The sequence below is a fragment of the Nicotiana sylvestris genome, chromosome 5 (genome assembly GCF_000393655.2).
Source record: "Nicotiana sylvestris chromosome 5, ASM39365v2, whole genome shotgun sequence".
NCBI lineage: Eukaryota > Viridiplantae > Streptophyta > Magnoliopsida > Solanales > Solanaceae > Nicotiana > Nicotiana sylvestris.
In genome coordinates this window covers 104861729-104933817 of record NC_091061.1, presented here as the reverse complement: position 1 = coordinate 104933817, position 72089 = coordinate 104861729, and the positions used below count along the sequence as shown (strand labels likewise).

General features: G+C 38.2%; 2 protein-coding genes across 3 annotated transcripts; one reads left to right on the top strand and one right to left on the bottom strand.

Moving 5' to 3' along the window:
* Positions 1 to 35968: 35968 nt before the first annotated feature.
* On the top strand, positions 35969 to 58698 carry LOC104230752 (uncharacterized). 2 transcript variants are annotated; one of them, XM_009783627.2, is made up of 18 exons: positions 35969 to 36114; positions 44008 to 44217; positions 44581 to 44647; positions 45625 to 45802; positions 48958 to 49010; positions 49914 to 50002; positions 50233 to 50469; positions 50764 to 50828; positions 52147 to 52207; positions 52282 to 52399; positions 52481 to 52562; positions 52652 to 52724; positions 52802 to 52863; positions 56920 to 57015; positions 57108 to 57259; positions 57340 to 57436; positions 57729 to 57806; positions 57894 to 58698. In XM_009783627.2, the coding sequence occupies exons 1-18, from the start codon at positions 36108 to 36110 to the stop codon at positions 57999 to 58001; spliced, it is 1833 nt and encodes a 610-aa protein (XP_009781929.1). In that variant the 5' UTR covers positions 35969 to 36107; the 3' UTR covers positions 58002 to 58698. The 2 variants fall into 2 exon arrangements, with proteins under 2 accessions (XP_009781929.1, XP_009781930.1); XM_009783628.2 differs by lacking the exon at positions 44008 to 44217 and having other exon boundaries at positions 35970 to 36114.
* Positions 58699 to 60200: 1502 nt separating this feature from the next.
* LOC104230753 (GCN5-related N-acetyltransferase 4, chloroplastic) lies at positions 60201 to 64249 on the bottom strand. The gene is made up of 3 exons (XM_009783630.2): positions 63944 to 64249; positions 62086 to 62482; positions 60201 to 60682 (listed from the first exon to the last, which is right to left on the bottom strand). The coding sequence occupies exons 1-3, from the start codon at positions 64101 to 64103 to the stop codon at positions 60406 to 60408; spliced, it is 834 nt and encodes a 277-aa protein (XP_009781932.1). The 5' UTR covers positions 64104 to 64249; the 3' UTR covers positions 60201 to 60405.
* Positions 64250 to 72089: the final 7840 nt, after the last annotated feature.

Here is a 72089-nt window from a genome sequence, read left to right as displayed (position 1 = left end):
CTCTTTCAATTCCTTCAACTCTACTGGTTTCATATGGTACAGAGGAATAGAAATAGGCCGAGTGACTGACACCAAGTCAATATCAAAATCAATATCCATGGCGGGTGGCATGCCCGACAGATCTGCAGGAAATACATCCGAAAAGTCTCGCACTATCGGAACATAGTCAATAGTAGGAGTATCAGCACCAACATCCCTCACAAAAGCCAAATATGACAAATACCCATTCCCCACCATCCGTTGGGCCTTCAGATGTGAAATCACCTTACTGGGGACATAGTCTAGAGAACCTCTCCACTCAATCCAAGGTAACCACGGCATCGCCAACGTCATGGTATTAGCGTGACAATCCAGAATAGCATGAAAAGGGGACAACCAAGCCATACCCAGGATCACGTCGAAATCAACCATACTAAGCAATAGAGACCAACTCTAGTCTTCAATCCCCTAATATTCACCAAAGACGAAAAATACACACGGTCTACAATACTAGAATCGCCCACCGGCATAGATACATGAACAGGCAAAACTAAGGACTCACAGGGCATATCTAGATAATGAGCAAAATATGATGATACATACAAACAAGTGGAACCAAGGTCAAATAATATAGAAGCATCCATGTGGCATACTGAGACCATACTTGTGATCACTAGGTCTGAAGCAACGACCCCTGTCCTAGCAGGGAAAGCATAACATCGAGCCTGACCGCCACATGATCGGCCTCCCCTTCAAGGGAGACCTCTAGCTGCTAGAGCCTCACCCTGAGTTGGAAAGGCAGGTTGTGAAGTAACTAGTGTGGAAGTCATAACCTTACCCATCTACTGAACTTGACCTCCAAAACAACGGGGACACTACCTCCATACATGTCCAAACTCCTCGCACTTGAAGAACCTCCCTGAAGTTGGTGGCGACTGAATCAGACCCTGAGAACCAGAATAACTGCTAGAAGAAACTAACACAAATGAACCCTAAACAGATGGAGCACGAGGAGGGCATTGAGAGACGATTGACCCAGACGAGCACAATATGAACCATGGCTAGCTGATGCACCACGATGAATCGGACGAGCCATCTGAGCGAGCCTATAAGGATGACCCCTACTGTGGTAGGACTGCCCTTCAGAAGAAACATCATTGAAACAACCCAAACCACGAGGCCTCTTGGCCTCCCTCTCCTCATGCTCCTGACTGCGGACCTGATCTAGCCGCCGAGCAATATTGACCACCTCATCAAAACTAGAACCTAATGCAATCTCTCGAGTCATGAAAAGGCACAAACTATAGTAGAGGCCATTAATGAACCTCCTAATCCTCTCCCTCTTTGTGGGAACCAACCAAATTGCGTAAAGAGCCAACTCTGACAATCTTATCTGGTACTAGGTCACGGTCATACCCTTCTAGCATAGCTACTCAAACTGCCTACACAACTCCTCTTGGCGTGTCGGTGCTACAAACATTTCCAAGAAGAAAATGGAGAACTCGTGCCATGTAAGTGGTGTAGTGCCGATTGGCCTGCTCAACTAATAAGCCTCCCACTATCTAAACTCTGAAGGCTGCCCCCGATAGCTGAAAAGTAGTAAATGAGACTCCACTAGTCTCTAGAATACCCGTTGTGCGAAGAATCCGTTGGCACCTATCTAAGAAGTCCTGAGCATCCTCTGACTCAGCCCTACTGAATGATGGAGTCTAGAGCCTCCCAAACCACTCTAGACTCTTCTGATCCTTGTCACTCATAGTGGGACCCACTTGGGATTGAGAAACTACAACCGACTGGGCTGGTAGTACCCCCGATGTCTGAAGTCCCTGAAATACCTTCTCTGGAGTATGGGCAGCGGGAGTCTGAGCACCTCCCCCGGCCTGAGAAGTGGATGGCACGACCGAAACTAAAATCGCATGAGCAAAGCTAGTGCATACAGTTAATATCTAGTCCAATGCCTCATGAAGGCCTGTAATCACAATGGGCACCACTGGTGCCTAAGCTCATCACAGCAGCTCAACCACATCTAAGATTTGCTCCTGAGTTGGAGCAACTAGTGTATCTGCAGGTGCTTCTCTAGCTGTTATACGAGCTATACCTCGGCCTCTACTGCGGCCCCGACCTTTTGTGGCCATGGCTGGTGGTACTGGTGGTCATCCGCCCAATCCAATAGCACGTGTCCTCACTATCTATAAAAGAATAGAATAACAGAAGTTTAGTTTCCAAATTAACAAATCTACATGACAGTAATACAAGAAAGTGAAGTTCTCCTAAGGGTTCGGTAGCCTCCTGAAGATAAGTACAGACGTCTTCGTACCGATCGGCAAGACTCTACTAAACCTGCTCATGACTAGTCAGACATGTGTAACCTATGCTCTTATACCAACTTGTCACAACCCTAAAATCTCATATGTAATGATGTTGCCGATCGTAGAACTAAGCAAGCCAACAATCACAAATAATCATGCATCTTTAATTTTAAAACATAATGAAATAAGCTTAATAGTAAAAATCTCATAAATAATTGATAAGAAAATACTGCAACTCAATACAAAATCTCCAAAATTCGAGTATCACTTAGTATATGAGCATCTAAATGACAACGCAATCTGACTACTAAAACAACTATCTAGAAAGATAGAACAATACTAATAAATTGAAAAGAGAGAGAGAGAGAAGGTCTGAGGACGCCAAGGCAGCTACCTCAATAGTCTCCAAACAGATGAAGCTCCAAAGCTAGCAACTGCCGTGCTCAAATGTACTTGGATCTGCACACAAAGTGTAGAGTGTAGTATGAGTACAACCGACTCAATCTACTCAACAAGTAAAAAGACTAACCTTGGGCTGAAAGTAGTGACGAGCTCAGACAGTTACAGTCCAAATGCAGATTATAACAGTACAAAAATAAGACATGTTTTTACGTTTAACAGTTTAAGTTCAACACGGATAAAATATGTCGAGTGTGACTGATATGAGTAATGTTACATTTTTATATATACATGTCAATTATGCATGACAATTGTAATGCAACACAGTGATAAAGTCATAGATATACTTTCGGAGTAATCAATCTCACTCATCATGCTCAATCACTTAGTAATCCTAGTCACTCAGTACTTCAGTCATTCAACACTCTCAATTACTCGGCACCGTGCTCTTACTGCTAGTATGTCATACTCCGGGGGCAAATCCTGCCCAAGTGCTAATATAAGTCAATCATGATATGAATCAATAAAGCCTACTACGACGTGCAACCCGATCCCATAAATATCACTCACAATCAGGCCCTCGGCCTCACTTAGTCATCAATCTCTCCGATCTCTAGGTCTCACAAATCTTATAACAATCAGCCCAAACAATGATAATATGATGTAATAATAATGGCAATAGAGACTGAGAAATGATATGTAAAGGATAGATATTACTGAGTACATGATTGCAAATTAAGCAAATAATTCAACAACAAAACGACCTCCATGGGTTCCAACAGTACCAACATATAGCCTAAACATGATTTCTAACATGAATCACAACTCAATTCCTCTAAAAATGGAGAGTACACGAATAATAACAAGATTAAATGACAACAAAGTTCCATGGAATCGACCGAGTCACAATTTCTACCGTACAAGTCCACACGCTCGTCACCTCAACAACAACCACATAACAAGTAATTTAGGAATTCATACCCCAGAACCAAGTTTAGAAGTGTTACTTACCTTAAATTGTGAAAATCTATACTCTAACAAGCCTTTGCCTCGTGAATCACCCTCCGGACGACTCGAATCTAATCACAAATAACTCAATACAATTAACACAAGCTATAAGAATCAATTCCATATGATAAAGCTAGGTTCTTTAACAAAAGTCAAAAAGTCAACTCAAAAGTCAACCCTAGGCACATGTCTCGGAATCCAACAAAATTTATAAAATCCAAACACCTATTCAATAACGAGTTCAACCATACCAAAATTACCCAATTCTGAGATATAATCGCCACTCAAATCCCTAAATCTTACTCTCCAATTCCTAGTCCATAATTTCCTAAATTTCACCTTAAAAACACATCATCTAGGTGGGAAATTCAATGGGTATTCAATATTAATAAATAAAAACAACCAAAAGTTGCTTACCTCTTGAAATCTAGCAAAACCCCTCCCAAAAATCGCCTCCAACCGAGCTTGCAAAGTCCAAAAATGAAGAAATCTCGGAACCCTACGAATTCATGTTTTGCCCAAGCATTTTCGTACCTGCGGACCAATAATACGCTTCTGCGAAATCGTATCTGCAGTCAGTGTTCCGCACCTGCGGGGCTCACTTAAGTCCCCGACCAGCCACACATGCGATCCCCCCTCGCACCTGCGGGACTGCTTCTGCGGAGTCCACTTTGCTTCTGCGACTCCACTGCCTCCTACCTCCTGCCCACTTTCGCTTTTGCGGGCCTTCATGCGCAGAAGTGCATCCGCTAATGTGGGCTTCCTTCTGCACTTGTGCTCCCAGGTCTCATCTCCAGGACTTGCACCTGCGCGTCCACGGTCGCTTTTGTGGCTCCACACCTGCGGCCAAAACCTCGCAGTGCGGTTACACCAGAACAACAACCTACGACAAATTTCATAAGTATAATTCTTGATCTGATTTCAATCAAAATCATCCCCGAGGACCCCGGGGCCCCATCCAAACATACCAACCCATCCTTAAACATCATACAAACTTAGTCGAGGCCTCAAATCACATCAAAAACATGAATCGCACCACAATTCAAGCCTAATGAAACTAATGAATTTTCAATTTCTACAATCGATGCCGAAACCTATCAAAGACATCAAATTTTTCACAATAGTCATAAATAATACAATGGACTTATTCCGACTTTTGGAACCAAAATTTAAGCCCGATAACCACGAAGTCAACTCTCAGTCAAACTTCTCAACTCTCCAAACTTAAATTTTTCCAACTTTCGACAATCCAAGTCAAAATCACCTACGGACCTAGGGAATCAATATCCTAACATAATCCTAAATCTAAAATCACTATACTGAGCTATCGGAACCATCAAATTTCCATTTCAGAGTCGTTTACATATAAGTCAGAATCCAGTCAACTCTTGTAACTAAGGCTTCTAACATTGGGACTAAGTATCTCAACTCATTCTGAAACATCTCTAGAACCAAACCAGCTACCCCGGCAAGTCACATAACAATAAATGAGCACGGAATAAGCAATAAATGGGGGAACAGAGCTATAATAATCAAAACGACCGACCAGGTCATTACAAAAAGTCCTGGAGTTGTATCCACAGTTCGATTCCATTATGCTAACACCTTCTTACTACCTCCTTAATCTTTATCAAGCTTTAAAGACCGTTTCAGTGTCCTTCGAAGCAAGTGCTTGTCAAGAAATGTTTTAGTCATATTTTCTCATGTCCTGATCGACCTAGTTGGTAGGCTTCGAAGCTAGTGCTTCGCGTTATCCTTCAGTGAAAAGGAGAATGCCCTTAAGTAGATTGCATCTTTTTATTCTCCATTGTATTGAAAGATTTTCATGATTTCCTCAAAGTCCATCAAATGGGTGTTAGGATTGTCACACCTCCTTTTTACTACCCCGGAAGGGGGGGAAAGGGAGTTTTTTCCAATTTAAGTAACAATCGCAACGGGATTATTTACATTAAAAATCAGAGTCGCCACTTGGGATAATTTATGGTGTCCCAAGTCACCGGTTTTAAATCCCGAATCGAGGAAAGTTGACTCTATTTACGGTCTGCGAACAAAAAAATCCGGGTAAGGAATTCTGTTAACCCGGGAGAAGGTGTTAGGCATTCCCGAGTAGCACGGTCGCTTTGATCATACTTGGCTTATTAAAAATTGTTTAATTACTGATTTTAGAACCTATGTGCATTTAACCTTTACCGCTTTTAAATTAAGAAAATTATATTTAAACGGGTCACGCATACGTGTACCAGTTTGTTTGGTGCGTCAAAAATCATGTCACGCGAACGTGTCCACAATTAATAACGATTTATTATTATTAAGGAAAAGTTTGGCCAAAGTTGCGTGAACGCATACTACGGTTTTGTTTTAGAAATCGTAATCATGTCACGCGAACGTGTCCACAATCACAATGATATATTAAACGAGCCTAGAGCAACTATGATGTTTATGAACATTAACGACCTAAGCATTCTCCTAGCGATGATAATAAATAAAAGCAATAAAGATATTTTATAAATCCAAATAAAAAGACGATGCCTCTAAGCAACAAACAAAGTAAGGAGATACGAAGAATAATACATATAAAGAATAGATCGAAATATGATACTGGCTTACTTGATAGTTCGACTACAAGGTCTCTTTTATAAAAAAATGTTTCGTGCTCAAATAGTAGTCACCAATTGCTTGTCCCTTTTTAGTTTAGTCCACACTATCCATTTCAAGTAGATTTGACCATCTTTACTAGAATTTCGTTCATAAAATTATCTATTCACTAATTTCTACGTGTGATTCAATATACACAAACAATTCAGAAAGCAACACCATCAAAAATAGACACCTATAATGACATACACCATAATAAAGGATAAATAGCAAAGTTCATTCGAAACAGAATAAAATGCGACATGATAGTTCTTAAATCAATGAGGAAGATTAGCCAATATCACGTTATTCATCATAACATATGAAACCAACAGCACACATAAAATAGAAAAGGAAGAGAAATGGACCTTCTCCAGCTAAAACAAAACTTCCCTCTACTGAAGAAACTCCATTACAATGGACTCCCGTAATTTAGATTCGACCAGAAAATAACAATAAGGACAGAAGCCTAAACCATGAACCTCGTCGACGAACTCAGAACGACAAACGATGACCCTAAAATCCTGTTCTATTTTCTCGACTCCAAATTGCGGTCGAAACTCGCCGGAAAAACTCGAACTGAACCAAAACGACAAAGCTGAAGTCCGGCTAATTTTGAGGTTATTTTGAGCTATTTGTGAGTTGGGTTTTGAACTGAAACAGTAGCATAGAAGGTTGTTTGGCTGGAACTTTGGAATTGGGGGGTTGGCGAAGGATTTTCCAGCAAAGAGACGATGCACTTGTGGTTGATTTCAAGCTATTCGCCTCTATTTTTATGCATTCTTGGGCTGCGCTTTCTTCACTGCTTTTGTGTTTAGCAGCGATGGGTTGGAAACCAGTCTGGGTTTCTGTCTTGGTGCAGAAAATTATATGAGGACTGTATCTTTTGGGGTACCGATTTTGTGAGGAAGAAAAGGGTTACACTGCTCTTAGGCTGTTGGCAATGAAGAAGAATAGCGATGTGGAAAGGGTTGGAGTGGGATGTTAGTAGATGATGGAGCTTAGGGTTGAGGTGAAGAAGAAGATGAATTTCGGAGGGGGGGGGGAATCTTGTATCAGCGGTGCCCCAGATTTTTGATTAGAGGCTATCCGTCTCTTCCTCCTTTTAGGATATTAGGCGTTACTCCTATATAGCTAGGTCCTAGAGTCTAGGTTTATATTTTGTGTATTTGCTCTTAGGTCCTTAGGGTCTTTTTATTTATTTTTTGTTCCAAAGAAGAGTCGAAGGTTCCCTAGGATTAGCTTAATGGGTATTAGGTATTGGGCTAGAAACTTGGGCCTTTATGACTAGCTATGCTTAAAATTAGCTTAATTAACTAAAAATCTATCCATATAGAAATATTATCAAAATATTAATTTGCCCTACTTAAGTAAAAATAATTATTAAAATAAGACTGACCGTTCAAACAAAACTATTTTTTTGTATTTTTTTCAAGATTAAAAATGACTACAGAATATTAATGAACCTATTTTTTGTAATTTTCGTTTTCTTGCAATAAAATAAAAGTAAAAGAGTAAAAATGAGCTAAAATCGCTATATTAGGCCTAAATTAAATATTTACGTGCTAAAATATGAAAAATATTGGAGAGGATCAAAAATCACATGTCTATAGTTGTCCCTCTTTGATTGGAAATGCGAAGAGTTTTCAGACAAAGAACGACAGCTGTAGACATGTGATTTTTGACCCGACCCTTATTTGGAGAGGCTAAAACTAAGAGAAAAGGAGAATGTGACCGAGCCCTGGTATCTGAGCTGCCTACATATCCTTGACTATAAAGGAATTAGGTCACGTGTAATTCAGAGGTGAGTGAGATGATGGAGTATACCGAGGTAGAGAGCCGGTTGAGGTGCCGTTCCGCTGAGGTTCCGATCCACGGTCCTGATATTACATCAAAAATCAAAACATGAAAAAGTCTAGCTAAGCCTATCAACTACGAGTTACAAGATTCATATCTATAAGTCTTCTGAAGCTTGATCTTGAGTCTTGAGTGGTTCTTCACGCAGACTTTGGATTTGAACCTTGACGCTTGCTAGTTGCAGGTGTTAGCTCGTTCTTCTTCAGCTTTTCGGATCAAAATCGGGCATGCAGTGCTTGTGACCTTGGTCATGTCTTGAGCAGCCCACATCTTTCATCAACTTCTGCATTTGGATTAACTTGTTGCCTTTCTCTCTTTTTCCCTTATTGTGACTAACTTCTGTTGATCACCTCGAACTATTGACTCGCATTCCTGCCACGAGCTTCTTTTGTTGTTGACTTGAATTGTAATCTGAGATGCTTTCCTTTTCTCCAGGTGGACGCCTGATTGCTGAACTTGAACCGTTTTCCTTTGAACATTGATGCTTTCCCTTTGTTCTTCAGGTGGGCTCCTGATTGCCGAAACTTGAACTGTATTCCCTTGTTCTCCAGGTGGGTGCCTAATTGCCGAAACTTCAACTGTATTCCCTTGCTCTCCAGGTAGGTGCCTGATTGTCGTCTTGAACTTTATTCCCTTGCTCTCCAAGTGGGTGCCTGATTGCCGAAACTTGAACTGTATTCCCTTGCTCTCCAGGTGGGCGCCTGATTGCCGAAACTTGAACTGTATTCCCTTGCTCTCCAGGTAGGCGCCTAATTGCCAAAACTTGAACTGTATTCCCTTGCTCTCCAGGTAGGCGCCTGATTGCCGAAACTTTAACTGTATTCCCTTGCTATCCAGGTGGGCTCCTGATTGCCAATACTTGCACTGATTTTCCTCGAAGCTTGAACTGTTTCCCTTCGTTCTTTAGGTGGGCTCCTGATTACCAACACTTGACTTGCTGCTTCCCTTCGTTCTTCAGGTGGGCTCCTGATTACCAATACTTGAACTGTATTTCCCTTGCTCTTCAGGTGGGCGCCTGATTGCCGAAACTTGAACTGTATTCCGTTGTTCTCCAGGCGGGCGCCTGATTGCCAAAATTTGAACTGTATTCCCTTGCTCTCTAGGTGGGCGCCTGATTGTTGAACTTGAACTATATTCCCGTGCTCTCTAGGTGGGCGCCTGATTGCTGAACTTGAACTGTATTCCCCTGCTCTCCAGGTGAGCGCCTGATTGCTGAACTTGAACTATATTCCTATGCTCTCCAGGTGGGCGCCTGATTGCTGAACTTGAACTGTATTTCCGTGCTCTCCAGGTGGGCGCTTGATTGCTGAACTTGAAATATATTCTTGTGCTCTCCAGGTGGGCGCCTGATTTCAACAAAATAGACAAAACAAAAAAATATTTCTGCCCCAGTTTGGTAGCTGGGCACATATGTGAGTGTTAAACTGAATCATGTTACCAAATATTACTAAGAATTTGAAAGCTAGATCCCATTATCCAGGAGGGTCCTGAAAACTCCTAGTTAAATGACAACCTTAAATCTAAATTATATCTTTTAAAGGTGTGACCTTCACTAAACTTTGTTATCTAAGAGAATTTTAAAACTACACCCCATCATCCATGAGGGTCCTGAAAATCAAAATCAAGTCTTATCTTAAGAGTGACAATTCCTTACGGCTGAATTATACTATCCTACAACATAAATTACGCTAAATCTTGTTATGTAATGGAAATCTTAAAGCTAGGTCTCATTATTCAGGAGGGCCCTGAAAACTCCTAATTGAATCATATCTCAAACATGTAAACTTTGAAACCAACTTATATTCCTTGGGGTACATTTATGCTATATTTTGCTACTCATGATTGTTTTGATTTTTAAACTAGGTCCCATTTTCCAGGAGGGTCCTGGAAAAAAAATCAAGTCTTATCTTAAGAGTGACAATTCCTTACGGCTGAATTATACTATCCTACAATAGAACTTACGCTAAATCTTGTTATCTGGAAATCTTAGTTAGGTCCCATTATTCATGAGGGCCCTGAAAACTCCTAATTGAATCCTATCTCAAACATGCAAACTTTGAAACCAACTTTTATTCCTTGGGGTACATTTATGCTAGATTTTTCTACTCATGATTGTTTTGATTTTTAAACTAGGTCCCATTTTCCAGGAGGGTCCTGAAAATTTACGGTCAAACCTATCTGGTGCTTGTTTTTCCTTACGGAGGGTTTCTAACCCTATTTCAATCAAAGAAAAATCTTGTCAGTTTAAAATGCGGTGGTTGGTTTGTGGCCTTGACTTTGAGGGCGATTGCTCCTCCACTTCCCATGATAACTTTGACTTCCACTCGAAGACCTTGCTAACCACTTTCTCTGTCATCTTTATCACAGAAAATACCTCTTCTCCGTTCAGACCCAATACCCTCTATCAGTTGCATTGCTCATGAACTGACATTTACCAAACCTTTGTGTCTCACATGAATCTTAAAGCACGTCAATTGCCACCCACTCAGTGCGTATGTTGTTCTTTCTTGACTTAAACCATTGGCCTTGGCCTTGAGGTCTATTGCTCCTTCACTTGCCATGATAACTTTGATTCTTCTTGGAAGACCTTGCTTGTCACTGGTTAACCACTTTCTTTGTTAATCTTATCATAGAGAATACCTTTGATCAGTTCACCCTACACCCTTCATCTGTTGCATTGTTCATGAATTGATATATACCAAACCTTTGTATTTCACATAAATCCCAAAGCATGTTGATTGTTACCAACTCAGTGCGCACGTTGTTCTTTCCTAACTTATGCCACTTTGATGTGCTGACTAGGTCCCGTTTTGTGCAATTGGAAAGCTGGTGACAAATTTTGAAGTCATTTCTCACTTATTTTGACCAAACAGACTCAGGAAGATGAAGTAAATAAGACAAAAGGAACAGAGTAAAGGACAAAGGAAAGAGATGATTCCTAACAAAAAAACTACAAAGTAGAAACCTATCATATGTGGAAACCAACTCTAATGACCATAACATACACCTGTGGCCTATTTTGTTGAGCAAGTCTGATGGTCAACTCCTGTTATACCCTAAACCGTGAAACTGGGCTTCAATGCTCCGATTATCCAATCTGATTCACAATCCTTATTCGACTTGTAGTGCCCGAAGGGTTTTCACCATCAAGCATCTCTCATTTTGTTCTTTCTCTCAACTTATCATCGCCTTACGGTGCCCGCGAGAGTTTTCACCAATAAGACTCTCATTTTCATTATTTTTTTACTTGGACCAGAGTGTTTCCCCTGATATGAATTACCTCCCCTTGCTTGACTTGGCATCTCTCGAAGACTGATCGGAAGGTCTTTCTTTGGACCATAACGTGGGCTTTTGGATAGGGTTAAAAAAGAAAGTATATCAAAGGCTCAAAACAATTCACATGAGTTCAAAATTACAACTTTCGGAACCAAATTTCTTACAACAACCACAACTTCTGCCCCAGTTTCTTGCTTGGGGACCTTTGGATTTTTATTTTGATGAGACCGAACCGTGAGGCTGCCTACATGTCCTTAAAAGGAATCAGGTCGAACGTAGTTCATGAGATAGGAATTGCTTCATTTTTGTACTTTTCTCTCCTTTTTTTTCTTTTTTCTCTTTTTTTCTTTTCTTTTCTTTTCTTTACTCTTTTCCCATTTTTCTTTCTCTTTTTCTCTTCTCTTTTTCTTCTTTTCTCTTTTTTTTTTATTCTGTATCTGTATTTCTAAACTCTACTTCTGATTCCAAAAGAGGGATATGAAAGAAAATAAATAAGGCTCAAAGGGGTAACAAAGGATAAAGTGTTTAGATAGCAGAATAAAATGCCTTCGTCATTCCAATCTTCAAAGCATGCCAAACACAAACAACACAATTTACCCAAAGAAATCATACATAATATTTTTTGACTGCATCAGAATTGATAGTCATTTCTACACATTTGCCTTCTATATCTGTTAAATACAAAGCACCATTGGACAACACTCTTGTTACGACGAATGGCCCCAGCCAGTTTGGGGCAAACTTGCCTTTAGCTTCAACCTGATACGGTAGGATGCATTTCAATAGTGTTTCTTTATGTTCTATCTACCCCAGTTGCACACAATTCGGGCTTGAAGTGATCTTAAAATGCCTTTACTTATTTCCCTCAAATGTCCCTACATTTTCAACATTGTTTCATTGTTTCGTGATTAAACTGACTTTTAAAACCAGGCTGAGAATTACGCGTGCATGTCATGTCACTAGAGTCAATAGGAAAGAACTATAAAAAGAAAAGATAACTAAACGAAAATGACTAGAAATCACAGAAAACAGAAGATTGCATTAGACAAATGGTGAAAGGGTTCGTACAACAAAATAAAAAACTAAACTGGGGTTACAAACCTAGAACAAACCTAGACAACACTAAATGGGCTACTATGACTAAACAAACAAGGCAAAATAAAAGGATAGAAGGGTTTGAGTCACAAGACAATATCCGGATTACAACCCTGAAATAACCCGGACAGCAGAAATGACAACAAAATAAACCACCAAAATTCCTCCCTGGCTAACCAAGAAAAAAGCGGTTTTCCAATCATCGAACTCAATGTCTTAGCTACTGGCTTCTGCATCAACAATACTAAAACCTTCACAAGTCTCCATCACATTGTTCTTAACAAATTGCTTTTGGGTTCCCTGTGCCTGCTCATTCTTAGGATCAACCTCTGATAGCGCTGAAAGCTTCGTAGCGCGTGGACCTACGAGGATCTCAGAAGAATTCTCATATTCCTTTTCAAAATAAATCATACCCACCATATGCGTCTCATTACGCACAGGCGATGGCCCTTGGCTAGTGTCTGCTGCATCTGGATTTTGCATGACAATGTCACCTGCATCAATAAGCTTCTGAATTACTTTCTTCAGATGCCAACACTTCTCTATATCATGCCCCGGGGCATCTAAGCAATATGCGCACCTTTGAGAAAAATCAAACTTCTTTGGAAGAGGGTTTGGCATTTTTATCTGAATCGGCTTCAACATGTCCAATTTCCTTAACCTCTGGAACAGACTGGCATATGACTCTCTCAATGGAGTGAAGGTTTTCTTTCTCTGCAACCTCTCTTTCTTAAATGCTTGATTGGGCTGAAAACATGATCCAGGAGGGTTTCGATAGGCTCGTAGGGGCAGATAAGACATTTGGGGAAGTGGTGTGGGCCATCGCGGGCCTTGTGGGTGTGGAGCATATGGTGGTGCATTGTGGGCAGGGTACTGGGAAAGTGATGTACGACTTTGGGAGTTCTGTGGAGAGAAGTAGCATTGGGGAGGGTCATCTGGTGCACAAGGATATCCACGGGGGCGATGTCGAGGTTAGAAGTGTTTAGTAGGAAGGCCCATCGGATCATCTTTTCTATTTCTCTTTCTTCCACCCAAACTTACTGGGAAGTTCTGAATGTCTTTCGTAGTATCTTTCAATGCCGAATAACTCATGATTTTGCCTGACTTGATTCCCTCTTCTACCATCTCCCCCATTTTTAACACATCATTGAAAGGCTTACCCAAGGCCGAGATCAAATAACTGAAGTAGGTGGGCCCCTGGGCTTGCAGGAAAAGCTCAACCATTTCTTTTTCACCAATCGGGGTACTGACTTGAGCAGCTTGCTCCCTCCATCTGAGCCCAAACTCCCTAAAGCTTTCCTCCGGCTTCTTTTCCATTCTAGATAGGGAAGAGCGGTCTGGGGTAACGCCTGATTTGTATTGAAAGTATCGAACAAAATCTTGAGCCATGTCACCCAATGTAGGCCACTTACCAACATCTTGACAATTATGCCATTCCAAAGCTGCCCCAGTCAAGCTCTCACAAAAATACGCCATCAACAAATCATCTTTCTCGCCAACACTTCTCATTTTACTGCAAAAGACCCTCAAATGGGCTACCGGATCCCCACGCCCATCATACAAGTTAAATTTTGGCACTTTAAATCCCGCGGAAAGGCGAACGTCAGAAAGTTCTTTGTAACCCATGCTACCCTGGTCTCCCATTCCTTGCTTGTTCTCTAAGGACTGTTCTATGCCTTTTAGCCTCCTGGGTATCCCATCTCGCCCTTCTCTTCCTATGAACTTTTCATTTTCAACATGAGGCTCATCCACAGGCCCTGCTTGTATGAGTTGGGAACCTTGTGGGTAACCTCTGAGGGGTAATATTGGGCATCGTGAGCTTTGAGTGGGTGTTCATTGTTGGGGATGGTGGATAAGACAGGAGGACAATTTTTGGGAAAGGTAATTGGAAGATGAGTGATGGAGCTACTAGGGTGGTTGGGAAAACTGTGATAAAAGGGTGGATCTGGAGAGTATGGGGAATCATCCGGCACTACGACCGGAGTTTGGGTAAAGGCAGCATATAATAAGCTAGGTGGTGGCGGGGGTGGTACCTTCCCAGTCATCCAGGCCTGATACATGTCCGTCAAGTGTTGTCTCAACATCCTTACCTCATCAGCCAAACCAGTGTCCTATTCAACCAACTGCTTTCGGGCACCGATATCAACCAACCCAGTTCTGTTGTTGTCCGCCATTGCCTTTTATGTTGTGTAGAGGAGTTACTACTTCGAGAACCACAAACCAACTACCTTTCTGCTATGAAGATATCAAAAGGAACAAAATGGGGTCATCCCGTTAGCGTTAGGGCATTAATAGCTAAAATATCACATTGCGTGCAATGCACCTAGTCATAGTTATCGGTTCTAGAATGACTTCGAGGGTCATAAGGTCACTTGGCATCATCCCAATTTGTCCATTTGAATTTTCTGTTTTCTTTTCTTTCCTCGCACTTCTTAGCTCGCTCATTTTCTTTCCCCTTTTTCTTTCTGATTAACGCTATTTTCTTTCCTCTCATTTCTCACATCCCATGATTTCACCTCTTTTTTTTTCTTTTTTCTCTCTCTTTTTTTTTTCTTTTTTTCTTTTCTTTTTTCTTTTAATAAATAAAAAATGATTCGATCGAGCCCTATGTAGGTTGCCTACGTATCAAGACCCCGCATGAATCAGATCTTTGCGTAGTTTTGGTAGATCGAGAGTAAAGCACATAACCTAACATTTCCTTTTTCATTTTCTTCTTCTTCTTTTTTTCCTTTTTACCTTAGTGACTACTCCGATGAGAAAAGAGAAATAAAAGAAGCAAAATTTTTTTTTTGAATTTCCTAGATTAAATGCTCTATAATCTATTCTAAACTCAAGCTTAACGAGCATGTTTTTTTTCTTTTTTAAACAAATACTCTATGAGAAATTATTAAGGAAAAACCCTAGAAGAGAAAAAAATATTTTTTGATTCTTTTTTTAGGAAGAAGATCGAAAGAATAAACCACAGAAAAATATTTTGAATTTCATTTGATATCCTGATGCAGGATTTTGAAACAAGCAATGAAAAAGATAAAACAACATGTTTTTGGATTTCAATTTGATTGCCTAAAGGAAGAAACTTTAAACAAAAGATAAAGTATGTTCTTTTTCTTCTATGTATAATATCCTAAAGTTCTTGGGAAAATAAAGAATATATTTTTTCATTTTTCATTAATTTTCCAAAGAAGAACCTCAAAAGAAAATGTTTTTATATTTTTGAGATTAATGCCTTAAAGAAAACTTTTAAAAAGGTACTAAAAGGAATTTTTTTTGAATTTTGGTCCTAATATAGTAAAGAAAATATAAAAATAATTTTTATTTAAGTCCTAGATATTAATTGCCTAAAGGAAAAACCACCTCAATTTTTTTTTTCATTCCTACAATTAGTATTCTAAAGAAAATTCCTAAAGGAAATATAAAACACAAATATTTTTTTTTGATTTTTGATTCATTACACACCCTTTCAAATGCAAAATAGAAAGTACAATAATAATAATAATAAAACTCGACATTACTATACAAAACTAAAAGGTAAAAGACGACATAAAATTAAAAAAAAAAAAAAAAACAGACTCAAAACATAAAAGAAAAGAAAATCTTCTTTTAATCCACTCCTGAATGAGCGATCCTGACTAGATGTCCTGGGGCTCTGTCATGCTCAAACTCCGATAAGTAAATCCACACATGTATGAAAAAATTAAAACCAAATAGGTTAAAGACCTAGAGCGCTATGTGAGACAATAACCCTTCCTGTTGAAAACATGCAAGACATGATTTAGGCTATTTTTGCAAAATGACTTATTTGGCCAAAAGATGGCAAGAAGTGCAAAATTTGGCTAAGACCCCGCAAAGACAAGAACCTAAGATTTACTAGGAAGACCGGACCCTATGTGGGTTGCCTACGTATCACGCCCCGAAAGACGAGAATCAGATATGCGTAGTTCGGGCAGATTGGATACGGGCAAGAAATAAAAAACAACTAATTTAGAGAAAATATTTTTTTTTTTTTGAAAAGTGATGAAACATGTAAACTCATTTTGGATTTTCTTTTCCCTTTTTTTTTGATTTTCGAAAAATGATGAAAAAGTACAAAATCTTTTTTTTTTGAATTTTCAAGCTTTTCTTTTTATTCTTAACAAAATGTGACAGAAAATATAATTGGGCCTACTCAGTTTATCCTCACACTTCAGCCTCTCTTTTTTTTTTCTTTTTTTTTTCATTCACCCTCAATTATCATTGGTCCGCCAAATGGCCCTTTTACCCTTGAAGAAATGCAACATGTAGCACATAGGATGCATCAAGATGGTCTGTTATTTTGGGTACACCTGTCCTAGACGGACCCAACCCCTGTGTTGAGTCCCCAAAGTCCAATTCATGTGATGCAAGCAAACGTTCCTACAAGGGATCCGACATGAGGCTGTGTTTTTCTAGGTTTGAATCCTGGGGTTTTGTTCTAGACTTGGGTTACCTGAGCGGACAATTGGGGCCGAAGAGGGGGCGACGTACCAGGAGCACTGAAGTCTACCCGTCCTTGTCGTTTGCCCAGCCTCGTTCTACTTGGTATAATTTCTACAGAAAAAGCAGGCCACGCGAATGTGTACACCATTTTCAGGAGACTCAGAGGGGTGGCGTAAGAAGACAGTTATATACAATTCAAACAATATCAAAGCGGTAAATAGATAGCATTTAGCACAAAAGGTTCACATGATACAGTAATATCAACAATAAATAAAGCCAAGTAAAAATCATGTTAACAAGCTCGAATTCTTGAACCCTGAACCAGAGATTCTGGGTTCGATCCCCAGCGGAGTCGTCAGAGCTGTCACACCTCCTTTTTACTACCCCGAAAGGGGGGTAAAGGGAGTTTTTTCTAATTTAAGTGACAATCGAAACGAGATTATTTACATTAAAAATCAGAGTCGTCACTTGGGATAATTTATGATGTCCCAAGTCACCGATTTTAAATCCTGAATCGAGGAAGGTTGACTCTATTTACGGTCTGCGAACACAGAAATCTCGGTAAAGAATTCTGTTAACCCGGGAGAAGGTGTTAGGCATTCCCGAGTTCCGTGGTTCTAGCACGGTCGCTTTGATCATACTTGGCTTATTAAAAATTGTTTAATTACTGATTTTAGAACCTATGTACATTTAACCTTTACCGCTTTTAAATTAAGAAAATTATCTTGAAACGGGTCACGCGTACGTGTACCCATTTGTTTGGTGCGTCAAAAATTATGTCACGCGAACGTGTCCACAATTAATAACGCTTTATTATTATTAAGGAAAAGTTTGTCCAAAGTTGTGCAAACGCATACTCCGGTTTTGTTTTAGAAATCGTAATCGTGTCACGCGAACGTGTCCACAATCACAATGATATATTAAACGAGCCTAGAGCAATTACGATGTTTATGAACATTAACGACCTAAGCATGCTCCTAGCGATGATAATAAATAAAAGCAACAGAGATATTTTATAAATCCAAATAAAAAGACGATACCTCTAAGCAACAAACAAAGTAAGGAGATACGAAGAATAATACATATAAAGAATAGATCGAAATATGATACTGGCTTACTTGATAGTTCGACTACAAGGTCTCTTTTATAAAAAAAACGTTTCGTGCTCAAACAGTAGTCACCAATTGCTTGTCCCTTTTTAGTTTAGTCCACACTATCCATTTCAAGTAGATTTGACCATCTTTAATAGAATTTCGTTCATAAAATTATCTATCCACTAATTTCTATGTGTGATTCAATATACACAAACAATTCAGAAAGCAACACTATAAAAAATAGACAGATATAATGACATACACCATAATAAAGGATAAACAGCAAAGTTCATTCGAAACAGAATAAAATGCGACATGATAGTTCTTAAATCAATGAGGAAGATTAGCCAATATCACGTTATTCATCATAACATATGAAACCAACAACAAACATAAAATAGAAAAGGAAGAGAAATGGACCTTCTCCAGCTAAAACAAAACTTTCCTCTACTGAAGAAACTCCATTACAATGGACTCCCGTAATTTAGATTCGACCAGAAAATAACAATAAGGGCAGAAGCCTGAACCATGAACCTCATCGACGAACTCAGAACAACAAACGATGACCCCAAAATCCTGTTCTGTTTTCTCGACTCCAAATTGCGCTCGAAACTCGCCGGAAAAACTCGAACTGAACCAAAACGACAAAGCTGAAGTCCGGCTAATTTTGAGGTTATTTTGAGCTATTTTTGAGTTGGGTTTTGAACTGAAACAGTAGCATAGAAGGTTGTTTGGCTGGAACTTTGGAATTAGGGGGTTGGCGAAGGATTTCCAGCAAAGAGACGATGCACTTGTGGTTGATTTCAAACTATTCGCCTCTATTTTATGCATTCTTGGGCTGCGCTTTCTTCACTGCTTTTGTGTTTAGCAGCGATGGGTTGGAAACCGGTCTGGTTTTCTGTCTTGGTGCAGAAAATTGTATGAGGATTGTATTTTTTGGGGTATCGATTTTGTGAGGAAGAAAAGGGTTACGTTGCTCTTAGGTTGTTGGCAATGAAGAAGAATGGTGATGTGGAAAGGGTTGGAGTGGGGTGTTAGTCAATGATGGAGCTTAGGGTTGAGGTGAAGAAGAAGATGAATTTCGGAGGGGGGGGGGAATCTTGTATCAGCGGTGCCCCAGATTTTTGATTAGAGGCTATCCGTCTCTTCCTCCTTTTAGGATATTAGGCGTTACTCCTATATAGCTAGGTCCTAAAGTCTAGGTTTATATTTTGTGTATTTGCTCTTAGGTCCTTAGGGTCTTTTTATTTTGTTTTTTGTTCCAAAGAAGAGTCGAAGGTTCCCTAGGATTAGCTTAATGGGTATTAGGTATTGGGCTAGAAACTTGGGCCTTTATGACTAGCTATGCTTAAAATTAGCTTAATTAACTAAAAATCTATCCATATAGAAATATTATCAAAATATTAATTTGCCCTACTTAAGTAAAAATAATTATTAAAATAAGACTGACCGTTCAAACAAAATTATTTTTTTGCATTTTTTTCAAGATTAAAATGACTACAAAACATTAATGAACCTATTTTTTGTAATTTTCGTTTTCTTGCAATAAAATAAAAGTAAAAGAGTAAAAATGAGTTGAAATCGCTATATTAGGCCTAAATTAAATATTTACGTGCTAAAATATGAAAAATCTCGGGGAGGGTCAAAAATTACATGTCTACAAAGATCTTCCTTCATCTGCCCTATAAAGACACAATTGTTCTGGATGGTTTGAAGCAAGCCTTGCTTCAACTCAAAATTATTTGCTGCTACCGGTGGAGGTCTGACACTTGACAGTCCCTAATTGTAGACTGGTCTGGCATAGTCACCTAATGCTCTCCTAGTCCTGGGAGTCATATTTTTGAACTGGTCTTCAACCAGGGATCAATTTAGATTAAATCTTCGACCCCCATTCTCTTATAGTCTCATTGGCAGCTTTAAGGGCCGCTTCCGCTGCTACCTGTGCAACTTGTTCTTTATATTGTGCTGCCTCTATTGCAGCTAAGTCTACTCCATCATTCTCGTTGTTCGTCATTTTATATTGAGTCGGAGTCTGACCCAATAATGATCCAACTGATTCCTTCTCTTTTCTCAATTGTTGCAGGTGCTTGTCCAATTCTGGTTTGTATGGCACCAATTCTTTTGAAGAGGATAGTAGTAAAAAAACAATGTTCGCACCAAAAATAGTAGTAAAAAATTCCTAAATTAGCACCAAAAACTAGTTTGAACACATTGATTGCACATCCCCAGCAACGGCGCCAATATTTGACGAGCGCAAAACACAACACAAAATTGATTTTCGCTAGCCAAAGATAGTATAGTAAGGATTAGATTTAAATAATGTTCAAGTAATTTGTGGCTTAAACAATATTCAAGATGATCAATACTTGATTTGGAATTATTACTAACTATGATTAACTATTAAAAGTAAGCAATTGACAATTGATTTTGAAGAACTAGAGATTATCAAAATTGGGTCGTTATCAGTGTGAGAAATAAGGGTCATGACAATATTGTTATCCTAGAATTGACATTGTTAAGTTTTACTCTCAATGTTTTATTGATTCTCTCGAATTCAACAGGCTATTATCCTATTATTCTGACTTAGTTTTCTCTCTCGATTAAACCTAAACTGTTCCAGTAAACTAATATGAAGTGCGGTGAAACTTGCAACAATCTATTGGTAAGATTGGTCTAAGAGAAACTTCTCTCGAATATTTCTTAATCTTAATTTAAAAAATAGATCACAAAGCTCCTTCGATTAATTTAAAGAACTACCAAAATAAATTAAAGTGTGGATTACAACAATATTCAGTATCACGCTCATCTTCTGATTAAACACAAAATGAATATAATCACAACTAGAGTTAAAGCTCTTCCAACAAATTCAAGCAACTAAATAATAATGAAATCCATAGATAACAATCAAGTCACAAAATCATGTCAAACCCTAAGAAAACTACTCCATAATCATGGAGAAGGTTGTCACAAAATTATGTCAAACCCTAAGAAAAACTACTCCATAATCATGAAGGAGGTCATCACAAATAGAGTTAAAGAATAAGAAAATATCAATCCAACATTACAATCCAAACTCTCATATTGAATTGAAGGAACAATGATAAATTCTTGTGTCTTGAAGACTCCAATGCTCTCCAAAAGCTCCCAAGGTTAAAAGTCCACTCTAAAACGTATTTTTGGTATATTTATACCACGTAGGAGTGGGCCCGGACGAAACTACCCTTTCCAAGCCAAAACAGAAAAAATACTCCAAGAAAATTGTATAGGCGCGCCCTACGTTAGGCCGTGCGTCGTGGTAGTGGGAAAGTTCAGAGAGCAGTTTCTGACAGGCGGCAGCAAAATACACTTTTGCGTCGACCCATGCGCGGCACGACTGTGCAACTTTTCCAGATTAAACTGTTTTCTTCACTTTTGATATTCAAACTTGGTCCTCGACCCCCGAACGTAGTCCTGGTTTAATTCCTTGGGATTTTATCAGACTTCAAAGCTCCAAATTTTTTGATTTAGCTCCAGATTATCTTTTTAACTCGGAATCACTTCCTGCAAAGCATAAAACACGTAATAAGTACAATTCACTATCATTTAAGCTCAAACACATTTAAAACATAGTAATTAGAGTGCAAAACGCGGCTAAAATATGGGTTTCCAGCCTACCATCACTTATAACATTGCATGTCTTATAATTGTCCTATAAAACTAACCTTTCACTTTGGTAGGCGTATAACCTAAAATCTGATTATTGATTAAGCAATTAAAGTTATGGGATTAGTCCAAAAGAAACTTAATTAAACTAATATATGATTCTTTACTAATAAAAATAATGTAATGATAATAATAATTTAAGTAAAATAATAAAATTAGCAAATAACGAGAGAGAAATTCTTATTGATTAATCCTCGGTGGTCGAAAGCTGATGAATAGTAGGGACAATTAATTGAGAGAGAGAGAGTTGTAATGTAATTTTAATATAGTAATTGAAAGAGAATCAAATTTGGGTTATAATGTTGGAAAAATAGTAGTATTTATAGGATAATTAAGTTATAAATGCCCCCAATAATTTCTCATACATGTTATGTCTTGTCACGACCCAAAAATCTAACTAGTCATGATGGAACCTAACCCAACCCGCTAGGTAAGTCAATTTAACAATAATCCAACTTCAAATGAGATTTACTAAGAAAATGATGATGAAATAACTGAACTTTTATACAACAACCCAGAGCTGGTAGTACAAATCATGAGCTGCTAAGATTTAAAGTTTACAAATATGGTATGCAGTAAATACATCATCTATTGGAAATATACATAAACAAATTTATAAATCTAAAGCTACCAAGAACCTTGGCAGCTATAACCGGAACACAGGCACATCTTCAACGCCAGCTCTCGTCATACACAACAACATCACATCTAAAATATGCACGCAAGGTGCAGAAGTGTAGTACGCGTACAACTGACCACATGTACTCAATAAGTAACAAACTTAACCTTAGGTTGAAGGCAGTGACGAGCTTGAAAAACGGTCAGAGTCCAAAACCAATAGCCAAGAACAACTCGTAATAATATTTTAACGATCCAGTCGGTTGTTTTGAGAGTTGTAGCACTGTTTTTCCATTTATTTCTCATTTTATACTTTATAGTTGTTATGTGACTTGCAGGGGGAGTCGGTTCGGGTCCGGATAGATTTTGGAATGAATTCGGACACTTAGTCTCATGGTTGAAAGCTTAAGTTGAAATGGTTGATTGGATGATGAGTTATGTGTAAACGACTTCGGAATGGAGTTTTGATAGTTCTGTTAGCTCCATTGGGTAGACTTAGGAGCATGTATGAATTGTGATGGAGGTCCGTAGTCGAATTAGGCTTGAAATAGTGAAAGTTGGATTTTTGGAAAATTTGACTGAGAGTAGACTTTTTGTAATCGGGATCGGATTAGAGTTTCGGAGGTTGGAGTAGGTCCGTGGTGTCATTTGTGACTTGTGTGAAGAATTTGAAGTCAACCGGGCATGATTAGATAGGTTTCGACATCGTTTGTAGAAGTTAGAATTTCCTTAGCTTCAATAGGCTTAAATTGGGGTGCGATTCATGTTTTTAATGTTGTTTGACGTGATCTAAGGGCTTGACTAAGTTCGTATCGTGTTTTAGGATTTGTTGGTGTGTCTGGTTGAGGTCCTGGGGGAATCGGGGTGATTTTGGATGGTTTTCGGATCAAAGTTTGAGTTTGGAAGACTGTTGTAGCTGAAGTCTACTAGTGTAACCGCACCTGTGGAGCTTTGATCACAGGTGTGAGCAAGCAAGTGCGAGTTGAGGACCGCAGATGTGACCAAGACTGGGAGGACTGAGGTCGCAGGTATGAGGAGTTTTCCGCACATGTGTGGTCGTAGGTGCGACGTGATGGGCACAGAAGCGAAGAGTGCGCATGTGCGATAGGGAGTTTCGCACCTGCGGATGCACAGATGCGAGGGTAAGGACCGCAGAAGCAGAGGCCCAACTCCAGTGTCTCACCACAGAAGCAGAATTTTAGTCGCTTATATGACATTACAGATGTGGTCAAGTGCCCATAGAAACGGAAAGCCTGGGTAGTGTCTTAAATACAAGGGTTCGCGATTTTGGCTTCATTTTAACATTTTGAGCTTGGATTTTGGCAATTCTTAAGAGATTTTCGAGGGGAATTCTTGAGGTAAGTCCCTTGTGCTCATTTTTTATCAATAATCTTGTTTCCCCATTGATTTTCCCGCCTAATTGGTGTGTATTTAAGGTGTAACTTGGGGGTTCGAGGGTAGGGATTAGGAGAGTTTGATTTGGGAATTTGTGTGACAATTTGGTGTCGGATTTTGATAAATTTGTTATGGTTGGACTCATGGTTGAATGGACTTTTAGGTTTTGTAACTTTTGTTGGGTTTCGAGACGTGGGCCTGGGGCTGGCTTTGAGTCGATTTTTTACTTTTGATTTATAACTTAGTATTTCCTTATGGAATTGTTCCCTTTAGCCCATGTTGATTTATCGTACTGTTTGTGGCTAGATTCGGGATATTTGGAGGCCGATTTGCGAGGCAAAGGTGTGTTGGAGTAGAGATTTTCTCGGATTGAGGTAAGTAATGGTCCTAAATTTGGTTTTAAGGGTATGGAACCCCGTATTATGTATTATTTTGTTGGTTTTGAGGTGACGCACATTCTAGGTGACAGGCGTGTGGGCATGTACCGTATGAATTATGACTTGGTCCATTCCATGGAACTGTGAAGTTGAATAACCTGTTGTTAGTTGTATGCTCTCCATATGTTATAGAAATTTGACTGCAAATCATGTTAGAAATCATGTTTAGGCTTTGTGTTTGTACTGTAGCAACCCACAGTGGCTGTATTACATGTTGAATTATCTGCTAACTGTTGTTTGCACTCGGTCTCCGTTTTACTTGCATATCATAGCTCAGTCTCTCTTGTTCCTTATTGATACATCATGTAATTTCTGTTTGGGCTGATTTTCATGATTAATGAGTGACTATTGGGGGATTGGAGACTAGAGTTGATATTTTATTTCTTAGTATGGTTGACTTTGACGTGATCTTAGGTATGGATTGGTTGTCTCCATGTCATGCTGTTCTGGATTGTCACGCTAAGACCGTGACATTGGTGATGCCAGGGTTTCCAAGGATTGAGTGGAGATGTTCTCTAGACTACGTTCCCAGTAGAGTGATTTCATATTTGAAGGCCCAACGGATGATTAGGAAGGGTTGTTTATCTTATTTTGCCTTTGTGAGGGATGTAGGAGCTGAAACCCCTACTATTGATTATGTTTCAGTGGTGCGACATTTTTCGGATGTGTTTTCTGCAGACCTACCGGGTATGCCGCCTGACAAGGATATTGACTTTGGTATTGACTTGGTGTCGGGAACTCAATCCATTTCTATTCCTCTGTGTCGTACGATACCAGCTGAGTTGAAGGAGTTGAAATAACAGCTTCAGGAACTTCTTGATAAGGATTTTATTAGGCCTAGTGTGTTGCCTTGGGGTGCACCAATTCTGTTTGTGAAGAAGAAGGATGGTACTATGTGTATGTGCATCGATTATAGGCAGTTGAACAAAGTTACAATCAAGAACAAGTATCCTTTAATGTGCATTGATGATCTATTTGACCAGCTTCCAGAAGCGAGGGTGTTCTCTAAGATTGATTTGAGGTCTAGGTATCATCAGTTGAAGATTCGGGACTCTGATATTCTTAAGACAATATTCAGGGCCCGCTATGGTCATTATGAGTTCCTTGTGATGCCTTTTGGCTGACCAATGCCCCAGCAGTATTCATGTATCTGATGTATAATGTATTTCAGCCTTATCTCGACTTGTTTTTTATAGTATTCATTGATGATATCCTAGTTTACTCTCATAGCCAGGAGGAGTATGCCCAGCATCTGAGTATTGTGTTGCAGTGGTTAAGGGAGGAGAAGCTCTATGCCAAGTTCTCCAAGTGTGAGTTTTGGCTTAGTTCAGTGGCGTTCTTGGGGCACGTGGTTTCCAGTGAGGGTATTCAGGTGGATTCGAAGAAGATAGAGGCGATTCAAAGTTGGCCCAAACGGTCCTTAGCTATGGAGATTCGGATCTTTCTCAGCTTGGCCAGATATTATCGACGCTTTATGAAGGGTTTATCATCTATTGCTTCACCCTTGACCAAATTGACCCAAAATGGTGCTACTTTCAGGTGGTCGGATGAGTGTGAGGAAAACTTTTAGAAGCTTAAGACTGCCTTGATCACAACTCCAGTTCTAGTTATGCCTTCAGTTTTCGGCTCTTATACAGTGTATTATAATGCTTCTCAAATCGGTATTGGATATGCCTTGATACAGGAAGGTAGAGTGATTGCTTATGCTTCGCTCCAGTTAAAGCCTCATGAGAAGAACTACCCTGCCCATGATTTGGAGTTGGTTGCCATTGTTCATGCATTGAAGATTTGGAGGCACTATCTCTATAGTGTTTCTTGTGAGGTATTTACATATCATTGGAGTCTCTAGCACTTGTTCAAACAAAAGGATCTAAATTTGAGGCAGCGGAGATGGTTGGAGCTGCTAAAGGAATATGATATCACCATTTTGTATCATCCCGGGAAGGCCAATATGGTGGACGATGCCTTGAGTATGAAGTCAATGAGTAGGGGTAGACTTGCATTCATTTCGGTTGGTGAGAGGTCGCTCGCAGCTGATGTTCAGGCCTTGGCCAACTAGTTCGTGAGATTAGTTTTTGGAGCCCAATCGGGTTTTAGCCTATGTGGTTTCTCGGCCTTTCTTATTTGATAGCATTAGAGAGTGCCAATATGATGATCCTCATTTACTTGTCCTCAAGGACAAGGTTCAGCATGGTGATGCTAGAGATATTACTATTGGGGATGATGGGGTGTTGAGGATGTAGGGCTGGATATGTGTGGCCAATGTAGATGGGCTATGGGAGTTGATTCTTGAGGAGGCCCACAGTTCGTGGTATTCCATTCATTTGGGTGCTGAGAAGATGTACCAGGACTTGAGGTATTACTATTCGTAGAGAAGAATGAAGAAGGATATAGTGGGGTTTGTAGCTCGGTGTCTTAATTGTCAGTATGTAAAGTATGAGCATCAGAGACCGGGTGGATTGTTTTACAGGATAGAGATTCTAGAATGGAAATAGGAGTGAATCACCATGTATTTTGTAGTTGGGCTCTCACGGACTTCGAGGAAGTTCGATGCTATTTGGGTGGTTGTGGATTGGCTGACCAAGTCCGCGCACTTCATTCTAGTTGGTACTACTTATTCTTCAGAGCGATTGGCTGAGATTTACATCCACGAAATTGTTCGCCTTCATGGTGCGCTAGTGTCCATCATTTCAGATCGGGGGATGCAGTTTACATCATAGTTCTGGAGAGCAGTACAACAAGAGTTGGGCACCCAGGTTGAGTTAAGTACAACATTTCACCCTTAGACGGATGGACAGTCCGAGCTCACCATTCAGATATTAAAAGATATGCTACGCGATTGTGTCATTGATTTCGGGGGTTCATGGGATCAGTTTCTGCCACTCTCAGAGTTTGCCTACAACAACAGCTACTAGTCGATCATTCAGATGGCTCCATATGAGGTTTTGTATGGGAGACAGTGTCGATCCCCGGTGGATTGGTTTGATCCGGGTGAGGCTAGGTTATTGGGTACTGACTTGGTTCAGGATGCATTGGACAAGGTTAAATTGATTCAGGAGTGGCTTCGCACGGCGCAGTCTAGACAGAAGAGTTATGCCGACAAGAAGGTCTGTAATGTTGCTTACATGGTTGAGGAGAAGGTTCTACTCAAGGATTCACCCATGAAGGGTGTTATGAGGTTTGGGAAGAAGGGCAAGTTGAGCCCTTAGTATATTGGTCCGTTTGAGGTACTTCAGAAGATTGGAGAGGTGGCTTACAAGCTTGCCTCGCTACCTAGTCTGTCGAGTGTGCATCTAGTATTTTATGTTTCTATGCTCTGGAAGTATGTTGGCGATCCGTCTCATGTTTTGGATTTTAGCACGGTTTAGTTGGATAGTGATTAGACCTATGATGTGGAGCCGGTGGCCATTTTGGATTGGCAGGTTCGAAAGTTGAGGTCGAAGAACATAGCTTCAGTGAAGGTGCAGTGGAGAGGTCAACCAGTTGAGGAGGATACTTGGGAGACCGGGCGGGAGATGTGAAGCAGATATCCACACCTAATTGAGACTCCATGTATATTTCTAGACCCGTTCGAGGACGAACATTTGTTTAAGCGGGGGATGATATAACGACTAGGCCGGTCATTTTGAGAGTTGCAGCCTTATTCCCCCATTTATTGCATATTTGGTACTTTATAGCTATTATGTGACTTGCGGGGTAGTTGGTTCGGGTCCTGAAAGATTTCGGAATGAATTAAGACACTTAGTCTCATGGTTGAAAGCTTAAGTTGAAATGGTTGACTGGATGTTGACTTATGTGTAAGCGACTCCGGAATGAAGTTTTGATGGTTTTGTTAGCTCCGTTAGGTGATTTTGGACTTAGGAGCGTGTCCGGATTGTGATTTGGAGGTTCGTAGTCGAATTAGGCTTGAAATGACGAAAGTTGGATTTTTGGAAAATTTGACCGGGAGTGGACTTTTTAATATCGGGGCCGGATTGGAGTTCCGGAAGTTAGAGTAGGTTCATGGTGTCATTTGTGACTTGTGTGCAGAATTTGAGGTCAACCGGACGTGATTTGATAAGTTTCGGCGTCATTTGTAGAAGTTGGAATTTCTTTAGTTTCAATAGGCTTAAATTAAGGTGCGATTCGTATTTTTGATATTTTTTGACGTGATATGAGGGCTCGACTAAGTTCGTATCATATTTTAGGATTTGTTGGTGTGTTTGGTTGAGGTCCCGGGGGCCTTGGGATGATTTTGGATGGTTTTCGGATCAAAGTTTAAGTTTGGAAGACTGTTGTAGTTGAAGTCTGTTGGTGTATCTACGCCTACAGAGCTTTTATCGCAGGTTCGAGCTGAGGAGCACAGATGCGGACAGGATTGGGGAGGACTGAGGCCGCAAGTTTGAGGAGTTTCCTGCACCTACGTAGTCGCAGGTGCGGCGTGATGGGCGCATAAGCGAAGGGTGCACAAGTGCGATGAGGAGTTTCGCACCTGCGGATGCGCACATGCGAGGATGAGGACTGCAGAAGTGGAGGCCCAGATCCAATGGCGCACCATAAAAGCGGAATTTTGGTCGCTTCTATGACACCGCAGATGCGGTCAAGTGCCCGCAGAAGCGGAAAGCCTGGGCAGTGTCTTAAATACAAGGGTTAGCGATTTTGGCTTCATTTTAACATTTTGAGCTCGGGTTTTGGCAATTTTTGAGAGGATTTTTTAGGGGAATTCTTAAGGTTATTCCCCTGTGCTCATTTTTTATCAATAATCTTGTTTCTCCATTGATTTTCCCACCTAGTTGGTGTGTATTTAATGTGTAAATTGGGGGTTCGAGGCTAGGGATTTGGAGAGTTTGATTTGGGGATTTGGGTGACAATTTGGTATCGGATTTTGATAAATTTGGTGTGGTTGGACTCATGGTTGAATTTACTTTCGGGTTTTGTGACTTTTATGGGTTTCAAGATGTGAGATCGGGGGCCGGCTTTGAGTCAATTTTTTACTTTTGATTTATAACTTAGTATTTCCTTATGGAATTATTCCCTTTAACCCATGTTAATTTATTGTAGTATTTGTGGCTAGATTCGAGACATTTGGAGGACGATTTTCGAGGCAAAGGTGTGTTGGAGTAGAGATTTGCTCGGATTGAGGTAAGTAACAGTTCTAAATTTGGTTTTGAGGGTATGAAACCCCGTATTATGTGTTATGTGGTTGGTTTTGAGGTGACGCACATGCTAGGTGGTCGGCGTGTAGGCGTGCACCGTAGGAATTGTGACTTGGTCCATCCCATGGAACTGTGAAGTTGAATAACCTGTTGCTAGTTGTATGCTCTCCATATGTTATAGAAATTTGACTGGAAATCATGTTAGAAATCATATTTATGTTATGTGTTGGTACTGTAGGGACCCACAAAGGCCATGTTACATGTTGAATTATCTGCTAACTACTATTTGTACTCAGTCTCCATTTTACTTGCATATCATATCTCAGTCTCTATTGTTCCTTGTTGATACATCATGTCATTTCTGTTTGGGCTGATTTTCATGATTACTGAGAGTCCGATAGACTGGAGGGATTGATGACTGAGTGAGGCCGAGGACCTTATTGTGAAGATCTTAATACTATAGAACATGAGTTGTCCGTGTAGCATGTGAATTGTCCGTGCGGATCTAGATATTGATACTATAATACATGAGTTGTACGAAAAATAGGCATGCTTTTAGGTATAAAAGTAAAACACAAATCTTTCACTAAAATTACCAAAATATGAGTATATCAGAAAATTGTGATTTTTCCCAAAAACTTTTAACAACAGATGAGATATTTTATTATCAGATAGCATGATGAAAGTACACCTTTATTCCTATATGTCAATGTGCATGTGAAGCCACAAATGTCATAATACCATTTAGTATGAAGAAATGCATCTCTACGCCTACATGCCAAGTATGCATGTCAAATATAATGTGTCATAGTGATGAATTCATGTACTTACACTTTCAAAGTACTCAATCTAATTGTCTCACACTCAATCACTCGGCACCTGCGCTCACTGCTGGTATGTTAGACTCCGGAGGGGCGGATCCTGCCTAAGCGCTAATATAAGCCAACATGACTTGCTGCGGCGTGCAACCCGATTCCATCATGAATCAATAAAACCTATTGTCGTGTGCAACCTGATCCCATAATGAATCAATAAAACTTGTTGCAACGTGCATCCCGATCCCATCATGAATCAATAAAACCCATTATGGCGTGCAGCCCAATTCCATAAATATTACTCATAATCTGGCACTCAGGACGCAACTCAGTCATCAATTTCTCCAGTCTCTCGAGCTCACAAACATCATGCCAATCAACCCAAACAATGATAACACCATGTGACAACAAATGATAACAGATACTGAGATATAATATACAAATAAATAAATATGACCGAGTATGTAATTGCAATTTAAGCAAATAACTCAATCGCAGAGATGACCTCAGTGGTCCAAACAGAATAAGTATATAGCCTAAATATGATTTCTAGTATGATTCACAGCCCATACAATCAAGCGAGTAGGCAGAATATGGATGTAACAAGATATAACAACAAAACAAGTTCGGTCATAATCTAATAGTCGACTAAAATCATGATCTCCTCGGTGTACGCCCACACACTCGTCACCTAGCATGTGCGTCACCTCAATACATATTTTATAACATAGTTCCCAGGGATAAATACCCTCAAATCCAAGTTTAGATATGTTACTTACCTCGAACAAGCCAAATCCGATATCGGAAAAGCCAACAATACTCTAGAAATGCCACCCCGTGCGTACCGACCTTTGAACGGCTCAAAACTAACCAAAAGTTACTCATGAACATCAAATTATGCTAAAGTGAACAAACCCAATCGATAAAGGTCAAATCTTTAATCTAAATTCCAAAGTAAACCAAAAGGTCAAACCTCGACCCGAACTTCAGAACCAAATAAAATTCTCAAAATCCGACAACTCATTCAATTACGAGTCCAACCATACTATTTTCACTCAAATCCGACTCTGAATCAATGTTCAAACTTAGAAAAAAAATACTTTATAAAATTTTAGACAAAATCCTCAATTTCTCTTTTGAAATCGTCAATCAAATGCCAAAAATGAAGATGGAATCACAGAATAAAATCGATACAGAGTAGAAAATAAATCGATACAGAGTAGAAAATACTTAAAATATAGCCTAAACAATTGCCTCAATCCGAGATCCACAGCTCAAAATATAGCCTAAATCCGAGATCCACAGCTCAATTCTATGTGGTGAATATAGCCTAAACAATTGCCTCAATCCGAGATCCACAGCTCAAAATATGCTAAAATGCCTGAAACCTCCGCAATAGAGTACTTATAATCACTGAACGAATTTATGAATCGCGATCGCGGAACAACCATCACGATCACAAAGAAGAAAAATTTCAGTGCCCTAAAATACCATATGCGTTCGTGATGCCCACAGATGCTAACTCTCCGTGAACACGGACTGACTCACGCAAACGCGAAAGAGAAATCACCAACTCCCAGTTCCTCGTCTCAACATTATGCGATCACGATTCGTCCTTCGCGAATGTGGTGCTCCAGTTCCCTTAACTTTGTGAACGCGGTCTCTGCCTCGCAAACGCGAAGCAGAAAATCCTAGCTCCAGACTTTACCTTACGGGATCGCATCTTCATCTTTGCGATCGCGAAAAACAATTGAGGCACCAAGACACCAACAGAAACTAGCAATGAAAAAATGAAGAAAAATGGTCCGAAATCAATCTGAAACACGCCCGAGCCCTCAGGACCCCTTCCGAACATACCAATAAGTTTCATAACATAATACAGACCTACTCGAGGCCTCAAATCACATATAACAACATCAAAATCACGAATCGCACCTCAAATCGAATTTAATGAACTTTTGAACTTTCAGCTTCTAAAACTCGTGCCGAACAAACCAACTCGGAATGAACTCAAATTTTTCACACAAGTTCCAAATGACATAATGAAGCTATTACAATTCCTGGAACCACAATCCGAACTCGATATCATCAAAGTCAACTCCGGGTCAAACTTATGAATATTCCAAACCATTAAATTTCTAACTTTTGCCAAATAGTGCTGAAACCTTCTAGAAATATCCAAATGCAAATCCGGGCATACGGCCAAGTCGAACATCACCATCCGTACCTAATGAGACCATCAAAACTCTGATTCGAGGTTAAATACTCAAAAGTTAAACTTGGTTAACTTTTCCAACTTAAAACTTCAGACATGAAATTCATTCTTCAAACTAATTCTGAATCACCAGAAAAACCAAAACCGACGATACACACAAGTCATAATACAACATATGAAGCTACTCAAGACTTCAAACAGCTGAACGAAATACAAATGCTCAAAACGACCGGTCAGGTCGTTACATATTTGCTATTATGAATAAGTATAAATCCCGTCTGTTAAGCCTGATAGAATTGTAACTATTGGGGTTTTAATATAAAATTCTAGATATATCGGAGATTGTTGGTTAGGGAATATGTCTATATGAACGCTTGTGATCTCCTTATCTGATGTGGGTAACTCGATCACGTGATCGAGTCCTTGGTCTTCAACGTTCGATCTAGACGACTTTGGCTTTGGAGCTGATTGGATAATTCTTAATGTACTTAATATGTATTGTCTTCTACACTACCATGTTCAGATATATTTTTTACCAATACAGTAGGCATCCTTCTATCATACGACACCTCAATAGCACTTCTCTATTTTAACCAACTGGTTTTAATCATATCAGTAACATCTTTATCGATCATTTCATTCTCTTGAATAATGAGTTTAGATATCTAAATTATTTGTATTTTGGCATTGCAATCCTATCTAATCTCACATTAACGACGCTCATCTCATATTGACTAAACTTGCAATGTATGTATTTATCTTTACTTTACTTATCCTAATATTTACTCTCTAACATGCTTCTCCATAGTTTATGCTTTTGGTTGACATCCTTGCTAGTTTTCGTCAATCGACATAATATCATTAGTAATAGCATATACTGTTAGACTTCATCGTGTATTGTGTTGGTTAATTATTCATAACTAGGGTAAATAAGTAGGGGCTCAATGCCGATTGTTAGTGTAAAGCCTACTAATATGGAAAACTCCTTCGTATCTCCTAGCATCATTTCGACACTAGTGATGACTCATTTATACATCTCCTTTATAGCATTTATACTTTTTATACGAATTTTTTTCTTCTCCATCACCCACCAAAAGACCTTTTATGGTAATTTATATGCTTTCTCTAAGAAAATGAAAAGTCTAGGATTAATGCATGGGAAAAAATGTATTGTTAGAAAATAAAGGAGACTTTAACTCTCCACTTTTATATGTTCTATATAGGGGTGGACATAAAATCCGAAAAATCGAATTCCGACCCGGACCGAATTAGTTCAATATTTCGATTTCGGTTTTTTCGGTATAATTCAGTATTAAATTTTTGGTTATTCGGTATATCGGTACGGTTCTGGGTATTAAGATTTCGAAATTTCGGTATACCGAAATACCGAATTATTTATGTGCTTTTCCAATCCTAGTCCTACCTACACTACCTTAACCCAGCCCAGGTTTCTATTTCTAGCCCAATAAGATTAAGCCCAATCCCTTACTGTCTTACTCACTTTCCCTTGTTTCCAAGTTAGAATTAGGTTTCTCTTGTCAAACAAAGAAGTGAAGAACAGAGTACACACCGACTGCTGCGAGTGAAGAACTTTTCAACCTTTTTTTTTACCTTCATTCTTCTGTCTTCAACTTTTCAACGTGTTTGCAACTTCTTCTTCTTTAACATTCAATTTGTATTTTTACAATTTATAGTAATCGTATTTAGTATCTTATATATAATTATAAGTTACTAGTAGTAATACGTTGCAGTGGTGTTGATAAATTTTACTTCTTATTGTAAATCCTTTCTCTTTGCAGTGGTGTTGATAAATTAGCACAACGTGATTCATTATGTATCAAACCGAAACCGTACTGAACCAAAATAAGAAATACCGAACCGTACCGAACTACTTTGGTACGGTATTTGGTATATACAATTGATAAGCCGAATACCGAAATATCGAACCGAAATTCTTAAATACCGAACCGAAATACCAAATGCCCACCCCTAGTTCTATATCAAGTCAAAGAGGAGCCACATTAATTTTCATTCTATCATTAATGCCCCATTCAAATTGACACAAAGAGGGAAAATGTTCTCTCGTCCACGTTTTCTTTTGTTTCTATCCTATTAGTTCTCATCCTTTTTTTCCTCTTCCAAAATTTAAACAAAATATTGCTCCTACATTTTACGCTATTCTTCTTTTCTTCATTTTTTTAAACAAACAAAAATAAATCGAAAGTGAAGCATTTCATAGGACAAATAAGTAAGTGGATTTTTCCTTCCTATACAATATTTGAAACTTATTTATTAAAATTGTTCAAGTTTTGTATATTACCCATCCTAAATAAGTTTTTCTTACAATTTATATATAATTCATTATTAGTGCCTTAAACTAGGAGATTCTTTGCTTGGAAAAGAGTGTAATTGAAGGGAACGAAGTTCGAATTGTTCTTCCATCTAAATAAGACTCCTTCGAGTTGTGTGTTACCCATTTTAAGACATAATTAGCGCAACTCTTCTCTCACTTTGTCATAATTACTTATTTTAAGAAAAGAATAATGTTTGGTACAACAAAATACAAATTAAAAATAAATTTTATACAAATTTAATACAAAATTTGATATATCTACAACAACATACATACTAAAAATAAATTTCATACAACTAATTGTACAATATACAACTTATGTACAACTTTCGTACATTATTCTTACCTAGTTAAATACAACTACAACATCATATAACTTAAATGCAATTTTTATACAATATGTCTTTTATATGTATTTTGTATATACTTTATATATATATATATATATGGGGTGTTCTTCTGCTTCTTCTTTGAATTTCAATCTGAAAATCTAGCTAAATCAAATCTAATCTTCACCAAATACCCTCAAAATCGAGATATAAACTCCATAGAATATTCACAATCGTTTGCAATAACACCAAATCCAAACAAACAATATTTTTTGAAAATCTGAATCAAATTTAAAGCTTCAAAGCTTTTTAATGGCTGTCGATGGTGGAGAGTCAAACACCTTCAAAATTTATTGATTAACAATTTCAATTCGAACAATACAACCAAATAATTAATATACAGCTACTGTTAGCCCACCATCGGAACACCAACAAGAAAAGGGGAAACCCGGAAAAGCTCCAAGCTCCAAACTCCAGCCATGGTAAAATTCAAATCAATAAAAAAATAATCTCTTTCTTCGCCATTGTTAGAGAATTATGAGCTTTAGAAGAAAAAAACTTGTAGAATCGGTGTACAAAAAGGGTTGATTTCAAAGAGAGAAAAAGGAAAATCCTTTAGAAAGATTGGGGTTTGTCTGGATTAGTAAGGAATTGTAAATTAAAATGCTACAACCAAGGAATACTCAGTTAAAATTAATTTGTATATAATTGATAAATTATATATAATCATGTAATTAAGTTAAAACTTGATTATAGAAGGTAAATAAATTTAATACTAATTTAGTCTAGGTAGGTAAAAATCCCATAATTGAATAAAAAAGAAAGGTAATATGCGGGTGACACCAAGTCACCAACTTCAATATCTAACAGTTGTCGCTAGACGCCACCTACTCATTGTTCGTTTGCGCAACTCTTCTATACACTTCTTTCTCCGCCCATCACTGTCCCTCAGTATCAACCCTTCTCGTTCCATCGAACAAAATCAAAATCCGTATTCCCAAAATGGCAGGTAAAATTCAAGTACTCTGCTGATTCTTGTAATGATTTGAAATTGCTGGTGTTATCTATTGAGATGACATTTTGATTGTCTACAGTTGTGCTCTGAATTTTGTCGATTCTGACTAAACAGCATTCAGAGAGCTAGTCTAATTTAGTGAATCTATGGCTCAGTGATTGTATTGTTTCAGCAGAAATGAATTTAAAGTTAACAATGCATGTGGTTCATTTATTCTTGCTTGTGTTTACCGTTTGACACCTATACTAACCCCATATCAGTGATACAGAAATTCCACTTAGCAAGAAACTGTATTTAAAAAAAAAAAGTAATTTGACAAGATTTCATAGAGAAGATGCGGCGTTGTAAGGGCCAGGGAGGGATGAGAGCTCTAAGCAAGGGTAGATGTAGGCTTTAAGATATGGGTTTGGCAAAACCCAGTAGCTTAAGTACAGACTCTGTATGTGTTAAGAAGTTCACTAAATATCTACAAAAATTAAATTCAAAACCCTGTTACTAGCTGTTACTAGCACTTGAGATCATAAAGGTCAAATCTTGGATCCGCCTCTGAGGTCCCTTAGCGGGTTGGGCAAGACGTGAAATTTTCAGTGTTAAGGCTATTGTCCTTTGTTATCCTCAGTTACTTTCTTTTTAGTGTCCTTTAGTCCTTTTGTTCGTACATAATAGTGGACGTAACTAGTTGTAGACAATTAAAATTTTATTAAATTTAAATTCATAAGAAATTTAGATTTTATCATAAATTAAATACATACTCGTCAAAGTAAATATTATGAGCTAGTATGACGGGGTCAATTATTTAAATCTAATTTAATTGATTCAAATAAAGGTCCAATATTTTATTGGGCTAGTCCGTCAATTGGTCTTCTATTAAATGGGTCGGCCCATAAGCCTCAAGCCCAATAATCCACTAGGGTTTTCTTGGAGACTACTCCACCCTACACCTATATAAATGGGTCAAAGGAGAAGGCTAAGACACACGCAAGTAAGCAGAAGGAAAGACTAAAGAAGCTTTGAAGAATAGCATCAAGGTCTCCATCCATATTTGCAATCGTCGTCTGTGGTCAAATTCCAAAGGCGAACTCAAATCATAGGCGGGCGGCTTCAAATCTTCCGTTCGTGATAACCCAACACCAAATCCTGGTTCATGACGACCTTCAAATTGTTCGTGACGTACTACAAACCTGAAATCCGTCAAGTTCAAGATCAAGCTCTCAAGCTCTTGAACCATCAGCCGTGAGGAGAAGAATCAGAGTACTACATCTCTTTAGATTTTAGAGACATTTTAGAGATTGTAACCCCATCACTTGAAATCGAATGTAATATTTGTCGCTATATTTCTTGTCTTGATTATTATTTTTCAGGAGCAAAATTTAGTTGTTACAAATTTTGGCACGCCTAGTGGGATCATCTCGCCCTCTCATCTCTTCTCTTGGAAGTTCAAGAACACCAAGATGGACATAACGAAGGTCAATCCCAAATTCAACGTTACTGAGGATGCTGACTCCAAAACCGGATTGGAAGTTGCCATGGAGATTATTGGTCAAATCAAAAGAAGCAACGCTGAAATACTAGGACAATAAGTACTGGAAGTGCCGTCCATAACTCTTGTTTTTGGTTCATCTTTTCCAAAAGAAGTGAGATCCTCTTCGTACATGCTAGAAAAAGGGAACAACATCGCTGAGGTGGTCGAACGAACTTTGGCGCGATTTAGCCTTTCAAAAGAATATCATTATCGGTCCCATAATCCTTTCATATAGAAAGATGATGATGTGTTGAGCAACGACTTTGCTCTAATCTCTCCTCGTGTCACTCCACAATCTGCTCTCTATACAAGTGATGGTCCATATCATTCTTCGTCATCTGTGGTGGTCATGCAAACATTGATGATTGAAGCTTCTACCATAAAAGAACTTGCAAATTTGATAAAAGCAGTTGAAGGCCTGACAAAGTACATGAAAGATCAAAATGACAAACTTGCCAAGTTGATGAATAAGGTAGAGAGTATGACAGAGGAAGAATCAAGCCAAGCACCTATGAAGCTTCCAGAAATTCAAGAGAAAGGAGAGTCCTCTACAAGGCTAACAACAATGACCAAAGAGCTCCAAGTCTCTTCTAATGGGCAGATTCACGTTGAGCAATTGAAGGACTTCATCATAGGGGCCATCAAGGATAAAATTGAGCCTTCGCCTAAATCTTTCCTTACATACGCAAAGTCGTACACACCAAGGATTGATAACTTGAAGATGCCAAGCGAATATCAACCACCTAAGTTTCAACAGTTTGATAGTAAAGGAAATCCCAAGCAACATGTTGCACACTTTGTCGAGACATGCAATAATGCTGGAACTTATGGCGATCACCTTGTCAAGCAGTTTGTTCGATCTCTTAAAGAAATTGCTTTCGATTGGTACACAGATTTTGAACCTGGTTCAATCGATAGTTGGGAGCAACTGGAGCAAGAATTTCTTATTCGCTTCTACAACACAAGGCACATTGTGAGCATGATTGGACTTACAAATGCTCGCCAGGGGAATGAAGAGCCAGTTATTGACTTTATCAATAGCTGGAAGAGCTTAAGCCTCAACTGCAAAGACCGTCTTAGCGAAACTTCTGGCATCGAAATGTGCATCCAAGGTATGCATTGGGGCCTTCGCTACATCTTGCAAGGAATAAAGCCTAAAATTTTTGAAGATTTGGCCACATGTGCTCATGATATGGAATTGAGTATGGCCACAAGTGGAGACCAAAGGTTTCCTGGCTTTGAGCCTTGTGATGAAATAGAAGCAGACGATGCTGAGAATAGGGGCAAATATTCATCCGAAGATGAAACTGAAGAGTCTATGCATGTTACAATGCTCCTTAACGCATGAGCTTAAACTGCAAGTCATGACGCTCTTTAACGCACGAGCCTAAACTGCATGTTGCTACGCTCCTTGACGTATGAGCCTAAACTGCAAGTCTCAACGCTCTTTGACTCATGAGCCTAAACTGCAAGTCACCACACTCCTTGACGCATGAGTCTAAACTGCAAGTTGCAAAATACTCCTCGACGCGTAAGCCTAAACTGTATGTCACAAAGTTCCTCAAATTCGAGCCAAATCTTTAAGTTATAGAACTCCACAAATTCAAGCAAAAGTCTTCAAGTTGCAAAACTCTTCAAATTCGAGCAAAAGTCTTCAAGTTGCAAAGCTCTTCAAATTTGAGCAAAGACCTCAAGTTGCAAAGCTTTTCAGATACGAGCTAAGACTTCAAGTCGCAAAGCTCTTCAAATTCGAGCAAAAGTCTTCAAGTTGCAAAGCTCTTTAGATTCGAGCTAAGACTTCAAGTCGCAAAGCTCTTCAAATTCGAGCAAAAGTTTTCAAGTTGCAAAGCTCTTCAAATCGAGCAAAGACTTCAAGTTGCAAACTTTTCAAATTTAAGCAAGTCTTCAAGATGTAAAACTCTTCAAATTTGAGCAATGTCTTCAAGTTCCTATACTCCTTGTCTGCACGAGTATAAACTGCATACAAAAGAAAAAAAACTTATACTTTATATAAACTACGTAATGACTTGATCCTCTTTGCTGGGGTACGTAGGCAACCTAGAGTTCATTCTAAGTTTAGTCACTTAAGCAACAAAAAAAAAAAATCAATGCCTTTTCACGATAGCCAAAGAGGATGCTAGCTCCATTTATGCACCATGCGCTTCTTTGGGCAAGTTAAAGAAGAAGTTACTCCACATCACAGCTTAAAGGATGATGCGCCATGTTTGCTTTCATCCAGCCGCATAGAAAAAAAAAATCTTCATGTGCTTCTTTCGATAAGGGTTGAAGGACGAGATGCTTTGCTAGCTCCATAACTCGAAATATGGAGCACTACATGTATCTTTTCATCAAGTTATGAGAAGGACGTTCTAGGCACTTCTTCACCAAGTTGCAAGAAGACGTGGTTTTATGCCAAAGATTGAAGGTTAGGACACTTCACAAACTTCCTCACCAAATTGCAAAAAGATGTGGTTACGCACAAAAACTTGAAGGTTAAGATACTCCATGCATTTCTCTGACAAATTGCAAGAAAAGGTGGTTCCATGCCAAAGATTGCTGGATGGCTGCTTCCCATACTTGCTCGCAAAGGATGAAAGAGCAGTACTCCAAGTGTCGATCTTGCCAAGCCGCAAAAGATGGGATGCGTCACATGCTTTCTTCCAAAGGTGAAAAGGAGTCGCTCCAAATGTCCCCTTCTCTAAGCCGCAAAAGTAGGAACACGCCATGAAATTCTCTCGCCAAGCGGTAATAAAGAGACGAATGGTTCGTTCCCAATCATGTGTACCTCTAGTGAATCTTCTTATGGATATCAAGATTGCTAATATTCTCTCAAAAAACTGCAAAAGAGAAAAGATTTTAGAGCTTCCCGGTGCCAATGGCACGAAGCTTTTGGTTATGTTTCTTTGATCGGTGCCAACGACACAGAGCTTAACAAGTACCGGTGTCAACGACACGATGCTTCAATGCGGATGGCGAATATTGTGACATGCACTTCTCTGCCAAACCTTGAAGGATGAAATGCTCCATAAATTATTTTGTCAAAGCCGTGAGAAGGATGCTCCATGAACTTCTTCGCTAAGTTGCAAGAAAAGATAATACACGCCAGGCTTGATGGATGAAAAGTTCCACGCACCTCCTCGCTTGCAGAAGGGAGAGTGTTGATCATTTACTTCTTCACCTGATCTAGGATGGAGAACTCGCCATAGACTTCTTCGCCAAATTGTAAGAAGAGGGTGCCATGAAACTCCTTCTAAGCCGGGGACGGAATGCGCGTCGTAACTGTGTGTTTGCCAAACCTCGACTGAAAAGGTGGATGCACCAAAATTTTGCCCTCCAATGCAACAAAGATGAGGATGAGCCAAGCTTTCCCTAGCCAAACCTACAACAAAAAAGTATGCTGCCCAAAAAAAATACCTCTTGATTCCTGAGCTTGATTCAAAAACTTATTGTGATTGGATCAAAAGGGTTAGGGCTTCAAGTTTTATATGTGTTGTAGCCCTGGTATTCTTCTTTTCAGCGATATAAACGACTCGTGATTTGGACCCTCCTATATCCTGAGATATGAATTTTTCGGCAAGAGTACGCAAAGCTGAAAGAGCCAGCACGTCAGAACTCGTCATGTAACTTCTGAATAGTATCTGGGACGATCTAGGAGCAACTGGATTGTGATCTTTACAGAAGTCGTAGTTCGGGAAGTCTAGTTTCCGTAGCCACAAACCGCTCATGATTTCGATGCTCCTATACCAAGATATGATTTTTTTGGTTAAGACGAGCAAAGCTGAAATGTCGAGCATGACAAAACTTGAACCAAGTTTAGGAAGCTCACCTGGGTTGATACAATGCGAATTTAAATCCAAATTTTTGATGCGTTGCAGCCGCAAACCACTCGTGATTTCGGCGTTACTACACCGAGATATAATTTTTTTGGTTAAGACGCGCAAAGCTGATAATTCCTAGCAGCAGCTGCAACAAAAAGAAAAAAAACGTTAGTCTGTCTTTGGAGAATTGAGCGACGAGGATTGTGTAATGCCAACTATTGAAGAGTACCTACTAAGACCAACCAAAAGGTGGTACTGCCGCTTTCATCAAAAGTGGAGGACTGATGCTATAGCAACGATACAAGGAGAAAGTGGCGAATTTATAGGAATAAGCAAGGGAAGAAACTAAGGAAATTCTTGGTTTTCAGGTTAATGACATATGTAAATAAGGAAATACCATGTCCGGTTTGTACATGGACAAGTTTGAAACCAGGAAACAAGGAAAAAAAGGGCAATTAAGGAAACTCCTTCGGCAAGAAAGAAAGGCAATTAAGGAAATTCTTTTGGCAAGAAAGTAGGAAAGTTTTCTCCCGTTGTTTTACCAAAATATATGGTTAGTCAAACTAGAAGTTTGCTCAACCAAATTAGGAGATGAAATTCATGCTCTTTCATATTTTTTAAAAAAAGGTACAAACTGGAGCCACGATCAGATAATTTGAGAATGAGTCATAGCAAAGTAGTACCCTTGAAAAGAAGGAATGTTCGAAAGGAAACTGCCAAAAAAAAGAGGCGCATCGGTACTTCAAGCATGTCTTCATGTTTCTGTAAGCCTACACCCCGACAAGCCTTGAAGCAGGGGGCATTTGTAGACAATTAAAATTATACTAAATTTAAATCCATAAGAAATTTTGATTTTATCATAAATTAAATACATACTAGTCAAAGTAAATATTATGAGCTAGTATGATCGGGTCAATTATTTAAATCTAATTTAATTGATTCAAATAAAGGTCCAATATTTTATTAGGCTAGCCCGTCAATTGGTCTTCTATCAAATGGGTCGGCCCATAAGCCTCAAGCCCAATGATCCACTAGGGTTTTCTTGGAGACTACTCCACCCCACACCTATATAAAGGGGTCAAAGGAGAAGGCTAAGACACAAGCAAGTAAGCAGAAGGAAAGAATAAAGAAGCTTTGAAGAATAACATCAAGGTCTCCATCCATATCTGCAATCGTCGTCTGTGGTCAAATTCCAAAGGCGAATTCAAATCTTCCGTTCGTGGTAACCCAACACCAAATCCTGGTTCGTGACGACCTTCAAATTGTTCGTGACGTACTACAAACCTGAAATCCGTCAAGTTCAAGATCAAACTCTCAATCTCTTGAACCATCAGCCATGAGGAGAAGAACCAGACGACTACATCTCTTTAGATTTTAGAGACATTTTAGAGATTGTAACCCCATCACTTGAAATCAAATATACTATTTGTCGCTATATTTCTTGTCTTGATTATTATTTTTCAGGAGCGAAATTTAGTTGTTACACTAGTATTCATTAATGAATAGAAATTCTGCTCTTCTTCTTCAAATAATAGATGAGCACATGTAACGGAAAATAGAATATATTACTTGATGATTATCTGGAATAATTGTGTGCAGCCATTTGCGTGGTAGAAATCATGTTGGGGCAACTTACGCGACTATAGCCGCTGAAGTCTTCCCTCACCCTACTCCCCTCCCGATGTAATCTTTTTTTGGGCTTTGTTTTCCATGTTTAATTAAATAGTGGAAAATAGAAAACTTAGTAGTTGAACATAGAAGTTCAATGGTCCTTGCTGCCTTCAAGGTACATGCCTGCTTCTATCCATTTAAGCCTGAGAAAATCACCTTATAACAGAGCACCATTTCCATGGTTATTACATAAGAGAAACTGAGTCTTTGAAGCATTAATCATTTATTGGTTCAATAGTATACAATGAATCTCAATGGTTCGGCGAAATCCAAGTGTTGTGTCTCTGATATCTTCTTTGGATATTGTTACCTAATACTCCATCTTAGACATATTAGGCTCCTGTTAGAACTGTAGACTGGTTTACTCTATTTTGCTCACTTGTATACATGGTTTCAGTACAACCCATGTACTGTTTTGTGCTTAATACATACACCATGTTACCTTCTCAAAAAAAAAGTATTTACTTTTCCCTTTAGTTCCTTCTCCTACTTCTGCTTTTGGTTATTGAAGTGTTGTCTACTTGCTGCTTTACTGACTAAATAGTAAACTTGGATAGAAATTTTCTTGGTCAACTCTTTAACTTTTCTTTTCTATTTTACTGGATAAACTAGGTTGTAGCAATAGGTGTAGATATGACTATATGAGTATGTCCAGGTAACAATGGAACTAGTCTGAAATATTTGGTCAATTGGAGAAAGATAAAGTATATCAAGACATGATGGTGTAGGATCAAGCTGACTCAGGATTTTATAGACCATGCATCCCTAATTAAGAAACAAGCAAATGTAATAGGAAAAAAATTGAAAAATTGTGAATTATTCATTGAGACCTTTCAATCGCAACTTTGATAATACTTGAAATCTTTAATCATGCAGCAATATCAGGGAAGGTTGTCCAACATAATCTGGTAGCAAAGTGCTGCCAGCAGAATAGGGAATTGAGCACCAAATATCAACTGCACTATTGTACCCTTAATAGGTGCAATTCGCTTCCTCCTGTAGGAGGGAAGTTGGCATGGAATGGCAACTCCACCATGCAACGGGGCGCATTGTCAAAATTTAGGCGAGGAGTTATTTATTGCAATGGTCTGTTCTAGACTCTTTATTCAGGTTGATCTCAGATTTGACCATAACTTTCCAGAGAATAGTTAGAATACCTAATTGTTCAGTTACTCCCTTTTCTTTGAATTTTTTTTATCCCTCCTCAGGAGCTCCCCACTTTCCCCCCCTGGTGATTCAAACCTGCAACCCTCAGGTTTGGAGGTGGAGGGTGCTTACAACTTGAGCAAACCTCTCTTTTCTTGTGTGCTTATTTCTGTTCTTAAATTGGCGATCTTTTGTTTTTTCCATGACATATGTCTACCTTTCCTATGATTAATCTCTTTGACTGCATAGTAAGCAATTCTCTCGTATATCCAAAATAATGCTAACACTTGGACCTTGGTGCAGCTGCCTCATCGGCCACTGCAATTCCGTTTGTTGAGAAAAGCGACTTTCTTAAGCTTCAGAATGGCAGGTAACTGGTTCTTGCAAATCATACTTGTCATCTTTTTTAGGCGGATAATTTGTCATGCATCTGCTTCTTTTTATATGTTCCAGAATTGGTTACTTGTATGGATGTAATATTCAATTGTTTTGCAATAGATCGGTGAAAAAGATAATTGATTTATTTCCACCTTGCATTTGCTATTCTATATAGCAAATGAATTGGCAAGTCTGGAGGAAAAGGGAAGGATGCAACAACAGCTGATTCTCCCTTTTTTTTTTTGCTTCTATGCAGCCTGGTGTTTCAATTAGCAAAAAAGTTATTATATGATCTGCAAGCAGTGAATCTCTTATTCTATAAAAGCAAGTGAATTGGTGATTATAGTGGAAAAAGAGAGAAGAATTCAAAGAGCAGCTGATCTTGCTTTTTTGCTTGATTTGTTTGATAGCCTGTTGTTTTCAATGTTGATACATCTGTTATGTTTAGTAGAGAATTAGACCATGCTTAGCTAATTATTTACATATTTTCAGTGCAGGTAAAAGTTTTTGCTAACTGAAGTTTCTTCATTCAAAAGCTTTTTTATCTGTAAAACTGGTAACTTTAGTAGAACAAAACTTGAAAGAATATATTTGAAGAATGCTTGTGTAGACATGCATTTAAGTAAATGAGAATTCCTATTGATCTTAGCTCCCTATGGGTGACTCTAGTATTAGCTTTTCTATAAATATCCACTTTTTCTTTGGTTTTATCATTTGACTGTAAGTCTTCAAGGTTTGCATGCTATATGGAGTTCAACTATGTTTGCCATTTGATAATTAAAATCGAAGCATAATACAGTAGAGTTTGTTTGAGAACATGACTATGCTTTCATTTAGTATCATCTTTAATATAGAATACATCTAGGATGACCTGTGATGCAAGACCATGGATACCCATCCATTTATGATGTAACTAACAAACAGTTATTCATAAGTTCCAAGATGATATATTCTTCTGTATTTACGCAGTGATATACGTGGAGTAGCCGTTGATGGAGTTGAGGGAGAACCTCTTACTCTCACGGAGCCAGTTACAGAAGCAATAGCAGCAGGGTTTGCTGGCTGGTTGAAAAAGAAATATGATTCTTCTAAACGTCTAAGAGTCTCCATCGGTCATGACTCACGAATTTCTGCGCAGAAGTTGCAGGTATTAACCCTATATTAGAAAGTTAAGCTGTATACCCTTTCTTAATCATGTAATTTCAAACATTATGAGAGGAGAACATTTCCTTGCTTTTTGGTAGTCTTAGTTGCTATAGGTGATAGCCTTGTGTTTTTTCTTGGATGCAGCTAACATTTCTTAGCATAACAGGTAGAGCCTTGCTGTAGTATTACTTTTCCAATTGATAGAATTCATTACTCCTATTTTAGATTCCCGGGAAAGCATGCTAGCTTTGAAGTGACCAGGAAGCTAGTACAGGATTGTCTTCTGGTACTTCTTTTTTAACAAGTATAACAATGATAAAGCTCACTGAAAAGGACATTAGGGTCTCACTATGGTGATCTGTTTGACTCCTTGTTGAAATCCTGCCACCATCATTGTGTGTGGTCTCTTCATTTCCAGGATAAGCATTCACATTGAATGGGGTGGGATTCTACTTATTTAGGGAATAAGGGGGTAAGCTTAGCCATTATTACTTTCTCTCTTTTCCTGCGATCCCATACCCTCACATCTGTGTCCTCTTTATTAGTAGCTGATTTCAAGTTGATCTGACTGACAACTAAAATTCGAGATACAATGGGGGTTGGGGATAAAGGATAGACACGTAAATCTTTTCACTTCCTCGTTCTGCTTGCTTACCCATGCCCTCTCCATTGTGTCCACTTGCTAATCTAGTGAAGTTTGAACACTTAAATGGAAACAAATGTGAAGTTAGGGGGTATCTCAAGGAGAGGATGCGCCCCTCCTTCTGTGGCCTAGAGTTTGTTGGTACAATTGATAACTAAAAGGAAAAAAATGACCTTTTACACTTTTAAACAACATATAACTGAGAATAACGGTAAATAAATAAATTCAAAAGCCGAAAACTGGTATTGTTCTTAATCTCCCCTTCTCTCCTGTTCCATAACTCTCTTTCACTGAAAAGAGTCATGTCAACTTTGGTACTCGCTTTCAACAATTTGGGTATCAATTGGTGCATGACAAGATCTATTTTAGAATTTCTGCATGCATGGCAAATGGAAGGCATTGCTGAACCTTTTCTTACTACTTGGAACACCACGCTGTCGTATGCTGGATTATTTGGAAGAAAGAAATGCTAGATTTTTTTAAGACAAGAATGATAATGTACTTAAGCTCAAAAGCAATTGCATTTTTTTGCTTAATATTTGTTGCAACTTGACAGTGGTAAATCTGTTAGAGCCTGATGCCATGCTTTACTTTCCCTGTTTATTGTACTCCCTGCAATGCTCATACTCTTTTGAATGTGCTCTCTTTCAAGTATTTTGCTGGCATAAATTAATAAACTTTTTCTATAAAGTAATAAACTTTATTAATGTTTGGGCAAAAAAGCTTCATATACAAGAGGTATACCAAAAAGTAGAAAACCTACAAAAATAACACCCAATCTTCTATACATGTAGGAACATTATGGGTGCACCAAATAGAAATAAGGGATAGAGGCTCCTCAATTGCTACAAATTCAACTCTACACCCTCAAGCTCTCCTATTTCTTTCTTTCAAAACGACCCACACAAGTGCTAGAGGAGCAACATTCCACACCTTGTGTCTTCTCCTTCTTCTACCACAATTATAGCTGATTGTTACCTTTTCCAGACATCACCCAAAATTTTCGAAACCATCTCATGATTTTCCACCATAACCTCGAATCTACCGGACAATGTAAGAGTAGATGGTTGCCATCTTCACCCTAGCTCTTGCCCAGAAAACGCCAACTGACATAGTAATCTCTCTCTTGCTCAGATTCTCAGCCCAAAAAATAAGAAAGAAGAAACCTGATAGTGGTTGTCTCCACTAGCTTATATGCATTCCTTGTTGCTTTTACATGGAAACGATTTGGAGCACCTTTCTCTTAGTTTGTTCACTTTGCTTTGTTACAATGTGTAATAACTTCATCAATGTCTCTTCTTGTCTATCCTTTTAGTGACTGCAGGGTGAACATACATGTAAAGGTATTAGAAAGCCAACAGTTTCTACAGTTCACTTTGTCTCCTATTATAGGCTCCTGTCTAAAAGAAAAAAGAGATAAAATAAGCAAAGGGGAACAACAACAAAAACAACGACAACCCAGTAAAATCCCACAAGTGGGGTAAAATAAGCAAAGGGGAAAAAGAAGAAAAAAGAAAAAAGAAGCATCTCTTGCTTCTTTGGAGGACTCCTACTTCTACAGGGAAAAGAATTGTAAGCCTGAGGGCATTTTCTATTAGTTTGTTCACTTTGGCTTAACTATGGGGTGTTACACTTAAACCTGGCCTCTCCTTTTTCTAGTTCATAATGGCTGTAGGAACAAGATGCATCCAAATGTAGTGTATTATGATGACATTCTAGTTCATAATGACTGTAGGAACAAGATGCATCCAAATGTAGTGTATTATGATGACACTGAATGTATTAGAAGGCATGTTTATCAGTTTTGTTTCCTATTAGCACCTTTTTTTAATTCCAAACAGGTCAAGAAAAGTGAGCGCCTTTGAGGTTTTACATCTTTAGAACAATGTTTCATGGTTATCTGAAGTATAACCGTGATTGTTTGTATATATCTCAATCACTTGCTACAATCCATCTTACATTCTGGAAAAACCCTAGGTAAAGCATCCTTCACGCCTTTAATTCAAACAGGCGAAGAAAATAATTTCTTGATGTGGACTCGTGTAGTTAAGGACTTCTTGGTGTCATACTTGTAGTTTTAGTTCCTTGTTCTTTCATTCATGTGATATATATGCAGCTTTGAGCTATGTTAAGATGAAACGGATGAATTTACCTGGAGATTTTGAAGAAAGAAAAAAAACAATCTCTTACTGTAGATCGGTGGAGCTTTTAAGGACCTCTTGTGCAGTGGCCTTCATGGACTTGTACTTTTAGTTGGCTTTTCTTTCATTTGTGTGGTGCATATGCAGTTGTGCACTTTATGTTAAATCAAAACAGAATAATCCACCGGGAGATAATGGAAAAATCAAAATAGAGCAAGTTCTTGCTATAGACTATTGTTGCTGTTAAGGATTTCTTAGTGTGGTGACATTCATTCTCTTGTACTTTTAGTGCATTATTCTTTCATTGACGAGGTACATTGCTGTTGTACACGTGTTCTGCTGTTGATTAAGGCTTGGATTGCTATCTTTCAGGATGCAGTTTCTCAAGGACTTGCTAGAGCTGGAGTTGAAGTCATCCAGTATGGGTGAGTGATGCTTTTCTTTCTGTCCTACTTGTATCTAATATGTGCTGACTACAGATGCTTTGCTCATCTAACCCAGACCTAAAAAAAGGGGATTCAATCATTTTAAGGTGATATCTGATTCTAAGCTCTGTTGGTTGCTGTAGGGCCTAAAGAAAGACCTTTTAAAGATGAAACTGAAAAGCAAGTTATAGTTTCAAAGAGACCCAAGGCATCTGAATATTCCCCCCTCCCCGCAGCCATAGTCAAATCGTTAGTTCATAATGAATCTTCGTATTTGTCCTTATCAAATTTCAAAAAAAAAAAAAAAATCATATCAATGACCATTCCCTAACGATTTATACAAAAAGGGTATCTAGCAATTCTGTTGTTCATTGTCCGTTTGGTGTTTGTCCTGTAATCTATAACCGATAGCTCAACTTGTTCTTTGCTCATCTTGAGGTGCTGGTTTGGAAAATTTCTTCACGAATACTGGTTAATCGGTTCTAAAGCTGATTACCCATTTTCCATTTTCTTGTTTTTCTGAAAAATAATTATGGATATGGTTGGTTGAAATATCTTAGGTTGATACAGATGTAACTGAACGTTTGGTCCTTCATACAGCACAATGCTGAATTATGCCATCCAATTAGTCATACCTCGATTCAAATATGTACCAAGACAACCTGCTTCATTCGAAACTCATCCTTTCTTATTTGGTTTGTGTGTGCACTTCTAATTAAGATATGTCTAGAAATGTTGTTGCAAGATTAAAGAGATTAGAGATATAGGTGCATATTATCTTTCTCTGGTTTAAATGCTTATTTGATCAAGTGCCTCCTGCTCTTCCTAAGCAGTGACTCAGTCAAGTGATGACATACCTAACAATAGCATCTTTCTTTATTTTTCCCCTATTTCCCAAGGTAGATTGGCATCCACACCAGCCATGTTCAACAGCACTCTTACAGTAGATGAAGAATTTTCCTGTCCAGTGGATGGCTCCATAATGATTACAGGTGAGTGCATGAATTCATTCTCTAGTATGGTTTGAGATGCAAATGCAACAATGCTTTTATCCTTGGAGGTGTAGATTCTTTATACTCTCTCTTACTTGCAAGTGGAGAAGGACTGCTGCTTCTCTTGTAGCTAGCTCGGTTCACTTTGGGAGTTAATACAATTTGATATTAATGGAATTGGCTTAATGCTGGCTGGATAATTCTCTTATATGCTAATTTTATTTGAACAGCAAGCCATCTTCCCTACAACAGGAATGGGTTCAAATTCTTTACACGTGCTGGAGGTCTTGGAAAGCCAGACATCAAAGATATCTTGGAGCGAGCTGCAGAGATATACAAAAATATTGCAAATGAAGATTCTAAGGGGGCGGAAACAGCTGTTTCTCTATCTGTTAAAAGAGTGGATTACATGTCCATTTATGCCTCTAATCTTGTGGCAGCAGTCCGCAGAGCTGCAGGAAATATAGGTACTTCTACCATGCTTCTGGATCAATGTCAATGTCTCGAGGAGAAGGATGCAAATCACAAGGATATATTTGTGATGGCTACTCCAATTACACTGGGGATTTCCATCTTGGTGTTGACCTGCGATTAAGAATCTCTTTTTAAAGAGTTTCATGAGCTTCCAACTAATAAAAATATCCTGACTTTCTTCAAAGCATCTACAATTGTTTCTCTAACCCAGTGTTGTTGTGGTTCTTGCTAGTGCTCATGTCATCTTTCTTCTTTTCTTTTCCTTCTTTTCACGGTGCAATTCTCAGAAAAGCCACTGGAAGGATTCCATATCGTAGTTGATGCAGGGAACGGAGCAGGGGGATTCTTTGTAGTAAGTTTTTATCTTTATAGTGTGTCTTGACAGTTTTGCCTCCCATACACTACATGAAAACCTTCTGATCCAAGAAAAGTTCTAGCCACAACATACAAGAAAAAAAAAAGATAACGTGGTGTGTATATGTGTGTCTTGTGAGAGTTTGTGTGTGTGGTGTTGTTAATAGGGCTGACGCTATTTCCATAACCTAACATGCTTATCCCGACTATTTTTTATCAATTGCCACAGCACCCTTACCAGAATTTATCTGCCCCCTCCCACCTCCATGCCCAAGGTCGAAGATATAGCTCCAACTTCTTCTAATTTGATGTGAGTTATTGTCTGGTATCTTTGCTAGCTTCTTGTTTTGGAACTGTGATATAGAGAACCAGTTATTGGTAATATTATTCTCCAAATCCTTGTTTGCACTACGCGGCTAATTGACAACTACTCAGTGCTCTGATGGTTTAACTGTTTCTTTGTTGTTGTGTTAAGATTAGCGCGATTATCTCAGTGTGATCTTTCTGTAGTTGATTGGCTATGTAGTTACCATTGTCCGTCTCTGCAGTCACTGACATCAGATGTTAGGAGCTTCTAGGAGTTATAATAGATGAGGAATTACATTTTTTTTTGTGTGTGTGTGTGTGGGGGGGGGGGGGGGGGCAATGAACAGAGGAAACCCAAAAGTTGAGAAAAGGCAAGGGGATAGTACTATATGATTGAAGTTTTTTAAATACCTTGATGTACCAAAAGATATTGCTATACTTTCTCTTAGCCACCATGCCAACGTGATGCCCACTTTCCTGATCTTCAAAACTTTCCTTTACTCTCCATTACTTTTTAATATTATATACCCTGCAAAAGTGAAACTGCATATCATACTCCTAAAGTTATCAAAGTTACAGCATTATATTTTCCATTAAGTCCACTTTCTCTGAAATGCATTGTAATTCAGCTCTCTATATCTGTGCCTGCCTTTTTGGTCAAATTAAGATGGTTACATTGGAAAGGAGGGAGTATGTTTTTACTTGATATACTGTCTGTCAAATCTTGTCACTGTGTAAGGGACTAAAATGCATCAGTAGTTGTTAACTGAAACTGCACAGTGGAGCAGGGCACTTAAGGATCATGTAAAAGCCCTTTAAGACATATCGAAGTCTGTTTATCTGCTTACTTTGTAACATAAAATATTCTCAGTGTATATCAACTTTATCTTTTTCCACTGTTTCTCTTTAGATGCTTTCCCCACTTGTGGGATTACACTTGTTGTTGTTGTTGTTGTTGTTGTTGTCTCTTTAGATGCTTTGATCATTGTTTTATGTTGCTGGATGTTCAGGGAAAGGTGCTTGAGCCTCTGGGTGCTATTACTTCTGGTAGTCAGTTCTTGGAACCAGATGGTAAGATATATCCTGCAATTTTCACATAACAGATTTGTATACTATTCTTGCTAATTATTTGATTCTCATGCTAGGTTTGTTTCCCAATCATATACCTAACCCAGAGGATAAAACAGCCATGAAAGCTATCACCAAGGCAGTACTCGATAACAGGGCTGATTTGGGAATCATCTTTGATACAGATGTTGACAGGTGACGTGCCATATAGAAGTATTTGCTTTCAGTGGAGGTGGTCGCTGGTCAGTTTCCTTTTCTGATATGTGTTTTGGTCAGGTCTGCAGCTGTGGATTCGAGTGGTCGTGAATTTAACCGAAATCGTTTGATTGCTTTAATGTCTGCAATTGTTTTGGAGGAAGTGAGTCTCTCTTTCTGACAAAGGTCTTTAGAACTTTTTGGTTTAACAAGCATCTAAACTATTTGCTACTTCTGTTAATGTTTGACCAGCATCCTGGGACCACTATTGTCACAGACAGTGTTACATCAGATGGGCTGACAACATTTATTGAAAAGAAACTAGGTTAGATGATAAGTCAAAGTCACCTATGGATACCCTTGTGATGAGAATCATTGCTAATTTTAATGATATTATGACAGGAGGGAAGCATCACAGGTTCAAAAGAGGATACAAGAATGTAATTGATGAAGCTATTCGTCTGGTACGATTTGGTTATTTGATGCATGGTTCTTATAGTAGCGTTTCCAATGGTCCCATGGTCTCTGTGAACATATTAGCATGCCTATTATAAGATGGATCTTTTCATGGTTTTATCTGGTTCCTTAGATTGTCCAACTAATTGCCTACTGTCTCAGATAGCAACATGATGTCTTTGATAGAATTGTTTGGACTTTGTTTCATGTGTTTGTGATGGTCATGTCATAGCTTTCTTTTATTCACTTTTCTATGGTGAAAGAAAAACATTCTCTTCAAAACAATAGTAGTTGTAGTTTTTTTTTTCTTGATCCAAATCTAGTGTCCTTCGCATTTCAGATTATACTGAATAATCTCCACTTACCCCCCAATAGAAGGGAGAAAGAAAAGAAGTCCTTTTTATTTTTCTTGAAAAGGATACGTTTCATCCTACATAATATTCAATACTTTTGACTCCAGAAAGTTGTAGGAGACTGCTTGTGCTTTGCAAACTATTTTGCTTTTAGTAGAGAAAAAGGTGAGCTCTAATCCCTGACCTCCGTGTAGCATTTAACATCTTATTTCAAACTTTAACATTCTGTTTTTAATAGATGGATTTACTAGTTTCTACCAAGAATTTTGTGCCGTGCTAAGTCCTTTTATGAATTCTCCAACTACACAAACATGTGTTGATAACTTTAAGATCCCTCTAGTTTTAGGAGATACTGCTGATGTCGCCCTACTATGTCCTAAAAGGAACTAAGTCTTAGCTATCAAATATAATTATCCGACCAAAGTTCGGGGTTGAATTCACAGGTAGCAGTGTGGGAAATGAAGATGTTTAAAATTACCAAGTCCTTTCTACAATGCCAATCAAATTGTAAACAAGCGATTAAAACTAACTGAAATGAACAAGTAACATAGAGCAAGTAGTATCTAGAAAACAGGTTGAAAACCAATATATTTAGGTAGTTGAGATTTCACCCCACCTCTATTGCCTAATTAATGGGTTAATTTAGCTTTTAATTTACTTGAAATATTGCTATGGTCAATACTAATTACCCAGTAGAACTCCCATCCCAATGGGTCTATCTCAATTAGCTTGGAAGCTAATTGAGATGCTCTAAGAGCAAATTGACTAATACCCAAGGTAGAAATAGATATCTGTATCTTATTTCCATGTATCCATTTACCTTGCCAGTATTACCCTGATGCTGAAACCACTTTCCCAAATAAGAATTAAGATAAATGGACATCAATCAAATGTTGGTCACAAGCATAGAGTTAATAACTAGATAGCAATAAAATCAAGCAAATTCAAGCAATTAATTAAATCCCCATTAATAGACAATAGATTTGGAATAAAATCGCAACAAGGGTTTTAGTTACACATAATGGAAATTGAAACAAAACTGAAAATTAAGTAACAAACATGATGGTGACGAGGGCAAAACCGATGTGTAAAAACTGAAACTTGCTAGTCAAAGATAGCATAGAAAATTATCGTTTCCACAAGGATTGGTTTAAACAATGTTCAAGTAAATTTATGGCCTGTCGCTATTCAGGATGAATCACACTTTTCATTTGAATTGATTAATGACTACAATTATTAACTAAAATTATGATTAAGTAAATTCGATCACACAAAACTAGAGAGTGCAGCTAAAGCGGGTTGTTATCAATATGAGAAATAATGATCATGATGCGAAAGGTACAAGATTGATATCCCGGATCTAGCTTTGTTCAATTTTACTCTTGAAGGTTTATTAATTCTCACGAATTCAACAAGTGATTAGCTTATTCTTATGGTCAAGATTCTTCTTTCGAATAAACCTAAATCTTATAAATAAACTAATGTGAAGTGCAGTGAAATATGCAAGAATCTCGTTGGTAGGAATGGACTAAAAGAAACTTCTTGCGAATTTTCTCAATCTTAATTCAAATGGTAAATCACAAAGCTCTTTCGATTACTTTAAAGAATTACCAAAGTAAATTAAGGCATTCGTTGCAACAATATTCAATAAGATGTTCGTTTTCAATTAATCAGATAAAGAATAAAGTCACAACTAAGATTAAAACTCCTCCAACCAATTCAAGCGATCAAACATGAGTTAAATTCATGAACAACAATCAAGTCACTAAATCATGTCAAACCCTAAGGTGAACTACTCCATAACAATTGAGAAAGTCATCCCAAAATAGTTAAGAAACATAAAAATCATCCAAACCAACTTTACGTTCCAAAATCTCGTCTTGAATCGATCGTTTATGAGAAAACTGGTGAAAATCTCGTGTTTTTCCTCCTTGGTCGCTTTCCAATAGCTTCCTCGGTCGAATCCCCCTTCAAAATCGTGCTTACAGTGTATTTATACCGTGTAGGAATAAACCCGAACCAAAATACCCTCTCTAAACCTAAAAGGGGAAAGCCAACCGCCATTTTGCACTGGCGATACGCTAGTGCAAGACCCTACGCGGCACGCTAGTGGGACTTTTCAGAGAAGTGCTTTTTTCATCAGTCTGCTACTTTTCTCTTGCCGCGTCCCCTGCGTGGTTCCCCACGCGGCTCGGTAGTGTATTTCTCTGCGCTTCCGATTTTTCTTCACTTTTGAACATCCAGACTTGGTCCTCGAACCCCGAACATGATCCCGGTTTGATGCTTTGGTCTTTTACTCAGACTTCGAAGCTCCAACTCATCCGTTTTAGCTCCAACCATACTTCTCAACTCGGAATCACTTCCTACAAGGCACAACCCATGTAATAAGTATAAAGTACTATCAATTTAGCTCAAACACGATTAAACTGCAGCAATTAGAGTGCAAAATGTAGCTAAAAACATGTGTTCCTACCTACCATCAATGGGTGAAGAGAACTAGGTACAAAATGGCAAACTACAATGTTGAATTCCTCCAAAATTGAAGTTAACATGCTTCCCAAGTCTCCAAACCCTTGTTCCTCAGCTTCCCAGCTTCAAAGATATTAAAAATAACCCTAAACGTTCTATTTATGGTTAATTAAAACAAATAGTAAAGTTGCAAAAAATGTCCCTCCGAACTACTACACCACGGACCCACATTATTCTGTGATCTGCAAAATTCCTCTTGCTAAACTTCTGAAGTTTTCCTTCTGCCTGAAAGCGCAGTCCGCACTTTAGACCTAGGTCCGCAAAATAATTTGATCAAAAAGCTGCTCTCTGAATCTCCACTTCATGGGAGCATTTTCATTTTGCCTCAGCATAATTGCAACTGCAAAGAGTATGTTCTGACTCTTAAAATCATGGGCCCCATTCTTGCTTCACTGAATATGTTGACTTGGGCCTAATACTGACTCTGATCTGCATTCTGCGTGTTGTTTCATGTTCGGCAGTTCTTCTTTTCTTCTTGCTTTCAGCTTTGCTTCCTCGAAATTCATCTTCAAAGCTCTAAAATGTAAAATCTAAATCTTCATTTCTTGGCCTCTTTTCTACGCGATTTCCGCTTCCTCGGCCATCTACACTCTTCTTGATGAAACCAAGCAATTTATGCCATAATTATAAACTTAAGATGTTAAAACTTAAGTAAAAGACAATGATAAGTTGGCCAAAACCCCACTTATCAACTGCTTTCATTTAAACTTTGCATACTTCTATTGGAAAGTTTTTGAACTTCATTCACTTGGGGTGATACCCCAGACCCCACTTGTGGGATTACACTGGGTTTTTGGTTTAACTTGGGTTGATAAAGCAACCTGAAACACGAACATGTGAGTTTATTTCTAATAATTGTGCACCCTCTTCAATACAATCACAACTTTCAGGATTGAGTGTTGAGATAAACTGGAATCCTCTGAGAACTAATCATCTTTTTCTGAACGAGTTTAGCCTAGTATAGTACATTTGAATTTGCTGAAGTTATCAGCATGAGGAAACTACACCCTCAAGCTTTGAAACTGTGAAACACTTGTATGCCTAAATAGATGGCTTATGACTCTTGCCATTACTTTGCTTTTTTAATTTTTGGATTTGGATTGAGTTGAATGCATCAAATCTTTGCTGCCAAGCTTTAAGTTGCTCTGAGACAGATTGTACTTAATAGTAGAATGTTGACAGAACTCTGTTGGTGAGGAAGCACATTTGGCTATTGAAACTAGTGGCCATGGAGCTCTAAAGGAGAATCATTGGCTTGATGATGGTGCATACCTTATGGTACATTTCTGCCAAAACTGGTCCCTGGCTTCTAAGATTTTTGTTGTCGGTACGTTTTCTGAATCTTGTTTGGTTATGTTCCTCACTTGCAGGTGAAGTTACTGAATAAGCTTGCATCAGCTAGAACATCGGGACAAGGAAGCGGCAGCAAAGTCTTGACTGACATGGTGGAGGGTCTTGAAGAACCAGCTGTTGCTGTTGAACTTAGACTAAAGATCGATAATCAATCAGATCTTATAGGAGGGTATGCTATTTGTCCTTGCAATTTAATTTGGCTGAGCTTAGTGTGTTTCTGTAAATTAAGGAACATGCTTGTGCCTCCAGATCCTTCCGTGATTATGGGGAAGCAGTGTTGAAGCAGCTTGAGAATACAGTTGACTCAGATGCTAAGCTTCTAAAAGCACCTGTTAACTATGAAGGGGTAAGCTTTTAGTTTAGCTGTTGTCGTCCTTGCAGAAGCAGATCAAGTTACTTTTTTTTACCATTGATTTATTATTATGTTCCTTGAAATTGGAGCACACCGAGCAGCAACTGCTTATGGCCAGCATATTTCATTTGTTTAGTCGTTGTGGTAGTCGTTGCATGTGCTGAAATCATCATATGTATCCTGCTGTTGGTCTGAAGTTCATTAGCTGTAATCTGCTAATCCCTGGATATCTACACAAGTATATTTGCGATTAACAGTCACCAGATTATTTTGGTTTTGATGACAGGTTAGAGTTTCTGGTTATGGAGGGTGGTTCCTTCTAAGACTTTCACTACATGACCCTGTTCTACCCCTTAATATTGAGGTTACAACTATTCCTTTTGAGTATTTCTTGAGCTCTTGCAATTTTCTGCGAGTACAAATATCTGATATAGACTATATATCATTTTAGGCACCAAGCAACGAGGCTGCTGTAAAACTTGCTCATGATGTGCTTAATGCTGTGAAAGAGTTCACCGCCCTTGATACCTCCGCCTTGACTAAGTTTGTTGGAGCATGAGTATGAGCAGTTGTGCTTGCATTTATCTGTTATCTAGATGATCATCAACGTTTGGACAACCTGACCACGGGGCCACTGATGTGTTTTTGGATCTTTCATAACTTGGAAATGCTGGCATAGAAAAGTTTTCTTTCACAAATCAAGAGCTGTATGTAATAAAGTTATACTGTCTGCAAACAACATAAAAATGTGAATGATAGGTACCCAGAGACAGTTGTGATTACTTCGTTTATATTAGTTGTTTGGTGCATCTTTTACCTCAAGGAATACAGATATCCAAGGCCGATTGGAACTTTGCCTTGAATAGGACTCCATTATGGTTTGTCAACACCAGACATCATGTAGAAAGAAAAATCTGTCCTTGCTACACACTTCAACCTGGGGGAACCACGAAACGATGCTCAAGTCTCCATTTCTGGTTATAGGAACAAGTTGATGGGCTATATAATAAATTGTATTACTACTTTTGATTTTTGTATCCTATTTCTGAAAATATAAAAAAATGAAATTCAGTAGTTAACTCTTTGGGGGTTTTTTCGTCTTTTTTTTTCTTCTCTTGGAGGATATGGGTAGAGTGAAATTGAAAATTACCATGAAACTTGGACTATTCTGATGAGTTTGGAGGTTGTTATCCGTCAAATACAAGAATTTAAGCAGGAGTTTTGGTTATTCTTATTTTCAATTGCTTTGAGATCGACTTGATTCAGGGTGTTATTATCCTGCATATGCTTATTTTATTTTTATAATTTTTGTTTTCAAAAGGGATATGTACAGGGTTACCAATAGAAATCAAAATTGTTACCCTGATTTTACCTATACAAAATAATTATGCGACCATATCCATATATTGTTTCGGTATATATGTATACTATTACAGTATGTTGTTGCAATATAGCTATATACTCTATTATTGTGTACTCTTGCAGTATAGTGTGATACAATAGCAGTATATTATTGGGTAAATATATTTCTATTTAAATTTCAGCTAAAAAATTGCATATTGTTATAGTATATCGTTTCGGTATATATGTATACTCTTACGGTATACTATTGCAGTATAAATTGTATACTCTTATGGTATATTTTGATACCATAGCGATATATTGTTTAGTAAATGTGTTTTTATTCACATTTCAGCTGAAAATTGCGTACTATTACTATATACTCCTTCCATTTCAATTTATGTGAACTTATTTCTTTTTTAGTCTATGCTAAAAAGAATAACATCTTTCCTTATTTGGAAACAATTTACCTTTATGCAATGATTTATACACAAAATATATGTGTTTTATTTTACACCACAAGTTCAAAAATCTTCTCTCTTTTCTTAAACTCAGTGCCCAGTCAAATGGGTTCACGTAAATTGAAATAAAGGGATTATCATTTTGTTTGCTGTTTCTTTTTAGAATCTTTTTTTTTGGTCATTAGATTGTGTATCATATAATAAGTCTAGTAGAAATAATAATCCTCAAAGTTAGTTAATTGCTAGTATGCGGTTGCAAAGTTAACTTATCCATGGAGTTCATTAACGAGATGTTTTGGATCGAGGGCAGAGGTGGAGCTAGCCTATAGTGTGCGGGTTCGGCGGAACCCAATCACTTTTGCTTAAATGTTCTATTTATACTAGGAAATTCCTGAAATATGTATAAATATTTAATTGTGAACCCAGTAACTAAGACGAATTGTGGGTTCTGTGGAAAATTTAGAACTCATAAACTTTAAATTCTGGCTTCGCCTCTGATCGAGGGATCTTGTATGAATGCAGGGGAAAAATGTACAAAGAAGCTCTTGAAGCCTTCAAACAAAAGCACATATGATGAAGAGATGAATAACGCGCAATGTAAGAAAATACAGGAGAGAAAACACAAAAAGACAGAAAGTAATTAGCCGGCCAGATTCAATATTTTTTTTTAGTTGATTCACATAAAGATATAACAACAATTATACATATAGTACACATGAAATATACATATATTATATATTCGCCAGCTATATCTAATTTAAGAGATTAGATGGACAGTAGTACGTTTCGCCTTCTGGAGTAACAAATATGAGGCTTGAGTTTACTAGTAACGGTCTTTGAAGGAGGTGATATTTACTTTGCAAATTGTATGAGCAACTATAGGATCTTTTCAGAAAAGAGATACTCATAGGGAAGTTAAAATGGAAAACTAACCTTTATATCTTTCAGTCCGATAATTATGTGAAAAAGAGTGCAAAAACTGCTACTCTAAGGGTGCTTTCTAATAATAAATCAACTGCCATTGGTTTGGTAAGCATTATACAACAGAAACATTGTAAAGAAGAGATTTTGACTAAACTAATACAATAATTACAGCCACTGCTCCCTTAATTTCACATTAATATACAAGTATCACACACCCCAATTGTTTACTAAACTGTCTTATATGTCCAGTAGTTTCATCAATAAATTGAACTGCATATTTGGGGATGTCTTGGGTTGAGGCCAGTTTGCTCCTTCTGGCACTTTGATGATTCTGAAGCCTTCTCCTATATACAACTTTATGGCTCCAGGGTTGCTAGTGTCACAATGTAAAGCAATTGCACGGCATCCCCAGCTTCTGGCTTGTGCCTCCGCTTTAGTTATGAGTTTTTTCGCTATGCCTTTTCGGCGGTATCTTTCCCGGACTGCAACATTTGATATATAGGCAATTCCTTTCCTGTAAAAATTGTTAATGCCTTGCATAAGATGGAAATCATGTTCAATGCAAAACCAGTTGAGCAAAGAACTACAATGGTTTCATCAGCTTTTGAATGAGTGGATGTCATGTCAAAAAGTATATGGATACACAAATGCACATAAAGAGAAAGGAGTAGAACTCCACTCAAGCGGATGGACTAACCTCCCGATCCCATTACCGAGTATTTGTTTCTTAATCATGTTTTATATCCATCCCCTTTATTTCTTCAGTACAAGTAATCGGTACCCTCTAGTTCTATTTCTAACTAAGGCAAACGACCAACTACGGAAGCCATACAAACTCTCTTTCTTGTGAGCAAAAAGGTGTACTGGCTATTTGGGTTGTGAAAGAGACCAGTTGGTTAATGTTATGAACTCCCTTGTCTCATTTCGCATGATGGTATTTGATTAGAGATGGAGTTTAAGATATTAGTTAAGTTTATATATTATATTAGTGATGGTAGAAGAAACTTATTAATAAAATGGTTGCAAAGTGAGTGCACTCCACAGTTATGGGGTTTAATGCTAAACATTCTGGGGATTCACAAGTCTATGCCTAGATCAGGGAAGGCAACTTCTTTTGTGTCGAAACAAGAGGGGACTGAAGAAAGCAGTAGTTGAAGTCAAGACTCTTATCCCAAATAGCGAAATAGCATCGGTGTATTGACTATCATAACAGACAGTGTTTTGAGGTTCCATCTTTCCATACAGGAAAATACTATAGTAATTTACAATCATTAAGCATTTAAAGATCACCTAATGCCTAATCCGATGTGCTTTCAAAATGTGGCCAATTAGAAAGCTTTAGAGATCTTCCATACAGCATGACCCTAGACCAATCGAATAGTAAATTATAGTAACGGTTTACTTCTAGCATATATTTAGTGAATCTGATAATAATGGTTCGCCAAAAGATGGATTATTAGATGGACAATGCCAGGAAGACCTTATGAACTTTTGTCTAGTTGGAACACTAGGGGAAGCTCTACATCTAACAAATACAGATGGAAAGTTGTCCCAGAAGCTATTTGGTGGACTGTTGGAAAGAGAGAAATTCAAGATGTTTTGAAGATGCAAGTAGCTCTACACAGAAGATCAAGATGAATTGTATTCTTCTTTTTAGTTTTTGGTGTAAACAAGAATATATAGATGATCAGTTTTCAATCTTAGAAGAACAAGGATTTTTGGTTTCTGCTTTTTGTTTAAACATTTCAAGATGTAAATTTTGGTTACCAGTACATACAGACGTGCTGATGATTTCATTAATATATTGGATATGTTACCTTCTCAAAAAAATGGTTAGCCAAAAACTAGAATTTTATGGAAAGACCATTTATTAAAATAATCTCCATCCCTCTGATTAGTATCCAAAACATAACTGACCTTCTCTGCCGCAAGGGTCCTTTTCTCGGAAGGAAATCAGCTACAGTATCCACGGTCAATATTCCAGTCACATAGCCCTTATTGAGACTCAATCGCCCGTCAAATCCTCCAAGTTTCAATTCTTCTGTACCTATTAAGCAAGCCTCTTCATCTCTGCTGCCAACCACAGCAACAAGACAAGTTCTCTTGCAACCATTAGGTATGGAGAATCCAAAAAGCATAGCAATCAGCCTGTCAATTCTCAACACAAAATCTAGGGGGAAGGCGTATTCAGGGAAGAAGGAGCTACAGTGAGTCTCAGCTACTTCCCAGCAGTCCTCTACCCTGGCTTCCCTTACAAAAACCTCAGGTGATGTCGTTGGGAAAAGCTCAGCTATTTGACTGGCCCTACATAGACCTGTAAGAGAAGAAATCACTCAATTAGTTCTAGAAGAGAATGATAAGCCCAAGTTACGTGGCAAAACCATTTGAGCATATTGTAACATAAATACACATTACATATTGCACAACCCTGATTTACCTTGCATTGATTTAAAGTAAATAGAGATTCTTTCTATTTCTAATATAACCAAATGTGAAGTTTGTTTGAGTGAGTCATCCTTCCCCATTAAAAGACAAGGCTAGAGGATATTACATGACCATACTATACATACTCTCAATCACCGCTCAGGGACACTACTACACATCTTGACAGTCATAATAGTTACACATTTGCTGTAGCCTAACTTCACCATTTGGAGACCTCCCCGAGGATAATCGGCGATGCTTTTTGTTTGCATGCTACTCATTTATTCATCAGCCCAACCCCCACAAACCCCCAAACCCAAGCATTAGTCAGCCACCGGATGGCACTTGTAACATTGGCAAAGAACAACTCCCTATTTGAATTTTCTTATGTTTCATTCTTAGCTTACGAAACTCCTACAAATTTTTAGGGGGCTCCATCTTCCAGCACTGCCAAGTGCTGAATAATGCCAATTTCAGTAACATAAAGAGTTCTGGCTCTCTTTAGTCCAAATTTCTTAGTTCTCCTATGATATTATTGTCCAAGATTGTTATATCCTTGCCAATTGTATACATACTGGTCCATAGAAACTTATAGCAAACACCGGGAGGTTCACGAAATATATGAGAAGATACTTAAGGCAAGCATGAACATACAGGAAGTTGCAAAGAGATTTCCACAGAAAGAGCTGGTACGTTAAAACCTTCTGGATAAGGTTCAAAATGGTGAATTGAGATAGAGTGGATTGATGATCCTGTAGTCACTTGGCCGGGAAAAGCTAGACAAGGAGTCCTCTAAAATAGTTAGTCCTTCAACAAAAGCGCCCTATTTCCTCAACTATTTTTATAGGGAGAATCAATCTCCCTTTTGATAGAATTTGAAAGAGCACCAGTACAAAGCTTTTCTCTGGTTCCCCCAATTATTGGCTCATTCTACCTTCCCCGAGTTCGACTTAAACAGTCTGCAACCTTGGGTCAGATCCATTCAGCAAAAACCTTGCCAAAGATATGTTAAATTCTAAGGTCACAAGTAAATTTGTTATAGACAAGTAACCTAGGCAAGTTCAACTCTTACAAATTCTTTAACTTTTAATGAACTTTTTCCATAATTAGTAATCTATCCTAAAATTTGACCTTTCATTTAGATAATTTAGCACCACTAACTTTTTCCTTTTTTTTTTTTCTAAAAGAAAAATAACCATAAGCCACATAAAACTAAAGTAACAAGATTTCCTTTTCCTAATATTAACACAGTCAAAATCATATAAAACAAACCCAAAATAAACAAGTCTTGTAGATGTGTCAGTCTATAGCTATAACAAAATACTGATCGAAAAAGGAAAGTGAATTGGACCTGATCTTCTGGGGAGAGAAGAGAAAGATTTGGGAGAAGCCTTGAAATCGGAAGCAGGAAAGTGAAAAGGGATGTTGATAGAACCCGGATTTAGGAACAGATTCAGACTATTATTAGCACCAATTATACATGTTGTCCTTCCAAGTGGCACTGTCCACATTTCTTGAAGATTTTATTTACACCTCTCTCTTTTCTTCCTCCAAAGAAATGGAGAAAGAAGCTAAAAGTCACACAGTGAGAGAATAAGAGTGGAAAGGAAAAGGAAGAGAAAAAAAAAAAAAAAACTGTTTTCCTTTTGTTGCGGGTTGTTTTGTACTTTACTTAGCTTGTTGTTATGGTAACCAAATGTACAAGGTGACAAAATCTGAGGTGGGTAAATTCACGTGTGACAAAAGTAACCATTAGTACTACTTACTGTAGTCCATTGGGTTTTTGGTCACTCTTATCTCATTTACGGAAAGGATAGAATCTTCGAGTGTTTTATTTAATTTGCACCTTAACACATCATTGTTACCCATATTGTATTATATCATTTTATGAACATAATGTTTGGGTAGATTATATTATTTATTGTAGTCAAATAACATTTTGTTGTTTGTTTGACTTTATCGTACTATATTGTAACTGATAAATTTGTTAAAATACCCTCAATTGTTTTAAATATTATCAAGAATTACACTTAAAGTAATGAGAATTGAAATTAAAAATCAATATTATACCGTCAATTGAAGATAAAGTAATAAAATTGGAGTTGAAAATCAAAGTAGAAGAAAGAACAAAATAAAAAGAAGGCAAAACTTATACCTGACATTGGAGTTGGAAGCGGCATAAGGTCGAAAGGAAACTCTATTCTTTAATTGTCCAGCTATAAATTCTGCAAGAATATTAGGGTTTCCATAAGGTTTTGCAATTCTTGTGACAGCAATGTTCAGTTTTCGGTTTACACAATGAAATTCTTTTTGTAAGGTCGTTTGTAATTCTTCGATTCCGCGCGGTCGACTTTCTATTAATAATTTTGGGAATCCCATAAAGATTATGACCTGGATCAGATCGATTCTTTTTTGAATCTCTATACGTGCAATTCCCTCGACGCCAGAGGACGTTCTCATATTCTTTTGTACATAATTCTTGATACAATCTCTTATTTTTTGATCTTCTTGTAAACCTTCAGAATAATTTTTTGGTTGTGAAAACCAAAGGGAATGATGACCTTGGGTTGTACCCAGTCTGAAACCAAGTGGATTTATTTTTTGTCCCATAATCCCCCACTATTATACATATCACGATACGGCATAGCTGTAGATTTTTTTTTCCATCTCGTTTTTTTTAACGAATACATCTCTACATATTCATCATCTAAAGATATATCTTTCATTACAATAGTTATATGACAGGTCGATCTTTTTATTGGAAAACTACGTCCTCGAGCTCGAGGTTTCAATTTCTTCACAGTAGTACCTCCATTGACTTCGGCTTTACTAATGACTAAATTGGCTTCGCTGGAACCCATATTGTAACTAGCATTTGCTGCTGCAGAATAAATCAATTTCAAAATGGGATAACATGCTCGATAGGGCATGAGTTCTAGTATCATAAGCGTTTCCTCATAGGAACGGCCGCGAATTTGATTAATTACTCTTCGTGCTTTGTCAGCAGACATAGATATATGTTCACCTAAAGCATATACTTCTGTTTTTTTCTTCTTTAGCATAAGGTTTGCCTCCTACTACTGAATCATAAGCATCTAGATTTTTTTTATTAATATTAACGACGAGATCTATTATCGCTTTTTGCATGTCCTCTAAAATTTAATGTAGGTGCAAATTCTCCCAATTTGTGGCCTACCATACTATCCGTTATATAAATAGGCAAATGCTCTTTTCCATTATGGATAGCAATCGTATGACCGATCATTGTGGGTATAATGGTAGATGCCCGGGACCAAGTTACTATTATTTCTTTTTCTGCTTTTGTGTTAAGCTTATCAATTTTTTTTAATAAATGATTGGCTACAAAGGGATTTTTTTTTAGTGAACGTGTCACAAGCTTACTCCTATTTTTTTTTTTTTTTGTAAAAACGAAGAATTTAATTCGATTTTCTCTCCTATTTACTACGGCGACGAAGAATCAAATTATCACTATATTTATTCCTTTTTCTACTTCTTCTTCCAAGTGCAGGATAACCCCAAGGGGTTGTGGGTTTTTTTCTACCAATTGGGGCTCTCCCTTCACCACCCCCATGGGGATGGTCTACAGGGTTCATAACTACTCCTCTTACTACAGGACGCTTACCTAGCCAACGCTTAGATCCGGCTCTACCCAAACTTTTCTGGTTCACCCCAACATTCCCCACTTGTCCGACTGTTGCTGAGCAGTTTTTGGATATCAAACGGACCTCCCCAGAAGGTAATTTTAATGTGGCCGATTTCCCCTCTTTTGCAATCAGTTTCGCTACAGCACCCGCTGCTCTAGCTAATTGTCCACCCTTTCCAAGTGTGATTTCTATGTTATGTATGGCCGTGCCTAAGGGCATATCGGTTGAAGTAGATTCTTCTTTTGATCAATCAAAACCCCTTCCCAAACTGTACAAGCTTCTTCCAAAGCATACGGCTTTCTGGATGTAGATGATGATATCTATACAATGTTTGTTATTGTTAAATAATATTTTTTTGTTTGGTTTGACTGTATCGTATTGTACTATAACTGATAAGTTTACTAAAATACCCTCAACTGTTTAAATATTAAGTTTATCAAAAAGTATGCATAAAAATAATTTTAAAAAATAAAACAGAAGAAGGCAAACCACTAAAGGAGAGAGACAGAAGAAGGCAAAACAAAGGAGCACAACTAATTAGAATTGAGTTAAAATCAAATTAGGAGAAAAAAATAAAAGAGAAGGCGACCTTTAACGTTGGCGGAAAAAGTTCTGAAAAAAAAAAATAAAGTAAGTTGTAAGTTGGAGATTTGGAGTTAAAATAGAAAAAAAGGTAAATGATAAAATAGAATTGTGGAGTAATAAGTTAGGGTATAATTGGAAAGAATATTAGGAAACAATCCACCACACCAAATCGGTTGTTTCAAAAAAGGGGACTTTTCATTGTTCCGGAACAATGAATTTAATAATACAATACAACCAATTTTAATGAAACAATCAAAACAAATATTGTTTTGGAATAACAATACAATGTGATACAATGGGGAACAACCATCCAAACAAGTTGTAAATCAATGATCCCCCTCTTACCAATCTTATGAAAAATTCCAAAAATTAGTACTCTCTTGGTTAATTCCTCCCACGATTCAGGTATGCCTACTCTCTGTCACGGCCTGGAATCCCACCATCGGGACCGCGATGGCGCCTAACATCACACTTGCTAGGCAAGTCAATGTTAGAGATTTAATAGCCAATTCTGTTACGTTTCAGTGATTAACAATAAGCAAGCTAAAACAAGTCAAAAAGAATGTCGAAGTAAATAAATAACAACTCTGATTATATACTATTACTACCCAGAATTCGGAGTCACAATTCACGAACATTCTAATAATTTACCATAAGTATTTGTCCGAAAGAAAATACAATTGTTTTTGAAATAAGGAAAACAAAAAAGTATGGGGTATAGAAAGGGACGCCAACAGGATGTAACGATCCGACCGGTTGTTTTGAGCATTTGCACTTTGCTCGGTTGTTTGAGGAAATGAATAGTCTTGTATGATGTATAATGACTTATGTGAATCGTCGGTTTGAGTTTTCGGGTTATTCGGAATTGATTTGGAAGAATGATTCTTAGCTAGAGGCTTTAAATTTGAAAGGTTTGACCAAGTTTTGACTTTTTAGTAATTGACCTCGGATTGGATTTCTAATGGTTTCGTTAGCTCCATTGGGTAATTTTGGACTTAGGAGCGCGTCCGTATCGTGATTTGGAGGTCCGTAGTGGAATTTGGCTTGAAATGGCGAAAGTTGAAATTTTGAAAAGTTTGACCGGGAGTGGACTTTTTGATATCGGGGTCAGATTCCGATTCTGGAAGTTAAAGCAGGTCCATAATGTCAAATGTGACTTGTGTGCAAAATTTGAGGTTAATCGGGCATGATTTTATAGGTGTCAGCATCGGTTGTGGAAGTTGAAGTTTCAAAGTTCAATGTTTCGAATTGAGGTGTGATTCATCGTTTTGATATTGTTATGTGTGTTTTGAGGTCTCAAGTAGGTCCGTGTTATGTTACGGGACTTTTTGGTATATTTGGACGGGGTCCCAAGTGGCTCGGGTGAGTTTCAAACCATTTTCATTCAATGTTGCATTGTTGAAGATTTTTGGTTCTGGTATGACCGCACCTGCGGCTGGTTTGCGCATGTGAGATGGTCGCAGAAGCGTTCGTGGAGTCACAGAAGTGAGAAGAGGCCGGGTGAGTAAGACCACAGAAGCGGATTTTGTAGCGTACTTGCGTACGCGCAAATGTGAGATTTGGAATCGCAGATGCGTAAGGCTTCGCAGAAGCCGAAGTCGACATCCGCAGGTGCGGGGATTTCTGGGCAAGGCTATTTTAGCAGAAGCGAAGCTTTTACCACAGATGCGACCTATTGTCCGCAAATGCAAAAATTGTTGGGCAGAAGCTACAAATCGAGGTTTTGGTTTTTTGTTGATATTTTAAGATGTGGGACTCAGATTGAGGTGATTTTTGGAGCTAATTTTATTACAAGGATTGTGATAAGTGTTCTCTACTCAGTTATGAATATATTTCATGAATCTATCTTGATTTTTAGCAATTGGTTGATGAATTGAAAGAGAAATTTGGGGGTTTTGGCCTAAAGTTTCATAATATAAATTTTTGAGTTTTGATCAACGATTTGGAGTCGGAATTGAGTGAAACTAGTATGGTTGGAGTCGTAATTGAATGAGTTGTCAAATTTTGCTAGTTTTGTCAGATTCTGAGGGTGCGGTCCCAGGTGTGATTTTTGGCTGGATTTGGGATTTGACTTAGGATTCGATCTTTATCATTTATAATTATTCTTTGGGATTTATCTGATGTATTTGAGTTGCTTTTGGCTATTTTCGAGCCATTCGGAGGTCGCTACGCGCGTGCTGGCATTCTTGGAGCATCGCTTGGCTTGCTCGACATTGGAATTGGCTTGTTTGTGATAAGTAACTCTTCTAAACTTAGTGCATAGGGTATGAAACCCCGAGTTATGTGCTATGATTGGTGTAGAGGTGACGCACATGCTAGGTGATGGGTGTGTGGGCGTGCACCCTATGAATTGTGACTCTGTTATTTCCAGGGCATTGAATAATGGCCTTATTTTGTTGATATTTGTGTTTTCACCATGTGATAAAGTAAATGTGTTGTACATCATGCTAGATATAATGTTTAGGCTTTATGCTAATATTGTTGGGACCCATAGTGGTCATTTCTTGCTGTCATCTAATTGATTTCATTGATATTTCGTACTCAGTCACATTCCTGCATTCATATCATATCTCAGTCTCGGTTGTTACTTATTGATACATCATATCATTGTTTCGGGTCAGTTTTTATGACATTCTGAGCCCGTGGGTGAGACTAGAGAGATTGATGACTGAGTGAGGCCGAGAGCCTGATTATGAGTGACGGTTATGGGATCGGGCTATATGCCGCAACAATTATTCTGATTTATGATAGAGCATGGGCTGAAGGAGCCCCTCCGGAGTCTGTAACACACCCTCAGTGAGCGCAGATGATATTATGAGGGATGGATTTCCCTCGATATGGATTTGTCCGAAGTATTTGATATCTGGAGATGGATTTCTCCACAGGGTTGGATTGCCCTTTTTCATCGGTACTGGGTGACATATAGTCAGTGTCGTATATGTTCTGGGATGGATTTTCCTGGGCCGCATGGGCCATATATACAATACCGAGTGGTTGAGCATTTATATATATACCTGGAGATGGATATTCTCCATGGGGACAAATTGGCCTTCCTCGATATTGAGTAACTGATGATCAGTGATGTATATATTTCGGGATGGATCTTCCCTAGGCCGTATGAGCCATATACAATACCGAGTGGTTGAGCATTTTTGAGTGGAGAGTGTGAGTCCATGTTTCATCTCTGGAATACATGGTATTGGCATGCATACATGATATACATGCATAGAGATGCATTATTCCTTATACTGTACGGTATCACATCGTTCATGATTTCTTTTATACACATTGATATGTAGCATAGAGAGGTACTTCACACTTGCTATTTTGAAAGAAAATGAAACATCTTATTTATTGCGGATAGGATTTTGAGAAAAATTGCAGTTTTCAAACTATCTCATATTTTTATTCGATGATTTCGGTAAAGGATTTGGGTTTTCACGAATGTTCTTGAAAAATGGAACTATTTTCAAAAAATTTATGCAAAAGCTGAACATTTTTATCTCTAAGATTATTTCCTTGTTTATATGCTCTATGTTGTTATGAACTGTTGTTGGTTATTGGTGTTGGACCCGACCTATGTTCCAGCTCGTCACTACTTTCAACCTGAGGTTAGGTTTGTTTCTTTTTTAGTACATGGGGTCGGTTGTACTCATACTACACTTCCTGCACATTGTGTGCATATTTTGGATGTTGATATTGCTGTGTTCGACGGAAGCTGGATTGGAGGATGTACCTATGTCCCCGTTGTAGTTGTCTCTTGTTCTATGTAGCCTTAGATTATAAAACTCTGTTTATGTACTTTTCAAATAGAAGATGTATTTATTTCCAATCAGCTTTGTAATCTCTACTTTTAGAAGCTTGATTTATACTATCAGTCCTTGGGAAATGTATAAGTTTCAGATAATTTCTTCCATTTAATTGTTTTATTAATTTAATTGGAAATGGATATTTGTTAAATTAGTGGGTTGGGTTAGGTTCCATCGCAACTAGTGGATTTTGGGTCGTGACAGATTTGTATCAGAGATCTAGGTTCATAGGTTCTACAAGTCATGAGCAAGTGTCTAGTAGAGTCTTGCGGATCGGTATGATGACGTCCATACCTATCTTCGAGAGGCTACATGGCATTTAGGATATACTTTCCATCTTTATTTCCTTATCGTGCGACATTGATTCAGCTTGAAGCATAATCCTTTGAATTCCTTCCAAGCATTCGTATGCGCACTTGAGCGCTCGGTATCATCTATGTATCAACGGCATGTGATTCCCTGGATGAAGAGTGAGATATGATTTCTGTGTGTTGATAATGGATCAGTCTAGAGGACTTGAGGTCAAGTTTTGATGGTAGTTGGAGCACAGAGGTGTTGATTATGTGAGCACGTGCTTTTGGACTCATATGTCCGGTAGTATCCCTATGAGTGGAATTTGTTACTACATGAGTGTTCAGATTGCTATATGATGAGTATGGTGTGACTATGGGTGTGTTCAGACAGATTGGATTTGACGAAAAGATTTTGATTAAGATGTAGATTGGGTGCTTGATTTCCGTCTTGATTTGACGTATAGTCTCGAGTTATGGGTGTGTGTTGAAGGATATTTTCATGTTTTTTAGTTGAAGATTGAAGTAGATTTTCATGTCATGATATGAGTTCAGACTCAGGAAGATTAAGTGATTGCATAATGGTTATGACTGTGTAGTGGTATAAAGAGATGTTAGTTTGCGGTGAAACAGGTGGATTATCTCCTGCGGGGTGTCCTGAGGTTTGAATGATCCTTATGTTGTTTGGTAGCGAGTTCTATTTTACTAGTGGGTTATAGGTGTTGCGATGTGAGCTTGGATTGGTTGAGAAAGTTAGCTTGACTGTTACAAGGGTGAATGCGAGATTTGCAAATGATTTGAGGCAATATATGGTTTGTGTTACATGAGCTTAAGAAGGATTTAGTTGAATCTTATTGCGGTGCTATGCCAGTATGGGGGTGGCTATTGTAAGTTATCAGATGATTTATTCCATGGCTTTGAGCCAAGTGGAGGAGTCTGCTATCGACGGGTTGATTGCACGGTTATGTGTTGTATGGGTTTCAATTTAAGGTATACTAGTGATTTAGTTATTGCTTATAGAGGTTGAGATCAAGGTTGACTCGAGTAAAGGAAATTTTGGATAAGGGTTGTGATATACTTTATGGGTATATGAGAAACATTGGATGATTTAGTTTTTAGTTGTAAAGGATGTAACGTTCATGGAGTAG

Excerpts from the sequence above, each read along its gene's own strand:
- LOC104230752 (XM_009783627.2), top strand. Across the intron at positions 52,563-52,651 it reads CTGCAATTGTTTTGGAGGAA|CATCCTGGGACCACTATTGT; the intron begins GTGAGTCTCTCT and ends ATGTTTGACCAG. Across the intron at positions 57,016-57,107 it reads ATGATGGTGCATACCTTATG|GTGAAGTTACTGAATAAGCT; the intron begins GTACATTTCTGC and ends CCTCACTTGCAG.
- LOC104230753 (XM_009783630.2), bottom strand. The coding sequence starts at position 64,103 with ATGTGGACAGTGCCACTTGGAAGGACAACATGTATAATTGGTGCTAAT. Across the intron at positions 62,483-63,943 it reads TTCTCTCCCCAGAAGATCAG|GTCTATGTAGGGCCAGTCAA; the intron begins GTCCAATTCACT and ends CTTCTCTTACAG. Across the intron at positions 60,683-62,085 it reads GGACCCTTGCGGCAGAGAAG|GAAAGGAATTGCCTATATAT; the intron begins GTCAGTTATGTT and ends CAATTTTTACAG.